Source organism: Cynocephalus volans, chromosome 3, assembly GCF_027409185.1.
Source record: "Cynocephalus volans isolate mCynVol1 chromosome 3, mCynVol1.pri, whole genome shotgun sequence".
NCBI lineage: Eukaryota > Metazoa > Chordata > Mammalia > Dermoptera > Cynocephalidae > Cynocephalus > Cynocephalus volans.
In genome coordinates this window covers 108,557,260-108,627,706 of record NC_084462.1, presented here as the reverse complement: position 1 = coordinate 108,627,706, position 70,447 = coordinate 108,557,260, and the positions used below count along the sequence as shown (strand labels likewise).

The following is a 70,447-nucleotide window of genomic DNA, read 5'->3' as shown; positions in this document are numbered from 1 at the left end:
GGGTCGCGCCGCCACTCCCTCGGGACGCCTTTGTCTTCGGTAGGCACTGACTTTGGATTTCTAGACTGCTGTCGGCTTGGAGTTGAGGGGATTGTTCTTGAAAGTGCCCGTTTGCTTTTCTCTTTTCCGTTTTTTGATCTTCTGCTTAGTCGGAACTGGGTCGGGATTCCTCTCTCGCTCTCTCTAGTCCCTCCCTTATTAAGCAGCCTCTCCTCCTCCCCCGCCTCAATGCCCTCCTTTCCTGGTGGGGACGTGGTTGTTTCAGCCTGAATCCAATTACAGCCAAGAGCTGGAGAAAAAAAAAAAAAAAAACCACACACACACACACACACACACAAAACCCTAAAGTTGTCTTTCTGTGGTGCAGGCTGCCATCTGCAGGGGTGAGGCCTCAGCTGACGGCAAAGGGCTGGAGTGGGACCCTGAGGACGGATGTGGGAGACTTTCTCCCTCTAAGCATATTTTGGGTGGCTTGATTCCTCCCGTATTCAGCATTTGTCTCACCTCAAAATGGGAAGCACAGGGAGGCTCGTGACTAGGGCCAACAAGGAGCTCAGGGTCTGGGGTGGTGGTGGTGGTGTCTTCTTTCTTGTCAATGAGACTTGGGTTGAGAAAAAGGGCCAGTTTACCAACAGTGGGGGGGGGGGGGTTGTCTGCTGGAACCTGTGGATAACCACCTCTGTCCCTCTCTGCCCTACCACAAAACCCAGCTAACCAAGAACAAACCTCACACCGTAATGGATCTGGGGATCTGCCCTTGTAGAAAGACAAAGGTACTCCCTTTATTATTGTCATTTGAAATCTGGCTGCTCCTTAAATTACAACAGGCTGGGGAAAAAAGGGGTGCAAGGCTATGGAATCTGGGGAGAAGCAAATCAAGTTTTATGAAAGTGTTGCCAAGAGGAAAGAATTGGGAGTTATGACATTGGGGTTTAGTTCCACCTCTATACTGGAAAAGGAGACAATTCCTTAAACAGTAAAATCTCTTCCTTGGGGATTGACTGGATTCTGAGAACAAAAGGTAGAGAGGTATATGCAGGGAAGGGGGAGGGCAGGCTAAAGCTGATGATGAAAAAGGGAGACAGATAAGAGGTTGAGAACTAGATCTGGAAAAAGCAAAACAGAAGCAGGAAAAGTGTGGGAGACAGAAAACTCAACCATAAGCGAAATCTAAGATCCAAGAATTGCATTTGGTCAGTGAGAAAGGAAGGAGGTAGTGGGGGGAGGAAGGGAAAGAAAGCAAAGGAAGGAATAAAGGAAGGTGGACAGAAATTAGGTCAGGTAAGAAGTTCCAGAAATCCTAGGGATCCAGTAACTATCACACGTTTATGGCAGAAGAATGAAGTCCAGTGCTCTGTATTGGAATAGGAACTAAGGTCCTTTGCCACCAAAGGAGACATGATCAGTAAAATGAAGATTCCCAAGTCCCAGGCAGCTTCCAGGTTTGTGGAAGGTAAATGGTGGGTACTGGATACTTATCCCACAGTCACTGTTTGCGGGCTGAGCCCTTGTATAGGGCTCCCCTACATAAACTGGAGTCGGGAGGTACAGGCCCCTCTTTGACCAACCTTTGGAATTCAGTCAGAACTACGGAAAGAAGCTGGCTGTTTAGCTCAGTTGGTTACAGAGCAGTCTTATAACACCAAGGTCACAGATTTGGATCCCCGGTACCAGCCAGCCACCCAAAAACAAAAAACCAAAACTATGGAAACCTCAGAACCTATTCTTTTAGCAGAACATGCAACACCCAAGTCTGGTTCTTCCCAGTGGGGGAATCCTTCTGAACCATGTATCTGAACCTTAGGAATACTGACACTAATTGCTTGTCAAGAAATGGACCTCTGCTGGGAAGCCTTTTTCATCAAAACATTTATTAAATGCCAAGTGCACATGGCTTGAGCTGTGTATGGGCTGTTAAAGGCTTGAATGCCAGGAAAACTGCTATTCCCTTTTCATGTTTGCAGAGCAGCTACGGCTTGTAGTTGGGCCAGATATATGGCCTGCAAAAGAGAGTGTAAAAATCCCAGAGCAAGATTCGGCTGAATTGGAATGGAGCCGGGGTGAGGGCACTGAGCCAATCCTCCCGGGCAGTGATCTTACACCCTGTTCTTCCTGGTATCCAAGCTCTTGTGCTCTGAAGACAGATGGGGAACATGAAGGCTCTCTTCTTGCTGGGATGAGGCATCTAGGTGACAGAAAAGAAAGACAGAGAGAGGGTGGGCAAAGGAGGCAGGAGTCGCTTTTTATTGACTTGGAAGTGAGTTCTGCAGTGAAGCTCCTTTGGGTTTAAGAGTGTTCTGCTTCCTTTCTTCTTCCTGCAACTTCTGCTGCCTGAGCTGCCATGCTTGTAATCCAGCGTCCATTTCCTGTGACAGCAGTACAACTCGTCTCTGAAACAGACAGGAAAACAGTGTGGATAACATCTGGAGCTTGAGCGCTGCACCGTACATCCTTTCACTCACAAAGTCAGGTTTCAACTGGAAAATGACACTGATGACTAAGGAAGGAATGGAATGGAACCAAGGGTCAGGAAACAGAAGGGAGGCAGCAAAATATGAAGCATAATGTCTACTACTGGTTCCTGTCCTAGGAGTGTCCCACTCAATTCCTCTCTTCTCACAGTGCTCCTGAAAGTTTTGGCTGTTAAAACCTCGGTATGAGGGCTACATGTTAGCTTAGGTGTAACACTGCTCAAGACAAATTATGATTTAAAATTTCTCCTTCTGATTACACACAGGTAGTCCTGGCTGGGGCTCTAGCCACTCACTGCAAATTTCTCTCTTTGGGCTTTTCTTCGAAGTTGGCCTTTCATTGGGGGAGCAGGGCGGCCATCTATAGGTAGAAATGAGAGAAAAGGCAAGTGTTAGAGATGGTCTGCAGCACCTTGTTCAAACATTGTAAAAGGAATGAGGGAAGAATCAATCTCTAGGTCCTCTCTTTCATTTCACACCCACTGTAGCTTAATTCTCCTAAAATATGTCCTTCACCTTCAAGGGTGAGGTATGATAGACCCACCAAGAATAAGCTCATAGGCATGTTCCTATTCTATTTCACTTAATCCTCATTAGCCTGTAATTCAGGGTTCTCTGCAATGCTGAACCTGTTTTATCTTCAGAAACCCTTCACTCAAGCAATGTGATCACTGTACTCACTGTGAGTCTTTGCTAAATTCCATCCCACTCCACAACGAAACGCCCTTTTCCTTTCCTTCCAGCCAAATCTTCATCCTTAGGCCGACTCAAGCCCTAACTTTTCCAGAAACCCTTCTCTAAATTCTTCAAATCTACCAGCAATTTCTTCTGAAAGAAATACATATCATTTAATATACACCTATTTACCTTGGGACATTTATTGTACTATTGTTTTTACTGTTATTTAGCCATCTTGGATCCTTCTGGAAAGGGGCTCAGTATTTAAGTTTTATTATTGAATTTCTAAAATGTCCATGCTTTGTTTTCCCAGACAGACTTTAAGTTCCTTGGAATCAGGGGCTGTATTGCTAGCTTTCACTTTTCATAGTATAGTAGAAACACATAAGAATGTAACAAAAATTCCATAAATATCTGCTGATTTGCCAAAAAGATGCAGTATCTGATCTCAAGTACTTTATAATAGAGAAGAGAAAGGACATCTACTTTCTGCAAAGAAAGAGAAACAGAGTAAAAACTCTGCCCAAAAGTTTGAAGAAAAGACAGATAAGAGAGGTGTTATTTAAAAAGAAAGGGAACCAATACTGTTTATGCCAGGTATTTTGTTTCATTTTATCCTTATAAAAGCCATATAAGATAGGTATTCTTTTACAGATGTGGAAGCCGAGAATCAGATAAAATTAAGTAATTTGTCCAAGATTACAAAGTTAGCAAGTAGGGAAGCCCAGATTAAGAATCGGGTACAGGGCTGGCTGGTTAGCCTAGTGGGTTAGAGCACAGCCTTGTAACATCAAGGTCAAGGGATCCTTGTACTGGCCAACTGCCAAAAAAAAAAAAAAATCAAGTACATATAATTCCACAGTCTTTCCAATATTCCATACTAATACAAGGAGATCCTAGGCTTCTACCATAAGTAACAAATGGAAGAAATCTCCACCATTCTCCTCAGTCACCAAGTACCTGATTAAGCAGGATCATACTCCTAGTAAATCCAATAGGGTATTGGATTTTCCTAATACTCATGTCTCTCTATTCTAAAGGAGGTCTCACTCCTGCCCAGTTCTATTCCTGGCTTTGCTACTACCTAGCTGTGGTCACAGGCAATTAACTCCTGTAGACCTCAATTTTCCTATTTGTAAACTGGAGTCCCATAGGGAGAGTGGGGAGTGGCTTCGACTTCTCTAAGGTACCTCCCTTCTAGTACTAATGTCTATTTTTCACTTTTTTTTTGGAGGGGGGATGGGAGTACGGCTGGGTGGTATGGGGATCCAAACCCTTGACCTTGGCTTTATTAACACTGCGCTCTAAGCAACTGAGCTATCTGGCCAGACTCTCTGTCTCTCTTTTAAATAAAGGGAAAAGACCTTTCGAGGAAGCCTACCATTCTCTGTCTTCACCCTTCAACCCCTCTAAGGCACTAATTTCTGCAGCCTTTCAAAGAGCTCTCTCTGAATGTACCAAATTATGAAAATGTACCCAACACCCAGAAGGGTGGTTCCTCCTAACTTTTTAAAAATCATGTCACCTCTGAGAAAGGTAAAAGTCTTGTCATCCCCTCCCATTCTGGGGCATCCCATGTCAGACGCTTATTATTATTATTATCTTCTGCTTATCTCCACAAGCCAAGATCCTGTCTAGCTTTACTTTCCGTGGTCGAGGGCTTCTTCCCCAAACTCTGTTTTCCAAATAAAAAGTTCTATACGTTTTCCATCCAGACACGCCCCCCCATCTCCCACCCCCGATCCAGGGGTGTTTCCCTGGGTGAAAATCTCCGAAGTAAAGTTAACTGTCAGATAAGCGCTCACCCGCGTAGGACCAGTCTGGGAGCTCCGTAAGGGGCCCGTAGCCGTTGGGGTTGGCAGCCAGGCCCTGCCTGGGTGGAGAAAAACAGTCCGGTCAGGACCTGGCCCAGCTTCTGGCCCCTCAACTCCCCCAACTCTAGCACTCACTGGAGTCTCCATTGGCTGCCCGCCCAAGCCGCCGCGCTGCAGTGCAGCCTCCGGACCCCTATGGGAAAACAGAACAGAGTTTCGGGAGAGGCTGCGAAGCCGGCTCGGGGGTCCCGGTCCCTCCCACGACAGGGCCCCGTGTCCACCGACCGTATACCCATTCACTCGAGAGCACAGATCCTAAAGCAGCCATGCTGCGAGGAGGAGCCGGAAGTGGGCGTGGCCTCGGTGGCTGCGCGCGACGCTACGGGGGAAGCCGGAAGCCCCAGTCTTGAATCTGGTCTTCGATCACGGGCCCCGCCATCTTGGGTCATTGTACGGTAGGAGGGACCCAACCTCGACCTGGGTTTTTCTGGCTGTAACAAACTGTCGTTCTGCGCATGTATCCTCAGTGGTGGTTGCGTTCTCAGTGGAAGTCGAATCTTCGAAGACTGAACCGTCCTGAATTGTTCCCACGACGTCCCCGAAGCGGCCCGTAGTCCTTTGAAATTTATGGTAACTTTTATCTCAGAAGAGTAACATCCACGTTACTTTATTCCCAGCCTCCCGCATCACTGTGACATATTTTCCCCAGACTAGAAGTAGTCAAATTTAGAGTGCGTCAGAAAATTTCGGTTTCAGATTTCACTCATTTATACAAAAAAGTTGAAGAAATTCTATGTGAGAAGCCCTGTATTAAGCGCAGGAGATTCTACAGAGAGCAAAACCAGCAAAACCATCATCACTATCCTGATAGCTCAGTCTAGGGGAGAGAGAAGACATTAATCAAATAATTTTACACACATTACCGTAATATTACAGGTGAGTGTTGGGAAGGGAAGTACGTGTTGTTAGTGAGCATGTAATGAGAACTTGAGCTAGAGTGGGAGTGGGCCCTTAAAGATGACTTTCTGGAGGAAGTGATATTGGAGCTAAAATCTTTTTCTTTTCTTTCTTTTTTTTTTTTCTTTGGCGTCCGGCCGGTTAGAGGATCCAAACCTGTGACCTTTGTGTTACCAGCACCATGCTCTCCCACGTGAGCTGACCGGCCAGCCCCTGTAATTCCATTTTTATAAGCCCTACTACCACACATTACCTAATATCCTTGCAACAGCCCTGTGTGGTAGTACGAAGAAGTGACAAACGCAGATCTGTGACTCCTTCCCTCCTTTTTATTACTTGCTATTCAGTACTGCCTTGGGGAAGTAATTTATCCTTAATTTCTTAATTAAAAAAATGCTTAGTATATCACATTTGTGAAAACATTTTAAGGGTGGTAATGTGAGTGAAAGTGTTTATAAATGGTGAAACTCCTACAAAAATGTCCATTACTGTGTGCTAGGCTAGACACTTAAACACATACTGACTGGGGAACCTGTGGGAGTGGTGTAATGGCCTATCTGGAAGTTTATCATTTCCTTCTGCAAGACTGGGAAGTTTTTCCACAGGAGGTAGGCACTGAGTTGCGCTTTGAAAGAGGGGAAGGGTGGATCCTGGTTTAAGAAGTAAAAGCAGCTATTTTGGTAACAATAAAAATGGTATAGGCTAAAGCTAAACAAGAAAAGGGGATGGGAACAAGAAAAACTTGGCTAAAAGCCAACAGATGGAACCCCCCCCAAAATAAGTGAGAGAAATAAGACAGAGTATCACTACCATCTTTTATTCATACACTTCATTTTTACTTATCAAAACACTGCCACATAAATGATTTCATATGATTTTCATAATAAACCTGTAAAATAAGTTAATCCAAGAAGCAATCATTGTACAAATTGCTTGCAGTTTTCAGGGGTCAGGAAATTGAACCGGAATGTGACTAAGGATTTATTGTTTACAGTTAGTGGCAGAGCATGGTGCTGATAACACCAAGGTCCACGGTTTGATCATGGTACTGGCCAGCTGCAAAAAAAAAAAAAAATAAAAAATAAAAAATAAAAAATCAAGGAATACAGTTAGTGGCAGAGTAAAGACTGAGTGGCACTTTTCCCAAGCTTGGCTCCCCGAGCCTTTGTTTGGTTTTGAGGTAGACAGCACTGGAATCCCATAATTTACAGTTGGGAAATCAAGTAGTAGAAGCCAACGGCTTGAAGAATGACCTTTGTCAACATTCAGGATTGACATGAAAGATGACAGGCTAGTACTACCACCTATTCTATATAAAGGAATTGAACCAGCAACACTCTTTTTAGTAGCTAACACAAAGAGGGGACACCGTTGATTGGGAAAGTCACAGAAAAGGGCACAGGCATTAAAGTGAACAATAATGTGGACGATATGAAAGCCGCGTGCAAAAGTGGACACGTGCAATCATTTAATAGCTGTGGGAGTCACGAGGTCGGAGCTGGAGAACTTCAGGGGCAGGATGGGAAGTTTGATTGAAACTAGGAAATCTGGGAGGGGAAGGGTCTTTGGAAGGAAGACAAGTTCAACCTTTGACGTGGTTAGTATGATGTGGCAATCCATGGGTTGTAAAGAGCAGGAAATATGGGTTAGGGTTTTGAGAAAAAGAAAGAACACAGAACACTGACAGCTAACATCAGCATTCTCAGGGACCTCATGGAACACTGTTGTGGGGGAGGGTCTGGCAACTGGACAGCACTCCTTGATAGATGACTTCATCACCCTCATAAGCCACAGGAAAGTGGCTTTGTCATCCCAAACTGGATGTCTTTTAACCTCTGGACTTCATCTGGCAAAGACTGGAGTTAAAAGCAATTTGAAGTATCAGGAGTCTGAGCTTCATGTCTCCTCTCTTAAGCTCCTTTGCCTTTGAAGGGCTCATGTCCTGTAGTTGGCTTTAACATTTGTTATCCACTTATGTTTTTGTCTAATGTTTATTCAAATATCCTTTTCTGTATTTATACAGTCACTTTTGTACAAGTGCATTGCTCTGGGAAATTAGGTGCCATTTAATGGTTCTGATGAATAATGATGATGTCGGAAAAGGAACATAAGTGAAGCTGACTCTGGGTAGCCAATTCCATTGTTTAGCAGCCTCTTCCCCTTTTGCATGTGTATGACAAAAGATTGAAGTAGCTGTGGGTTAGAGCATGGTCTTATAACGCCCCGTCAAGGGTTTGGATCCCTGCACAGACCAGCTGCAAAAAAAAAAAAAAAAGTTTTGGAGAGAAGCGTGAACTGTTTGGTAGTTTTTTCATTATCTTCATTAAGACATCTCAAAGATCAAATCACTGTCACCCCACACAAATATGGGAACTGAAGGCTATAAGCCACTCATCCACACAAGACTATTTTGCATATTATTTCTTTATTATTTACACAGCATATTCCTCTTCTTTTCTCAGAGCTGTCAAATACCTGCTAAATCAGTACTGGTTAAATTCTGTTAAATGACCCAGTTTCAAGATGGGCAAATTATGACCTCTTACTACACTCTTACTTCTTGCTTGGAGACTGTGAAGTCCCTGAAGTTCTGTGCCTTTCCACCAGACTGGTCTTGAAGGCAGATGGTTCTCTGTGAATCTCTGCAGAGTGGCAATATTGGCCTTAAAAAATGCCAAAACCGGATTGTCCAAAAGGTATGCAAAAGGTTACTATTATTTACAAGCCATCTTTTAGCCTTAAAACGTGGTGAAACATCTCCAAGGAAAGATCTCTTTCCTTTTTTTTTTTTTTTTTTAAAGATGACCGGTAAGGGGATCTTAACCCTTGACTTGGTGTTGTCAGCACCACGCTCAGCCAGTGAGCGAACCGGCCATCCGTATATGGGAACCGAACCCGGGGCCTTGGTGTTACCAGCACCGCACTCTACCGAGTGAGCCACAGGCCGGCCCAAGATCTCTTTCCTTGAACAAGCCCCTCGACTCCCTCTTTTGTTAGCTGTACACTGCTGCTAAGATTGTCAGACGTAAGATGCTCTGGGAACTCCAGTCTCCTGGGAATCCCTGCTCCGGACATTTTTGGTTAAGTGCTGCCTCCTGGCGGCGGCTCTATAGCCCGACACTTTCCCGGCCTGGTGGCGACCACTTTCATTTAACTTGGTATCTTGAAGCTGATGCAACAGCTCCTCCGAGGGGGCGGAGAGTCAGGAACCCAGAATGGAAGAGGCCTTCCGGGAGACCCCTCCCCTGGCTCCGAGCAGGCGGCGCGCCTCCCCCCCCCCCCCCCCCCCCCCCCGCGCCACCTCCATGGGACTTCCCAGTTCTGGGTCCATTCCGAATTTCAGCCGAGCGTCTCGGGGCTGGAAGCAGGGGTTGCCAGGGTTTGGGGCTCTCGCCTAGACCCCCGTCGGGCTGCCACCTCGAGGTGGATTCGGAGGGAGGGAAGAGGAAGCTGAGCATTCCTGGGGCGGAGGACGCGTCTCTAAGGGTATCCGCGGTCATTTTCATTTCCCCCTGGAGGAGCGATGAGCGGGCAGGGGAGCAGGTTGCGGGGCCTCTCTGTTTTCGGACGTTTGCTCCCTTCGCGTACGCCCACCACAATCTCCTCTTCTAGCACTTTCTAGAATTGGGGGAAGGGCGGGGACTGCTTGGCCAGGTGGAGGGAAAGGAAAGGACGCCTGGTGGGGGTACTGGTTCTCCAAGGGAAAGCCCGGTCGGTACCCGCAGCCGGACCGGACATCAGGGGCAACCCAACTCTTCAGAGGGGCATTGAGGGCGGACAGTGGCTGGGTCGGGACTTGGGAAGGCGACATCTAAGGCCGCAGACACTGAACCGTGGGCCCAAGAGAAAGAAAGGGAAACGGCTGGGGGTGGGGCAGAGGGTAAAGTGTGGGAGGGCCAGGCAAAGGTGAGAGCGGCCAGCGGGCTGGACGGGGCGGAGGGGGAATGGGAAGGGGGGAGGGATAGGCCCTCGAGGATCGAGGGGGAGGGAAGATTTGTGGGAGGGGTGGGAGGGGCCCGGGAAGAGTTCACTCGTAGGGGTTAGCAGTTCCACTCTTCCTTTTTTCAAAAGATGACCGATAAAGGGATCTTAACCCTTGACTTGGTGTTGTCAGCACTACGCTCTCCCAAGTGAGCTAACCCGGCATCTCTATATAGAGATCCGAACCCGTGGCCTTGGTGTTAACAGCACCACACTCTTCCAGTGAGCCACGGGCCGGCCCTTGCAGTTCCACTCTTCCTGAACCCACCCGCATTTCCTTGAACCTGAGCGCTGGCCTTCCTCTGCTGCCTCTGCCCTTTCACCTTTTCGCAGCGGTAGCAACTCGCTCTCACCAACCACACCTGAGCCTGGGAGTGGGCTAGAGCAGCCAAGAGCTTCTCGATCTGGGGAAAGAGCATTTGATGAGGGGCTTTTTGTTTTGTTTTGCTTTTCCCATTAGTGAAACATCCACTTCAAACCATTCTAGGCCTCCCAGTAAAACTGAAAACCATACTTTCCTCCTTCCCTTCAACACATTACTATCAAAAAGAATAAGTAAAAAACAAACAAACATACAAAATAGATTAAGAAAAGGAAAAAAAAAAAGAAAAAGTATTCTCAATACTCTTCGATTGGGAGCCAGAGCAGCTGCAATACAGGGGGGCCTGGAGGGCAAATTCAAGGACATGCTAGGGAGCCCAGCCAGCTAGGAAATCAGTCTAGCAGGAACAGTATTGTTGATTCATTCATTTATTCATGCAGCAAACATTTATTTACTGTCTGTAAGAACCCTGCACTGGGGGATACAGTGGTGAACAAAGCTCCTGTGATGCTTAGTTTTAGTGGGGGAGGTGACAAAAAACCAATAACAGTGGGGATGAACAACATCACAGGGAAGAATGTCCCAGTCAGGGAGAACAGAACTTTCAAAAGCTATGAGCTGGGAGCATGCTTGTATAGCTGGACTGAGGGAGAGGGCAGGGGCCAGTGCCAACAGGGACAGCTTTCTGTCTCTCTTTCTGGGACTTTCCTGACAACTTGGACCTGACTCCGGAGTTCGATTAAGGGGGAGGCCAGCTGGGTAGCAGCCTGGGTCTAAAGAGCACTAAATTATGCTTGGAGTAATTCAGATATTTGGTGCCAGTGAATTCTGACATATGTCTTGGTAAAATGTAAGTTGGCTCCCATCCAGTGGCATAGACAGAATCCTTGACTCCTTACCTGGACCACCTGTCTCTGGAGTAATTTTGCAACACAGGTGTAAGTTGCAGAGTGCAGCTCAGAGACCAGTCAGCTGACAGTTGCCTAAAGGCAGCAGTCACAGCTGGAATTCTGAAAATGCACGATGCATTATGAAGTGCCACTCCCTGACCACGAGAGATTTATGCTATTGTCTGCATTTTAAGTGGTTTAATATACTTCCCAAGAAGTTGTCTGCCTGAGAAAATTGCATGTGATGAATTCATGTAATAATCTCTAATTTTAAACATGAAGAAAGAGCCTTACAGTTTTTATTCTAGGAAAATAGGTATTCCCCCATCTCTGCTAAGTGAATGTTCAACAGATATTTAAATAACACTGGTTTGAAGCGGTACCAGCTAATTAGCTGGGGTGCCCAGGGTGCCATGTTGCTCTTACCTGGTGATACACACTTCAACATCTCCTGAACCAAATGGGGATCTGAGATGTGAGTGGGCTTGCTTGGTGTTCGGGTGTATGTGCTTGGCTCTACCCCCACAGGTGGCCTTACTTGGTATGCATTACCTTCCCTGTCTTGCTTTAAGGGCTGAAAGGGCAGTGAAACTCTTGAGATGGGAGTGCAGAGTTTTGTTGCCCTAACCATGGGATCATATGCCCTCTGCAGGACTAAGGATAGTAATTGTGTGGAAGATGAGTAGGAAATGGAATGAGGGAAAAGGGGAGTTGTAAGGGGTCTTAGGAGGGCTCTGTAAATCACGGGAAAAGCTTCAGTGCTAAGTAAATGTAGGGCAATAAGGAAGAAGGGTGGGGGTTGAGAAAGGGAGGAGGTGGCAGACATCAAGGTCCTCTGGGTCCGGCCATGCACTCCCAGCTCCAGCCCGTCCCCTGGCCCCTCCCCGCTGCCGGCCAGAGTCATACATGTGTTTTCCTGTTTTCCGTTTCGGTCCCCGTCACCCTCTGCCTTTTCTGCTTCTCAGAGTCAACAGCTGCTGCAGCAAGAGCTATATCTCTGGTTCCCCCAACTAGCACTTTCCCCTCCCCGCCAAGTGTGCTGGTAGCCCCTCCTCCCCATACCTGCCCAAACGTCACGGGACAGGTAAGAGGTGGGAGAGGAGGGACAGTGGGCTAGAGGGGAAGTGCTGGAGGAGGATGAGTGAGTCCTGAAAATCGGCTGAGTGGAGACCCGTGAGCCTACTGTTTCCTGGCCTCAAACTTGGTCCTCCCTAGGCCCTTTGCCCAGAGACTTCAGCTCTTTGTTAATGGAAGCCCTGGCCACAGGAGTAAACAATTTCTTTCTTTTTTCACTTTTTATTAAAGGGATTGTTTTAGCCATAGTGGAAATTAGAAAAACAAATAGAGAACTGGGGAGGGAGGAGCTGAGCTTCTAGCTTGGAGTGATCAGGGAATCTAGCCATACCAGAGTGTGTGTTTTCTGTTTCTGTTGTTAGGGGAGGCAGCACAGACTAGTTGGAGCCAGGAAGGCAGGGCATGGGGTCTCTAGGGGAGAAAGTGTATTCTTACAGTAGCTCCCTGAGCTTGGCTGAGGAGCCAAGGCCCTGCACTGTATACTGGTTCCTGGAGGAAGTGTGTTTTGGTGTTGCCATTCAAGGGTGGGATCAGGGTCAGGGGTTCCCCTGGCTGCTGTGTCAGGCACTGCATGCTTGGGGCCCTGCTGCTTGCTTCCCTGAACCCCTGAATCTGAACTTCTTCCACAGGCTGTAGGGTGAGTATGTTGTCCTAATCTTCACTAGGTCCTCAGAGATGAGTACACCTCAGATGGGAAGACGACAAGGGGTGCAGTTGTGTCATAGGGTTTCTCCTGTAATTCCTGGGGAACCTGGGGGTGCTGCTGATATCAGGCTGCATGAATGGTGGAAGCACTAGCCCAAGACCCAGGGTCTCAGGGAGGAATGTGAGCTGCCAGAGATGGTGCCCTCCTGCCCATGGTGCTAGGCAGTGGTTGAGAAGAGTGGGGCATTTTCTCCATGAATGCAGTCTCTCCTTGTGTGAGCCTGACTGAAGTAGGCTAGGGGAATTCCACTTAAAGCACTTCCTGGTGAGACCACTAGGGCGTGCTATTTGCTGGAGTGTGAGTTTTACCCCCAGTGGATTTCTGTCTCAAGACTCCTTGAAAAGGACTTCACTTTTCAGATACCAGCAGTCAGGAACTATATACCTTGTACACTTCTTTCCCCATGCTCCCTCACAGTTTTCCCTTCCTTTGTTCCTCTTTTTTTTTTTTTTTTTTAAAAAAAAAAAAGATGACCAGTAAGGGGATCTCAACCCTTGGCTTGGTGTTGTCAGCACCACGCTCAGCCAGTGAGCAAACTGGCCATCCCTATATAGGATCCAAACCCGTGGCCTTGGTGTTATCAGCACCGCACTCTATCGAGTGAGCCATGGGCCGGCCTCTTTGTTCCTCTTTTGTTCCTTTTCTTTACATCACATTAGGATACATGCCCACTCCTTGGTGCCAGTGAATTTGGTCTTAAAAGGGCAGGCATGATGATAATTTCTGTGCGTTTTTATTTACTTTAGAAGTGGGCACCCTAACAGTAGCAGCGCTGCCAAGGGTACTTGTCATTACCTTACTCTGGCAAAGGGTGAGAAAGAGCAGGAGCAGCCAGGAGGGAGATCGTCAAGCTTTGTTGGAGCCTTTAGCCTGGACTACAGGCTGAAGGACAGAGGAGGCTTTCTTTTTAATCTAAGCACATCCTCCCCCAGGTAATTCATTAGGGAGCCACCAGAAGTGGTTTCCTGTCTTAAAGGAAGGTCTAGTGACTAGGGCAGGTCAGAAGGGTGGAAAGGTGGAGAGATAGTATAATTCTGTGATGAAGAAAGAATGTGGGCTTTGGTATCTAGCTGACCTGCCTTCCTCTCTAGTTTGGCACCCTGGCAGGTGACTTAGTACCTGCCTTAAAGGGCTACAGGGAGGGTTCAATGACATATTTCATTTAAGCACTTAGCAGTGTCTCATACCCAGGTCGTGCTCAATAAGTGCTAGCTATTATTATTACATTATATTATTTTGTGGGGCACTGGGAGAAGAGGACAGTCTCCTCTGGATGGATTTCAGATATTTGTGAGGCTGACTTGGGAGAAGCATGATTTCTGGGACGGGTAACACCAGGATCCCCCTTACGATTTAAATAAAAAGTTAAAGGGCTAGAATGGGAGGATGTAGAGATGTCTCCCAGGGGGGTTTAGATCTCCATTCTTTGTTTGTAGAAAAACCAAGAGGGTTAGAGGGTGTGAAGGAACAGTTGGATTTCAAATGGATAGGGTGTATTTCCTGGGATACCAGATTTCGAGTAGACTATAAAGATAAACTATGATTTCCAAAAAATGCTCAACTTCCTCCGCCTGTTCTGGGCTTTCTACACAGGATAGCTCAGTGAATCTTATTATTTCCCCATATTTTTAGGTAATTGGAGTAAACCTGTGTTTGGGAAGTTATTTATAGGAATTTTTGCTTATCCCAAAGATCTTGGTACGTTTTCTTAAGTATGAAAGGGCACGTGGGTGGGGGGATGCAGCTAGAGGTTTGATCTCACTTCTTTATTTCATATTTTTTCTTTTTATTTGTTTCGTATCTCACTTCTTGGCCTTGTTACCTTTAAAGTAGCTTGAGGCTCAGACTTTGGGCTAATGGTTCAAGTTTAGGGGTGGCCACCCATCTTTTCATATGGGGAAGTGTGCAGAGTTCTCCTCTTAGGACGCCCAGTCACAAGGGCGTAGGGACAGCTCTTACATTTCCTGTAATCTCAGCATGTGAACAAGCCTTTCAAGTCACACTGTGCAACCTTCCTACCTTTCTTAATTGTTTGGGGTAAGACACAAGTGAGGCTAGGGTGGGGCATGGAGGACACAGAGAGAGAGGGCTGTGCATTCCTTCTCTGCCACCACCCTGTCCTCAGCACAGAAGCACCCACCTGATTGTCCTTTCTTCTGGGCCCCAAGTCCTGGAGCAGAGCTGACAAAGGAGATTCTTGAGAAAGCGCCTTCTTATTGCAGGAAGTGCTGAGTGAGCCAAGAGCTCCTAGCTGCCCCTTTTGCAGATGTGAAGGGCCAGTGAACCTTGGACCCAGACAATTGCTTAACACTCCTGTCCTCTCCCCTCACTCCCTCAGCCCTCTTGACTTCAATTCATAGGCATTTGTCTGGCATTCCCTTTCACTGCTGGCTGAAGAAGAGAAGCAGTTGGACCGCCCTTCCTGGAGGGCGAGTCTCTCCCTGACTGCTGCTGGCCACTGCCTTGGGAACCTGCTTATATCCAGGGCCAGGGAGTGAGTGTGTGTCCTACCCTCTCTCCTCATCCCCTCTCACCTTGCTAGTCCTCTCACCCCCAACCCCCCTTTGCTCCTCTGCAGTGTCCAATCACTACTTCTCCTGAGTGCCTGTTGCCCTAGTATCTCTTCACTTGCTTGACTAGCCTCTCCTGTTTTCCTCTCAGCTGTCCCCTGCTCTGTATTTCCTGGCATCTGCTGCCGGGCTTCAGCTGTTTCCTTGCCTTGGCTTTGGGTGGTATCTCTCCAGCAGCTACTCTGGAATGGGGAGTGGTCTTCAGCTGCCTCCCATCATCTCTAGGTTCTGCTGTACGTTTGGATCACTGTTCTCTAATTCATACTTTTTTGGGTGATGCAGCTATGCTGCCGTGAGGGGATTGATGGTAGGAGGCCTGAAATACTAGAAACTGGGAAAGGTATCTGGAAAGGAAAAGCCACAAAAAGAGAGGAATAACCTGTCTTCTTTCAGGGTGGGGTGGGACTGCTTGAGTTTTGCCGGGACTGAAGATTCCAGGTGAGGGCTGTTAAGGGATACTACCCAAAGCTCCTTGAGCAGGGGGATGGTTGTGTGTTTCCAGCAGATTTATTTTTTAAACTATTAATTTATTTATATTTATTTATTTATTTTTAAAAGATGACCGGTAAGGGGATCTTAACCCTTGACTTGGTGTTATCAGCACCACACTCTCCCAAGTGAGCCACGGGTCTGCCCTCAGCAGAAGATTTCCAAAGCTTTTAGGTTTACCAGAGCTAGAGTCTTTGGGGGAAAAAGCAGCAGTGTGAGAAGATCCCACAGAGTAGCTGCTTGAAAGGTTGGTTCCTAATGTTGCATCTCAGCACAGGTGACAGTTGAAACTGAAATTGGAGGAAAGACAGACTTCTTTTGGGTAAGGCTGAACACTCAGGCTCAAACCACTATACCTGAGAGCTGCCAGACTGTTTCCGTGCCTGTCTTGTATCACAGCAAGCTCAGATAGAACAGAATTTAGTAGGTCAGGTGGGCAGCACTGTCCTAATGATGAGAAACAGATGCTTTCTCTCGGGGAATGAGTGCCTTCCCACAAAAGTTCAAATTGGGGTCGTTTTGATGAGGCAGGTAGAGAAGAAGAGGTTATATGGATGTGGGAATTAAGGGAGAGATCTCTAAAGTGGTGGGTGGGTGGGATGCCCATACTGGCCCCTGTTTGTGGGGGAGAGGGTTTTTATGTAATTGCTAGCCACCTAATGTGTATCATACTCTTTCTTCCTTAGAGGGCAATGCCAGGAGGCTGGTGAAGGCTTTCCTCTCCTTCTCCACCATGGTTGACAGCATTAAGTACGAAGTGGCCTCCCAGAATGAGGTGGATGCTTCCCCTTTGGGCAATGGGGCCAGTCCAGGATCTGAGCAAGTAAAGCTGAAGAAAGAGATCTCGCTGCTTAATGGCGTGTGCCTGATTGTGGGGAACATGATCGGCTCAGGCATCTTTGTCTCTCCCAAGGGCGTGCTTATGTACAGTGCCTCCTTTGGCCTCTCCCTGGTCATCTGGGCTGTTGGGGGTCTTTTCTCTGTCTTTGGTGCTCTTTGTTATGCGGAATTGGGCACCACCATTAAGAAATCTGGGGCCAGCTATGCCTACATCCTGGAGGCCTTTGGGGGACTCCTTGCCTTCATTCGACTCTGGACCTCCCTGCTGATCATCGAGCCTACCAGCCAGGCCATCATCGCCATCACCTTTGCCAACTACATGGTGCAGCCCTTCTTCCCAAGCTGCTTTGCTCCCTATGCTGCTGGCCGCCTGCTGGCTGCTGCCTGCATCTGTAAGTGGGGCTGGGGCAGGAGGTGGTGGGGTGGAGGCCTGGGCAGAGGCTGGGATTTGAGTCCAGTCAGGGAGTAAGAATGGGATGGAAAAGAATGCTTCTGACAACAGCTATTTTTTTGGTTAAATTTATGCTTTGTGTGAAAATTCAAACAGTACCACAGTGTTTAAAAACACACACAAAAAACAACAAAAACCCCCAACTCACCTTTCCCCCAACTTCCCATGGTAAGCACCATTAGCAGTTTACATGTTCTTACTGATTTTTTTTTTCTTACTCCTTCGAGAGATGTAGTTTTGTTCAGTCTTTTGCAAAAATGGGAACATACCATTCTACATATAATTCTACAGTGTGCTCCCCCCCCAGCATTTGTAAGTGATATTCTTTTCTACTTACAGATCTACTTTTTATTTTTTTTTAAAATTTTTTTAAAAAAATTATTTATTTATTTATTTATTTATTTTTTAAAAGATGACCGGTAAGGGGATCTTAACCCTTGACTTGGTGTTGTCAGCACCACGCTCAGCCAGTGAGCGAACCGGCCATCCATATATGGGATCCGAACCCGGAGCCTTGGTGTTATCAGCACCGCACTCTCCCAAGTGAGCCACGGGCCGGCCCCAGATCTACTTTTTAAAAAATGTTTCATGTTATTCCATGTTAATTTTAAGGATGTATTACAGTTGATTTAACCAGTCCTCTGTTAATGACTATGTATATTTGTTCCAATTTTCCAATCTTACAAATAATGTTCCAGTGAATATCTTTTTGCACTTGGATGAGTATTTCTGTGGGCAAGATTCTTGAAACTGTCATTTCAATACACCTTGACTTTTTCTCTATCTTATAAATAAAACATTATTTAAATCTGTGCATTCAGCAAAGCCATATTAGAGGTGCTGAGAGGATGATCCTCTATAGCCCTATTTTTCAGGTGCCTTTGATCTCGAAAAATACTCTTTCAGCCTGGGAGACCCTAGGACTTTGAAGACGCCTCCCATCCCCCAACTATGAAGGGGCAGCTGCCCCAGCAGCAGCACCGTGGGGTGCAGCAATTTTGCATGAGGTGCAATTGCTCACTGGATCACCTCTCTCCAGTCGGCCTTACGCAGGAACTTCAAAAAGTTTGTGGAAAAATAGAATTAAAAGATAATATGAATATTTCCTTGCCTTTTTGAAGAACCCTCATGTATATATTTTTTTCTTTCACTTTCTCTATCACCCCATTTACTCCCCAGCTTCCTCTCCAGCCTCCCTGTTTTTACTGTTGTGCAGAGTACTGACTGTCTTCTGTGGGGTCTTCCTGTGTTTTGTGTCCATGTGTATGGCTCAGACTCATCTGTGTGTGTGAGATGTTTGTGATGCATTGCAACAGTCAGGGAGGGGTGGAAGGCACTGCTTTGTCCTGCAAGAAGGGGTTTTCCATAGGTCTTAAATATAATTTCTCTTGCATCACTTGCAGATGATCTGGTAGGTTGCTTACTGGTGAAACTAGTTTTAGGATCTGTTGATCTTGGGGCCCCCTCAAATGTGGGTATGTGGTTACATATCTTGTATACAGAAGGATCATTCCATCTAAGTAATATTTCTGAGATAGCTGTATCTTTTTAAGCAATAGAATTCTATTATTTTAACCATTTCTGTTGAAATCTCTTTAAAACTAATGATGTGTTTGCTTGCCTTCATAATTTGACATTTCTTTTGGTGACTCAGGGTTACCATCACACATCTCAGTTCTTGCATGACTGTGAGGCCACTGGGGTAGGGAAAAATGTTTGCTTCCTCAGTTGCCTCAGACTGCTGGCCTGACTTTAGTTCTTCAGGCTTTATCTTTTTATGGTTTCTATCTGTGTCATCTCTGATAGCTGCTGTTCCTTGATTCTGGCATTGTGCCTACCTCTATCAGTCACCCCTTTTTAATTTGCTTCTAATTTGGGAATAGAGTCATACTCAAACCCTTGTACGCCCACGTACACACACATATACCCTTATAACAATACATGCAAAGTAACTGCAGTTATGATTAGTCTGCAGAGCTCCCCAGTGAGTTAAAGGCATGGAGTTTTGTGCATGAATGTATGGCATATGTTTGATACAACTCTGGTACAGTGAGAACTGCTCCAGACTTCTGTTTGAAGCTGTGCTCAGTAGCCTGGTGACTTTTAGGCAAGGTGCAGTGAGTGTTTACTTCCAGGCTACTGTGAGAATGAAATGAGATTCAGTGAAAACCATAAATCATGACTCAAGTATAAAGTATTTGTTATTATGTTTAAAATTACTATTTTTCTTGGCTGCTTATAGGCCTTTTCCTCCTCCTGCTTCTTGACTTTCTCCTGAGTGGTTACAGTTAGATAAATGAGATATTACTGATAAGTACTATTTGGACTTTGTTCTATCTTTAATAACTTCAGAGAGGCATAGAGATCTGGAAGAAGGTTCAGAAGGGCAACAAAGATAGTAATAATTTTGTGGCGTATTTATCTTTTCAGTCACTGTTTTGTTTCTTTTTTCTTTTAAAAAAAAGATGACCAGTAAGGGGATCTTAACCCTTGACTTGGTGTTGTCAGCACCATGCTCTCCCAAGTGAGCCAACCAGCCATCCCTATATAGGGATCTGAACCCATGGCCTTGGTGTTTTCAGCACCACACTCTCCCAAGTGATCCACGGGCCTGCCCTTCAGCCACTGTTTAATGAGCACCTAGCACAAATCAGATGGTGAGACCTATGAGGACATTCTGCTTAGCTTAAGTGAGGACTTAGGCTAAATCTTCAGATTTAGCAAGACAAGGGCTTTAATATAGAGATTTTATTCATTCCCTTCCTCAGGAAACATTTATTTAGGGCATACTATTTGCTAGATATTTTACTGAATGCCAGGCAACAAAGAAGAATAATGCATGGTCCTTGCCATCCAAGAACTCATAGTCCAGGAGGGAGACAGACATGTTAACAAATAATTGTCATGCAGTATAATAAGTGCAGTAATAGAGGCACCATAGGAGTGAGTGGAACTACTTTATTTTTGTGGGGAGGAGAGCTTAGGAAGACTTCACGGAGAACATGATGTATGAACTAAGTTTTGAAAAGACACATGGCTGTCTTCTAGGACTTTTCTCACAGAGGGAACTGCATGTGCAAGGTGTGCAGATGAAAAAGGCACAGAATGTTCAGAGAATTTCAGGTAGTTGGTATGGCTGGAATGTGGGGTGGGAGAGGGGTGAGGAGGCAGCCCAGGGTAAGAGGAGGGTTTTATATGGTGCCTAAACAGGTTGGACTTTATCTTGAAGGTAGGAGGAAACTATTGATGTTAAGCAAGAGGGTGAGGGTGGATAGGGTGGAACTTAGTAAAGTGATCAGATTTGGTTAGAAGGAGAACGCTGGAGGCCATGTGGAGCGTGTTTTTGGAAAGAGCAAGAGACAGAAGATGGAGAGACAGAAGGTGGGGAGACCGCTTTAGGGAGCTGAAACCAGAGTCCACGTGAAGAGTGTTGAAGACTTGCACTGTGGGTGTAGCGTTAAGAAGAGATGAGCAGATGGATAAAGAAATAGTTACAAAGTGGAATTTCTAGGACTTCTGGTTGTGAGAGGTGTGGGAGCTCTCAGAGGTGAAGCTAGGGGTTTGAGCTTGGACAAGTGGGGGTGGGCTACCATCTGAAATAGGGGAGGTGAGCTGAGTGATGAATTAGAGGGGGCATTTGGGATTTCTGCTGGGCTGCTTGTATGGCTCTTTCATGAGTCCCTCCTTGGGTCATCATGACCAGAGTTGGGTCATTTTCCCAGCAGCTGAGTCTTTTACCTAAAAAATAAGGTGATGTGTAAACAATAATGCCAATTTATATTAATAAATATACAGTGGTGAACATTCATGTGTAATTTCTTTTCTTTTTTTTTTTTTTAAAGATGGCCAGTAAGGGGATCTTAACCTTTGACTTGATGTTGTCAGCACCATGCTCTTCCAAGTGAGCTAACTGGCCATCACTATATAGGGATCCGAACCCTTGGCCTTGGTGTTATTAGCACCACACTCTTCCAAGTGAGCCACGGGCCGGCCCCTCGTGTGTAATTTCTAATGACCAGAATGCACATATTTACTATGAAGGCATCCCCTTCCTGCTACCATATTTACTGGGAAACCAATCTAATAATCAGGAAGTTGCTTGCAGGGCATAGAATCAGAACAAAGGAAGATAGTTTTGACTATTTGAGAAAAAGTTACTGAATGTGGCAGGCTCCTCTGTAAAACATAGAGCCAAAAGGTAGAGCCCTTACCTACAGGGAACTCACAGTGTGGTGGAGGAGCCAGGCAAACTTAGTCAATTAAACACAGCATATGTGGCAAGTGCTGGGAGGAGTGGAGAGCTGCTTATTCAGGGGATGATGTCTGTATCAGCACTGAAGGATGAAAGAAGTCAAGCTGGGGTGAAACACCCAAATCTCTGCAGTGACCTACAAGGCACTACCTGACCTCTCTGACTCATCTTGGAGCTCACTCTGCTCCAGCTATGCTGACCTTCTTGCTTTTCCTACAGTTTTCTTGGCATGTTGCTGCCTCAGGGGTTTTCTACTTGTTCCTTCTGCTAGGAAGGCTCTTTCCCCAGATTCCCGCAGAACTTATTCCCTCACTCCATTCACCTCTTTGCACAAATATTACCTTATCAGAGAACTATCTAAAATTGTCATTCTCTAGGGGCCAGCCCATGGTTCACTTGGGAGAGTGTGGTGCTGATAACACCAAGGCCATGGGTTTGGATTGCTATATAGGGATGGCCGGTTAGCTCACTTGGGAGAGCGTGGTGCTGACAAGACCAAGTCAAGGGTTAAGATCCCCTTACCAGTCATCTTTTTAAAAAAAGAAAAAAAATCATCATTCTCAGTCCCACCTCCTGTTTTGTTTTTCCTTATAGCACTTATCACCACCTCACATTAATTATTTACTTGTTTGTAGTCTGTCTTTTCTTCTAGAACGTAAGCATCATGAGAGTGAGGACTTTGTTCTGCTCACTGCTGAATCTCTGGCACCTAGAACAGTGTCTGGCATTAGCTAGGTGCTCAATAAATATCTGTTGAATGAAGAAGGGGGCAGGACATTCCAAGTACAGGGAAAGGCAATATAAAGGCACAAGGTGAGAAAGTATGGGGTGTGTGGAAGGGATTGTAGGATATGAGGGGGCAGAGCACAAGGCACACCTTCCTAGGGGGTTTAGATTTTATCCTGAAGCATATGAGGAGCCATTGAAGGATTTTAAGCTGGGGAGCAGTATAGCTGGGGTGGCACATAGGGGGCAAGGATGGAGGCAGACACACCATTAGGAAGCTCTTGTAGCAATCCAGGCAGGAAATGATGAAAGTCTGAACTAGAGTGGAGTTGGTTGCTGTGGACAGGAAGGGATAGATAAGAACACTTTAGAAGGTCTAATCAGGGCAACCAATAACAGTTATGGGGATTCAAGTATAAGGGAGCAGGAGGTATGGAGAAACTTGCACCAGACTGTAAGTTCTGTGCCAGTGAAGCTGTGCCTATCTTATGATCCACTGTATCCCCAGAAAAGGAGCAAAGAGAAGAGCTTGATAAATATTTTTTTAATGAAGAGATGAGGTTCATGGTTTGGGCAACTGGTGGGTAGTGGTATCATTTACAAAGAGGGGGAGGATGGGATCATGTTCAATTTGAAATTTATTTGTAAGGTGGTAGGTGGATGTGCCCATTTGGAGCTTAGGAAAGAGGTAGGGCTGGAGATTGAGCATTCAACAAATGTTCATGAAGCACTTGCTATATTCCCAGCACTGGTCACTACTCTTCATGGAGGTGTGTGTGCATGTGCACGTGCACATGAGTGCATGCTGGGGGTCAGGATGGGCAACCTAATATGAGACTACAATGGATTGTGATGAGTGTTGTGATTTGTGAGGCACGGGGAACCACAGGAGGGGCTAGGAGTTCTAGCCTAGGAGTTTAGAAACCCTCCTCCCTCCCCCCTTAGAAGTTCAAGCTGACATACGAATGATGAAGAAGAATTAATCAAGTGTAGAATGGGAAGAGGAGTGTTTTTGGCAGCAAGAACAGAACGTATGAAAGCTTGAAGACACAAAGGGCATCTTTCAGGCACTAAAAGGAGTTCAGGTTTGGCCACAGGGTTGAGTTTAAGGTAGGAAATGTTGAGAGTTGGCTTGCAGAGGTAAAGGGGGTCTGGGGATAGATTGTTCAGGACTTTGTAAGCTGTTCTGGTAATTTTTGCTGTGTAACAACTCACCTAAAACTTAGTGACTTTAAACAGTAGTCATTTTATGGCTTTTATGATTGAGGAATTTGGGAAGGGCTTAGTGGGGTCTAGCTCAGGATCTCTCATGTGATTGCAGTCAGATGGTGGCAATCATTGGAACAGGGGTTTGCTGAGGAATATGGGGGCTATCTGGGCTTCTTTTTCTTTTCAAGTTGTGTTAGGGCTTTTCCATGTGGTTTTTCCATATGGATTATGTTTGGCTTCCTCATAGCATGGCAGCCTCAGGGCAGTCAGACTGCTTGCTTGGCAGCTGAAGCTTCAAGAATGAGTGTTCCAGCAGCCAAGTGGAAGCTGTGTTGCCTTTTATGAGCTAGACTCCAAAGTCACGTGGTGTCAATCCTGCCATATTATATAGGCAGAAACATTCACAGGAAACCACCCAGTTTCAAGAGGAGGAGCACAGACCCTACCTCTTTTTTTTTTTTTTTTTTTTTGTCTTTTTCGTGACCGGCACTCAGCCAGTGAGTGCACTGGCCATTCCTATATAGGATCCGAACCACGGTGGGAGTGTCGCCACGCTCCCAGCGCTGCACTCTCCTGAGTGCGCCAGGGGCTCGGCCCCAGACCCTACCTCTTGATGGGTGGAGTGTCAAAGTCACGTTGTAAGAAAACCATATGGGATGGGAGACATTGTTGAGATATCTTTGGAAAATACAATGTATTGCATGAACCATGTTGAGGAGTTTGGTGGGCTTTCTCCTAAGGCTATTAAAAAACCTCTTATGTCTTTAAAGCAGGAGACTGACATTTTAGAATTTGTAATTTTTGGGCCGGCCCCGTGGCGCAGTCGGGAGAGAGCGGCACTGGGAGCGCAGCGGCGCTCCCGCCGCGGGTTCGGATCCTATATAGGGATGGCCGGTGCGCTGAGTGGTGCTGCTGTTCACGAAAAAGACAAAAAATAATAATAACAAATAAAATAAATAAATAGAAGTTTAAAAAAAAACCAAAAAACAAAAAAACAAATAATAACCCATACTCTTCATACGTGTTTAATCACTGACACTTACCAGACCTTGAATACTACCACTAGATTTAAAAAACAAACAAACAAACAAACAAACAAACAACAAAAAAAAAGAATTTGTAATTTTTAGAAGGATTCCTCTGGCTTTAATATGTAGGACTAAAAGCAGGGAGACAAGTTAGGAAACTGTTGATCCTAGTGAGAGATGATGGTGGCTCAGACTAGAGTCATGTTTTAGGGATAAAGAGACTGGTAAAGACTTGGACACTGATTAGATATGGGTGGAGTTTGATGATGATAAAATGTTCAAGTCTCTGGCTTGGGTAAATGGGTGGATGGTGATGCCAATTACTTATATGGGGAACCCTGGAGGAACAATAAATTTGAGAGAAATTGATGGGACCAGTTTTAGATATGTTGAGTTTGATGTGCCCGGTGATGTCCAATAGGTGGGTGAATATTCATATGTGTCTGGAATCATGGCAGTTGGGCTGGCAGTGTACTTTTGGGAATCATCATTGTATAGATGACAATTAAAACCATGGGAGCAGATGAGATGACCTTGGAACAGTGTAGAAAGGGAGGACAAGAGGGCTTAGAACTGCATTTTGAGGAATTCCAGCATTTGAAGGATAAGTATTCTGCAAAGAGATGGAGAAGGAACATCTAGAGAGTTAGGACAACTGGGAGATGGTAGTTGGAAGAGAGTGTGTTTTGAGAAGGAATTGAATGACCAATAGTGTCCAATCTAAGAGGTCAAAGTAGGTAAGGATTGAGTATAGTTGACTGGATTTATCAACATGGAAGTCACTGGTGACTTTCTATGTGGGCTTTCTCCTAAGGTAATGAAATTTCAGGTCAGTGAGTATGAAATCAGATTTCAGAGATATTGTTTATTCATCATGCAAAATGTATTGAGTTGTTTATACTACATGCCTAGTTCTGGGCTAGGCCCACATGATACTAGGGTGACTGTTATCCAGTCTATGCCCTCACATAGCTCACAGTGGATGGAAGAGACAGATATGTAAGTCATTTAAATGCAGTGTGGTAGTGTGGGGAGGTGGGAGCACAGAGGAAGGGTAGTATACTTTTGAGTGGGCTTACACTCAAAAGTAGCCTTTCTGGAGAAACTGTTTATAAGATAAGGAATGAAATGTTGTTTGAAATTGTCAGCTAAGAGGTTAAGGGAAACTTTGGGGTGGAGGAGGAGAAGGGACAGGGACGTCAGACTGCACTGTAGACACAGAGGAGGGAAGGGGAGGGAATGTAGATATGCTTTCTAGAAGTTTGACTCTGAAAGTAAGAAGGGTGTTTGTTAAAGGGAAGGACCAAGATTGAGAGAAGGTATTATGGGAAAGACTTAAGCCTGCCTTAGGTTGGTTGGGAGTATGTTTCTGGAAAAGTTGGATGAAATATTCCTACTCTGCAATAAGGCCTTCTCCATGATTGGAATGGTTGAGTGTCCTGGTCAGCACTTCTCTTCCTTGAGCAGTGGAGGGGATACCTGTACCCTGTGGGAGGCAGCAGTGCATGGTGGTTAAGAGCATGGAATCAGGCAGGACTGGGTTCAATCCTAGGTCAAATTTATTAGCCTCAGTTTCCTCTGCTTTGGGATGGAGTTCCTACCTCATAGAAATATGATCTATATTTCTACCATGGTTTCATCTTTTTCTATACAGTGACAATTCCAAGAGAGCAAGCAGTTTCTGTTCCTGTCAGTGGTTTACTATCCCTTGGCAGGCATAGTCTTCCTTTAGAACTGTTAAACTACAGCCATAGATATTCTAGTATTGCTAATAGACGTTGAAATCATTTACCGATTATTGCTTAGGTAAGTTTTTTGTACAGGTAGGTGACTTCACTTGTTGCTGATTTCATTGTCAGGGTTATCACATGTTGCCCTCTCCTCAAGGAATACTGCTTCCCCTCCCCCACCCCCAGCACTAGCCTCCATACACTCAGTCCAGGTAACAGTGGTCTTGATGTCTCCTGTACCCTTTTTACTCCCCCAGACTGGTGGGTTGCCTCTCAGTGACTTTCATAGCACCTGATACTTGTAGTTGTCCATGTTCACTTTTCCCTGAAGGCAAACACAGTTTGGGACTGGGTCTTAATCTCTGAGCCTGTATGGGTCTGGAACACAGTGGGTATTCAATATGTGCTTGTTAAATTAATAAATGAATGAATGAGTGAATTAATTCTGAGTTCTGAAGGAAATTTACTGTCCTGCCCAGGGTACTAGATATGGTTGCTTTTTCTAACCAGAGAGGTGTGTAGATGACTCCTCCTCAAGCTGGTTATTCTGCCTTCTCAGAGCTCTTTGTGGATTGCTCCAGTTCTGTGCAGTAATGGAATCTCCAGGGGGAGATAATCCCAGTCCCACATTCTTACATGCAATTAGGGAGGTGTGTAGGATTGTGGAATGGATATAGGCTTTGGAGCTGGCCACTGGCTGATTGATTTCAGTTTTCTTAATTGTAAGATAAAGATAATAAAGTCTGTTCCCTTTCGGGTTAAATTCGAGGATATATGTAAACTTGTAAGTGATCTGGCACATAATTGTCATTCAAAAATGATGTCTACTATTGCAAATTATAGTCACAGTCATATGCATCTTATTAATATCTTTTCTTTTCTTTTTCTTTCTTTTTTTTGGTAGTTGGCTGGTAAGGACATCTAAACCCTTGACCTTGGTGTTATCAACACTATGCTCTAAACAACTGAGCCAACCGGCCAACTGCATCTTATTAATTTCTAAAAATTTTCCACATTCTGTTTTTGGATGACTTAAAAGCAGTTTTAATTTTACAGTAGCTCATAGATCAGAAAGGAGGGCGGAGAATTTTCTTGCTGGTTTACGGGAGAGGTGGAAGAGTTAGGGATAGGTGTCCAGAAGTCCAGCTCTACCTGACTGTCCTTTCTTCAGAGTGTGTTTTGGCTCATTGTTAGCATGACTGGACAGACATTTCTGTTCTTGTTTTGCCTTCACATGCCCACACTGTGATCTAGTTTTTGGGTCTAGCTTTTTGCCTTTTGTTAACAGGGCATTTTACCTCCTGTGTCCTCAGTCTGCCATCTGAACCAGTGAGCCAACAGCACTTACTCAGGGCCCCTGTGAACAGAGTACTGCTTTTAAGGGATCAGGCAGTGATTCTGTGTGTCCCTCACTCTTGGCTCTAGTGAATTGTATAGTAGTAGGTTCTTCCGTAAATGTTGGCTGGATGAATGAACAGAAGAAATGGTACCACATTCAGCTTGGCTGAGAAGGGCCTTTTGTGCTTTTTGCTCTCAGGGTGGTTGTGGGGGGCGCTGAGGGCTGCTGTGGGAACTGAGCAGAGGGGAGAGCGGACAGGACACCCTGAGCCTGCTACAGCTACTGTGGACTATAAAGGACTTTAGATTTCTGTGTGTCTGTCTGAGAGCTTTGGTCACGTGTCCTTGTGCAGCTTCTCCTGGTACCAGAAAGGCCGACCTCATGTACTTGTGTCTGATGAGGTGGAACAGCCAGATGCTGGGCCTCCAGCTGATTTTTACCCTTTGGACATTATATGTGGAAGCTAGTTACCTCTCTTGGAGGCATTTTCCCAAGAGCCATCTTAAATTGGAAGTGAGGAAACTTACATTTTGTGTCCCACATTTGCCTCAACAGATAGGCTGGGGTCAGAGCTTTGGGTTCCTTCTAGTGTGGGGTCATTGTGAACTTTGGAAAAAACTTCATCAGAAGTGAAGGGGATAGAGCTGTGTGCTGGTTTGATTCTCAAGGCTCTTTGGGGGCTCACCCTTGGTCTTTTCCCTTCTCTGCTCTCTTTCTTTCTACCTCAGAAGAAGCTGAGGGGATAGCCTAGAGAGGTTAGGGGAGGAGCTAAGGACAGTGGGTTCTTACCCTATTTGTGCATTGGAATCACCTAGGGAGTTAAAAAACAAAACAAAACAAAAAATACTCATCACCCCCACTCCCTGACTAAATCTGAATCACTGGGGAGAAGAATGGGAATTGTCTTGGAGAATGAGAACTGAGGAAGCAGAAAAATTGCTGCTGTGGAGAATTGATGGCAGTCTGTGTTGCGGAAGGTAGGAAGAGCAATTCTCAAATGTCACCATGCTTCAGAATCACCTGGGGAGCTTTAAAAACATGCCGATGCCTGGGCTCTGTCACAGAGTTTCTGACTTCATTGGTCTGGGTGGGGCCTGAGCACCGGATTTTGTTAAAGTTTGTCAAGTGATGCCAATGTGCAGCCAGGATAGAGGAGCCCTGAGTTTAGGCTTGTTCTGATCAAAGTTGTTCTATATGTGATTATTTCATTATGTGATTACCTAAGGTAGCTCGCCCAAAGCAGGCAGATCATCGGACTTCCCTGGGAAACTTCATCTCAGACCTCTGGAATCAGAACTTCTGGGGGTAAAGCACTGAAGCTGTAGGTTAACACATTCCTCAGGTCATTCTCATGCTCACTCAGGCTTGGAGTCTGGTTTCTGAGGACTTGAACTGAACCTAGCTGAACAAACCAATAAGGATCTCATTTACACAGACTAGCTGGCTTTGAGGAGGGAGCAGGTGGGGTTAATATGAGAGCCTCCTGGTTCAGACTGCCTGTTTGCTCCCTCAAAGTAGTCAAAGCCCCGGGGACTAAAGTGCTGACTGAGTTCCAGGTAGGAGAGTGGGAGGGATCTGGATCCAGTGACCCATAGTGTTTGTGCTGGGTGTCTTTTTGCCAGAGGCTCTCACCCATGATGCCTGAGTGTATTGTGTGTGTGTGTGTGTACGTATATATGTGTGTGTGTGTGTGTGTGTGTGTGTGTGTATAATTTTTTTTTTTTGGTGGCTGGCCAGTACCTGGATCTTGGTATTATCAGCACCATGCTCTAACCAACTGAGCTAACTGGGCAGCTCTCCTGTTTCTTATAACAGAATACCTAAACCTTAATTTATGAAGAAATGGAATTTATTTGTTACAGTTTTGGAGGCTGAGAAGTCCAGGGTCAAGGGGGTGCATTTGATGAGAACCTTCTTGGTGGGGACTCTCTGTAGAGTCTCTAGGCTATGCAGGAAATCACATGGTGGGTGTGGGAAAGCAGGAGTGCATGTTAACATGCTTTCCTTAGAAAGCCACCAGTGCCCTGCCTGTGATAACCCACTCATCCATTGATCCATTAATCCATAAATGGATTAATACATTCATGAGGGCATAGCCCTCATGATCCAATCACCTCCCAAAGGCTCTACCTTTCAACACTGCCACATTGAGGATCAAGCTTCCTTCCATATGAGCTTTGGAGAGGACAAACATTCAGACCATAGCACTGAGTAAGCCAAATGTTTCTGTTGCCTGGAAAGGTGATAAGAGTTTGAGGGCCATCTGCTATCTGAGAGAAATAGCAGCACCTGGGAAGGGTGGAAGAAATAATACATAAAGAAAGCCAGGAAGAAAAAGTGATTTTAAGTGTAGAGAGTATACCAAACCAGCATTAGACAAAACAAACAGGGATACAGCAGAGAAAAAGGAGGAAGAAGAAACTTGAAATCTCTGGGATTAGGCAGCAGATATGAGGATTTTCCAGAGAGCTTAATTCTAGACCTTCTGAGGAAACAGCAGTGGTAGAGTATTCTGGAGACATCAGGGTATTAGCAGGCCTGAGCATGCCACTTAAGAGGCTTGGCTGCTTCCCCTGAACAGTGTGTGCCTCTGACTATACATAGACCCAGCCTAATGTAGAGACATGCAGTGTTTCTGAGCAACATGTGACGGGCTTGCTCACACCAATTAAACCTGTGTACTGCTATCCTTATGCTGATTGCTGTGAGATGAATGATGTCAGTAGTCAGAAGGCAGCTGAGATGTGTCACTGGTGATGTTGAAGTTCAAGGTAATAAACTGAGTGGCAGGTGGAATTACTATCTCTCTGTTAATTGAAGGCTGTGTATGTGAAAGAGAAAGAACACGGAACAGAGTACCTGACTATAAATTCTAAGATACCTGAAAGATGCCTCCTGGCAAAGAACAGAGCAGGTTTCATAGGGATTAGGAGATGAGTTTAATAAGCCTTTAAACTAAAATTTTAGAGGAAAGGAGAAAAATGCACAGATATAAATCTGGGTATTTTGGAGGCTATCAGTTATTACACAGCAAGAAGAATAAAGAGAAGAATTGCTCAGTAATGTGTTGGAGAAAATAGAAGATCAGGAATGATGCTTTTGGACTCATGTACAAACATTACAAGTAAGTCTAATAAACATTTGACCTTTTACTATAAGGAAACAATTTCATAGCTATCAGTAATATTTGATTAGAATATGACAGTGAAAAAGTATACTTTGTTCAGAAGTGATGGATTTGCTAGAAGAGCTGGGATTGATGTAGTATATAAAAAAGATATGTACTTGTATGAGGATCTGCTATGATAGGAACGGTTGCCCCCACTAGGCAAGGTCACACTTGGATTTTTTTGTTTACAGTGAGAGGGACTTCAGACCTGTCAGAGGATTTTACTTCCCCTTTATTTTCCATGAAATGTAATAAACAGTACCACACAGAACTGCTTCCAGTTCTCTGTCTGCAGGTGAGTTTCTTCTTGCAGCTACACAGAAGACATCTTTCCTCCCTCACTGAAGATACGTGCCCTATATCTTTGAAGGGATACAAAGATGCCAGTCTCTGTTAATCCTATCTGCTTACCTTGGGAAGAATAATTATTATATGGTGCTGTTGGAGGCTCTTGTGTTCCTTTTAGGAAATTTTCCTGAAGGTCTCACATAGTAATAGTGCATGAAAATAAACCCCCATCCTGAGGGAAGCATGGTGAGAACAGGATAGGATAACAGCAGAAAGAAATAGAGTGATATAATTGGTGGGTATATACTGCACACCATCAGATCAGAAGGAGAATAAATATTTTGCTTTCCTAATAAGGATTATAAAATTTATACAAAAGGGAAAATATAGGAGCAATGGAAGCCTCAACTCCTTGAGTATCTTTTGCTAAGATTGGTTTCATTCTATTTAGAAGCAGTACCTCTATAAATTAAAAAAAAAAAATGTAGAAAACTTCAAACATATTCAAAAGTAGAGTGAATAATATGATGAACTCCTGGGGTTCAAGCATCAACACAAATAATCATTAGCATTGTTTTATCTATACTCCCAATCATCCCTCTCTCACCCTGTTAGGTTATTTAAAGTAAATCCAAGATATATCATTTAACCTGTAAAGGCTTCACTGTAAATCTCTAAAGAATAAGGACTGCTGACAATATTTTTTCACATAACCAAGGGAAATGTGGAATCCTTGTAAGTGACTATATGAGAGTACTTCAAAATGTTCATGGAAAAGTGGGTTTGAAAGACAATATAAATCTTTCCATGAACTTTTTGAAGACCCTTGTATTAGTCAGAATTTGCACCTTCCAGAAAAATAAATGCTGGGTTTCCTCAGAGATGCACATTAAATTTTAGGCAAAGAGATTACAAGACAGTTCGGGTGAAAGAACTATAATCTTATAGCCAGGAACTTAAGGAAAAAAAAAAAAAAAAAAGACCAGGAGCTTCTCAGAAATGAAATTCTGATAAAATAGTTGAAAATGGTCTTATTTAGGAAGAAAAGGAGAATCATCCAAAGAAACCAATGTGAATGAACAAACTGATTTTTTATGAATTTAGATTTTTAGAAACAAGATATACAAAAGATGGCGAGAGGAGGTGTAACTAAGACTAAGTGCAGGCATAGCCCAGAACTGCAAGAAGAGTGTCCTTAAGGTTAATGCTCAGCATGAACTAGGATCTGAAGAAGTGAAAAGTCTCTGAGATATGCATGTTCAGATGAGAGTAGTAAGAGCAGGGCTGGATGCTCTGGGGGTAGTTGTTCTATTAAAATAGATGGGGGAGGGCCGGCCTGTGGCTCACTCGGGAGAGTGTGGTGCTGATAACACCAAGGCCCCGGGTTCGGATCCCATATACGGATGGCCGGTTCGTTCACTGGCTGAGCGTGGTGCTGACAACACCAAATCAAGGGTTAAGATCCCCTTACCGGTCATCTTTAAAAAAAAAAAAAAAAAAAAAAAAAAAAAATATATATATATATATATATATATATATATATATATAATAGATGGGGGAGAGAAAGAAGGCCACAAGTCCCATTTTCCTTCTAAACTTTTCTACCTAGCACAAGGATTGCTAACTTAGAAAGGATTCAGTAAATGTGGTTAGGCCAAGAAAAAAGCAAGACCAAGAGAGTTGAGGAGATAATAATTAAGCATGTCATTGCCTTAAATATTTTAACTGTCTAGTTACAGACAAATGGAAAGAACTTATAATTAGTTGAGATCACAGAATCACCACTAGGCATCTTCAGGATCTTGGAGAGCAGGAAGAGTGTGTAAAGGAAGCTGTTGAGTGAGATATTAATTTCCTATTGCTGCTGTAACAACTCACCAACAGTTTAGTAGCTTAAAGTAACACAAATTTATTGTCTTAAAGTTCTGGAGGGCAGATGTCTGAAATGGGTCTCACTGGGCTAAAATCAAGGTGTCAGCAGTGCTGTGTTCTTTCTGAGGCTCTTAAGGGAGAATGAATTTTCTTGCCTTTTCCAGATTCTAAAGGCTCATACCCCACTTCCGTCTTCAAAACCAGCAGTAGCTGATAGAGTGATGCGATATGAGAAGACTCTTATACCTCCCTCTTCCATTTTTTAAACACCTTTGTGATTACATTGGGCCCACCTAGATAATCCAGATCAGTCTCCTTATTTTAATGTCAGCTGATTAGTCTTTAGTCTGCAACTTTAATTCTTCCTTGCCATGCAATATAACATGGTCTACAATTTCAGGATTAGGATGTGGACATCTTTGGGGGGGCATTTTCCTGCCTTCCACAGTGATAACCCAGCTTTCTGAAAAAGGTGTATTCTGAGTACTCTGGACTGATAAGTTGATGTTGATTTTTGCCCAAATTCTACATTTGTTGGGTAACCTGATTAGCAAAGAAGAAGAAGAAAGGATGATTGCTAGTAACCTATATGAATTTGCTCAGAACAAGCCATGCTAAGCTAACCTCATATTTTGGTTCAGTTTTAATTTTTTATTCAAGTGTAATATATAGAAGGTATATGAATTTTCACAAATTGAGCACACATGTAAATAGCATCTGCATCAAGAAATCAGCTCCCTGGACAGGACTGACTGTCATACTCATTACACAGGCTGGAAGAATGCTGAATGCAGATTGCACAAAATTGAAAGGGTTTGAACTAACTGGTAAAATCAAGTGGGGAAACCTATTTCCAATAGGTGGGAATGATGCATAAAAATTCACGGAAGAAAGTTACTAAGAGTAAATATAAAGTCATGTATCTGGGATTTAAAAAAAATCACACATTTATAGGCCCAGAAAGTGGGGGAAAGGGGTTGGAGGGAGGGAAGATCTCATCAGTTTGAGGTGGGGGGGGGAAAAGGAGTTGCAGTTAATGAGTTCAGACTGAGACTCATAGTCTGCAACGATGTGTGAGGTCTCGCATTTCCAGGATGACACTAACAAAGTGAAGTAAATGCAGAGGAGAGTCCTGGGGTGGTGAATGGTTTGGAAGCTATATTTGTCCCACAAGGAGCTGAAGAAACTGGGTTGCTAGCCTGAAGGAGTGAAAAGTCAAGGGAGACAGGATATTAATCTTTCATGCTAAGTAGGGCCATTGTGTGGAAGAGGATTTGGCTTGATTCTGTGCAGCTCCAGAAGAGAGGTCTAGGACTACTGGTAGAAGTTGTGAGAAGGAAGCTTTTGGCTTAGTGAAAGGAAGAGCTATAAATCTCTTTAAAAATGAAAAGAATTTCCTAATAAAGTATTGAGGTTTTATAGTCCCTGGGAATTTGAAGCAGAAAATGGATTAAATAGCATCCTAAGTTTTGTGTGTTTCATTGTTTGTATTTAAAGAAAATGCCCTGTTCCTGCCTGCATCCAGGCAAGCAACAGAGCCTGCCTGGGGTCCTGAGGCAGGGGCTGTGGGCCACCCCCGCCTGCAAGAACATCTTGGAATGTATTTATTAGCCACGTGTATTTCTTTGGGGTGTTTGACTTGTCTGCTCATGTCCTTCACCAAATTTCTGTTAAGATGTTTCTAATTCATTTTTGAGAGTTCTTTATGTATTAAGGATGTTAATCTTTGTGTGTTAAATTTGTTCCTTATCAATTGACTTTAAATTCAATTTGTGATGTTTTCCTTTGTATGTTGAGAAAATAATTTTCTCTCTAAACATAAAAAAAAGCATTCTCTCTGTGAAGTGCTTAGAACTGTACATAGCACATAGTAAGTGCTCAATAAACATTGTCTTACTATTATTTCCATTTTTTAAGAGCTGATTTATTGTGTTTTATTTATTTAAAAATTTTTTATTGTAACATAGTTGATTGTACATTTCTGTGGGGTACAGCATTGAATATCATTACCTGTGTGCAATATGTGATGCTCCAATCATGATAATTAGTATATTCAACATTATACAGTGTAATTATTTCCCATTATTTCCATTTTATAGCATGATTTTCTCTCTTAGATTTTCAGCTTCATGAGAATCAGAACATTATATGTCTCATTAACCTCTGTAATCTAGTACTTAGCACGTAGTAGGTGCTCAATAAATGTTTTTTGAATAAATTGATAAATGGACAACAACAAAAAAGTAAAGATAATGGTGGGGCTGGCTGGTTAGCTCAGGTGGTTAGAGCACAGCCTTATAACCCCGAGGTCACAGGTTGGGATACCCTTACAGGCCAGCCACACCCAGCCCCCCTCCCCCCCCAAATAAATAAAGCTAATGGTGCTGAGAGGATTGTGGGTTTAATGTTCTTTTTCAGAGACTGTTTAGTTTGGGCATCTAAACTAAACCTGAGCATCTGATCCAGAGTGGGCCTGCAAACTTTGTTCCATTCTGGACCAACCTGGTCTGGTGCTTTCTGTCTTTTAGTTCTAGAGCTGATGCTGGGCCTTAGTGCCAGAACTAGCCTTCTACTCCAGGGGACCCCATGTAGGCTGGCTTTGATGATCCATTAAGGATCATCTGTTAACATGATTATAGGATTATAGGAGTGATTTGTTCGAAGTTTCTTCTTCGTCCCCCTGGGGTCAAAGCAGGAATGGAGCTGCACCTGAGTCGAGGGTCAAAGGTAACTTCAGGCCATCTTCCTGTGGACTTGGCCCCGTGTTGGGCAGGGATTGAATTGCTCCTAGAGATAGACGGGAAGGGCATCTCTGTTCTTGAGGTTAACTTGCAGTTGCCTCCATGTTTTTCTTACTTTCCTGTCTCTGACTGTGAAGCAGGACATTGGGCTCCAGTTCAAGAGCAGAGCACTTGGCTGGGCTTTGGGGCCACCGGTCAGCTGTATCCGCTAGGGGCGGAGACAAAGAGCCCAGTCAGCACTGCCACCTGCCCCACCCATTTCCTTCTGCATGGCCAAGAGGCCTTGGAGGAAGCTGGGGTCTGGGGAAGGTGAGGGCCAGCTCTCTTCAGGCAGTTCCGTCTACTCCCTGGTTTCTTTCTGTAGTATTCCCTTCCTCGTTTAGACTGAACCCCCTGTGCTCAATACAGAGAGCAGATCAGGGCAAGATGGTGAGTCAGCTGCTAAGAAATAAGGCACAGGAGTCAGAGGGGGGAAATACTGGTGAGTAAAAGGAGGGATATAAAGAGGTGGATATGAGGGCTGGCCCGTGGCTCACTCAGGAGAGTGTGGTACTGATAACACCAAGGCCACGGGTTCGGATCCTATATAGGGATGGCCGGTTCGCTCACTGGCTGAGCGTGGTGCTGACAACACCAAGCCAAGGGTTAAGATCCCCTTACCGGTCATCTTTAAAATAAATAAATAAATAAATGGGTGGATATGGAAGTAGGGAAGCAGTAGGGATTAAAACATAAACAATTCATGTACTTTCATTTCAGAATGTGCTGTAGTAAAGTGAATTGGTTGATTATCCTTACCTTTCCCTGCCTACTTCCTTGGAAAGAGCTGAAAAGAAAACCTTGTGGCACACAGGGGCAGACTCTATATTAGAACTAGTCCCTTAAGCCTATTCCAGTTTGGTGTTTTGACCCATAGTTACCCTGCAGGCTAACCATGAATTTGTATTAGGGGATCCCATTTCCCTAATAAGGCAGCATCAGTTGTGCCTGGTGTTTCTAATGGGAAACCTGGCTTATTTTGTGTTTATAAGCCAGCAGCACCTGTAGGTTAAGGGTTAGAGGTTACAGGATGAGGAAAAGGGGCATGAGGGCTATGGAATGGCTGGAGGTGGAAGTCCAGTGGAGAGTAAAGGATGGGTGACTGGCTGAGGAGGATCAACAGATCTGAAAGATTTGTGGAGGGCAAGATACACTTTGGTAATTTTGTGGGGTGCCTATGAAGACTGTACACTTGTCTTTAATTATTAACTTAGTGCTGGGGTGGCCTGGTGTGATGGTGCATTTTTACCCTGGCCTGTGATAAGGTTGGCTGTTTATTGTCTTGTTTGTTAGGCAGAAAGGCAAGCGTTTATACAGGACAGGAATGTACTCTTTTAAGAACAGCGGAAAGTATTTGGGCAGTTAGTAGAATGGGGGAGAGATTAAGAGAGAGAAGATGGGACAGCTGTTCTGAGAGGCCAGTCTTTCCTGCTTCTCAGGATGAAATAGTCTATGGATCAGAATGTGATGAGTCCAGGACACAGCAAAATAGGAGCACTAGGGACACTGAGGGCCATGCCACTGCCAGGAGAACTCAGACATGGAGTGGTTTCTGACTGTGAGTAGCCTGAAGCAGGCAAGCCCTTCATGGAGCCTCACTTTCTCCACTAGAAAGGCAGAGTGATGCTGACCTTGCTCTTGGAGCCCTTGGGGCCCTTGGGAGAAGGGCTTTATTTTTATTGGCAGCTGGCCGGTAAGTGGATCTGAATCCTTGACCTTGGTCTTACCAGCACCCCTCTCTCCCAAGTGAGCTAACCGGCCAGACCCAGGAGAAGGACTTTAAAGTTAAGCCCTCCTTACAGTGTTCCAGTTGCTGATCTGGGAAGGAGGAAGCAATGAAGTGATTCATGATGCTACCAATGGGGAAGGTGTGTGTAAGTGCCTGCCTGCCCACTTAAGAGGTTGGCAGGGGATCCAACGAACATTCCGCTGAACTTCAGAGTTGTTTCTTCTGACTTTCTTCCCCACCACTTCCTGCAGCTACTGGCCAACCTCACAGCATGGGTGGGCTTCCCTTCTCGAATTTCTTCTTCTAAAATAGTGGATTGCAACTTTTTCGGGTTAAGGGGGTGTAATGGATTTCTCTGAGATTCTGATGAAAGCTACGAAACCTTTTCTTAGAAAAATGCATATACTTATATGAATATAACCCTTTGCAAAAGAAATTCAGGACTTGTGGAGGCCTAGTTATGAACCCTTGCTCTAAGGGTGATCTGTGAAATTTACCTAAGCTCATCCAGGTAAAAGGATCACCTCTACTCCAGGGTAAAAGGACCTGAGAAATGTTTGTGGCTCTTACTTCTGAATTGTCTGGCCAGGAAAAATGCCCTGTTCTACAGGAACCACTCTTAGCTGCAAGAATCTTTCCAACCATTAAAACAAGCAGTTGAGCTGGCAGGCAGTCTGGCCCCTATGCTAATCCTTGGCTACTTGTCCTGACTTGCTGGCCCAGATGTTGGATAAGTCACAACAGGACTCATCAAGGTTAACAGTAATACCACAGAGTCAGTGCTGGGTCCTGGATCCCCTGAGGGGTTGGGGGAGGGGGTGAGAGGGAGAGACTGTGACCTTTCAGAGCCCAGAGCCAGAACACATCTCTAATCCTATACAGCTACCAATTGCTTCCCATTGCTGCGATTGGGAATTTGGGTGTACATTTGTTTGTAAGCAAATCCACAGTTACTTTGTTTTGGGTTTCCCATATAAGGTGCTGGCGGAGAGGGGTGGGGAGGGAGTATAGTGGTGCTGTGTACACAGCGTACACAGGTGCTCAGCAAGTGCCTTTGAATGATAATGGTAAGGACATTCCTGGTTGTTTCTAAGGCAGAGCAGGCCAGAGCCCAAACACATGCTGTCTTTGGCCTAAGGGTCTATCTTGGTGACTAATACTGGAAAAATTGCTTGGGAGTCTAAGGCTGTCTGGCTGGTAAGGGTCAGTCACCAATCAGTATTATTTTTGTTTCAGGTCTCTTAACCTTCATTAACTGTGCCTATGTCAAATGGGGAACGCTGGTGCAAGATATTTTCACCTATGCCAAAGTGTTAGCACTGATCGCAGTCATCATCGCAGGCATTGTTAGACTTGGCCAGGGTAAGAAATAATATTAATAGCAACTAACTTTTGTTAAGCATTTTCTGAGTCTCACTCCTCTAAGTCTTCTCTATGCATTATCTAATTCTCACGATAACCTTGTTTGGTAGGCACTATTATTAATCCCATTTAATAGACGAGGAAGCAGGCTGCAGAATTAAGTATCTCTCTCTCTTTTTTTTTTTCGGCAACTGGCCAGTATGGGGATCCAAACCCTTGACCTAGGTAGCCCCTGAAATTTATACCCAGACAGACCTCCCCACAAGCCTGTTCTTTAGCTTTTATGCATGCTGCCTCCCAGAGGAGGCTGATTTTGGCAAAATGCTGTGGGAGTTGGCTTTTGTGGATTGTTGAGCCCAATGCTATGGCTATGACTTTGGGAGTGGGCAAGGTCAGAAATGAACCCCTTGTACCCACTCCTTTCCAGTTTCCAGGTATGAACACGTCCCCTACAACTACTCTGTTGACCTGGGCATACTGAGCCCTGCCTTTCCTCTACCTTGTATCAACCATGTCTGGTGTTAGGAAGGGGGCAGGAGTCAGGCAGCCTGCAGAGCAGAACAGAGTTGCATCATTCCTGTTCTTCAGCCCTTCTGCTCCCTGGTGGCTTCTTATCCTAGAAAGCCTCTTTGGTCCTTCCTATCAAGACCTCCGGCCATGCCATTCCCTGCATTCTGGTCCATCTCTGTGGAAGTCTCTCTTTTGTTCCTTGTCCCTTCATTGGTACCCTTGCTGCCAAAGGTGTTCAAAGCCACTTACTGCTATTATTACCATATTCTTTCACTCCTTTACTTGATTGTCTTGAAGTTGGGAGAATGGGCCACTAATCCTTCTGTCTTCCAATGTTCTTGGGTTCCAGGAGTCTCGACTCACTTTGAGAATTCCTTTGAAGGCTCATCATTTGCAATGGGTGACATTGCTCTGGCTCTGTACTCTGCTCTATTCTCCTACTCAGGCTGGGACACCCTCAACTATGTCACTGAAGAAATCAAGAATCCTGAGAGGTGGGTACCTCATCATCAACTTTCCATAGCAGTGATAGCCATCATTCATTGAGTTCCTACTGTGTGCCAGTCAGCATACCACAACTGCCTATGAGGTTGATTTTATTACTCCCATTTTAATAGATGGGAGGCCTGAGTAAGTTGTGCATAATCACAGTAACAGAGATAAGTTGTCAACTTTCTCATGTATGCTTTTTAAAATGTTTTTAAAAAGGCTTTTTCACTTTGTTCATTCATTCCTGCATTAATTAAAGCAGATTGTACTATGTGCTTGTATATGCTTTTTAAATAGATTTTCCTTGATAGGGTGGTCTTTCACCCACTCTTATTCCCACATAGATAACGTTATGTTGTAGACTTCCAAAACCTTCCTGTTTGTTTCCCTTCTGATCCTTTCCTTGTTTCCCAAGTTCATACTGACTTTGTAGTGTTGTTTTATTCATTCAACTATATTGCCTCTTCGTTTTTACTCTTAATTACCCTGTAGTCATGTAGAGTGAAAAGAGCACCGGACAGGGAGTCAAAGGGCCTGGAGTTTGTTTCCACCGATTTGTTGGATGACCCTGAGGGAGTAGTCCCACCATATCATGTCTTTGCATGCTTCCTCATGTGTAATTCAGGAGGTGAATTATATGCTTACCAGGGCCTTTCCTGGCTCTTAAATACCATGGTTCTGGGAACTAAGATTTGCCAGTGTGGATTCTGTAAATTTTTAAGTCAAAAGAATAACAGTTCTCATACGAATAAACTCCTTTCAGCTTTGAGAAACAAAGAGTGCTCTTGGTATACATCTAATGTTACAACCATGGGAGAGAGATAACAGAAGCAGGATGGTGGCCTGGATGGTGCTTCCACCTACTGGACATAAACTGAATGACTCAAGAGTATTTGTCCCCCCTCTCTTCTTTTTGGCAGTCTCCCTGTCAAGAATGTTTATAAAGAAAGATCATGGCTTTATTGGGCTAGAGGGACCTTGAGGGGTCTTTGCGTCTTTCTCTTGGCCACCAGTTAGGATAGCACCCAAGGTTCTCAAACTGATGAAGGGGTAGATGGACATATCTCCCACGTTGCTTGTTCAGATACATGCACTCTTCCTACTGAAGGCCTGTCTTATTCTCTGGAGATGTTAGATTTCACAATTTGCCTTCATAATTTTTTCTTATTTTTCTTAACCCTAAGCCAAAATCTCCAACGTTCATAACCTTAAAGAAGGAATCCTGACACCAAGAGACCTTTGGGTATAAAAAAAACAAAACAACTTTCCATTTTCCTGTGTTGTTATTTTGTGACATAATTCTGTTAAATCCTTTTCTTTTTTTTGCATAGCACTTTCTCCTAATGTGATATTCCTTTTCCCTAATGCTTTTTACTTCTTAAGAGTTGAGAGCTTCAGCCAATATGCTAGGCAACCTCAGAGGCAAAGGCACGAGGGAAATGCAGCAGGAATTTCTATCCCTGGAAAGACTGGTGTGGCAGAGAGAATCTAAGGATTAAAGGAGAGATAGGGACATGACTGTGGGACTGATGTATCCTTTATTCTGTTTGGCTGTAGGAACCTACCTCTCTCCATTGGCATCTCCATGCCCATCGTCACCTTCATCTACATCTTGACCAATGTAGCCTATTACACCGTGCTAGACATGAGGGACATCTTGGCCAGTGATGCTGTTGCTGTGGTAAAGGATTTTATACTAGCAGAAGGCTGAGGGTGTGTTGTGGGCTCCTGGGTATATCCCAGCTCTTAAAAGTCCTGAAAAGGGTGTAGACAGCCTTGAAAAGGAGTATATTTAGGATACTGGGCTTACAAGGTCCTGTAACTCCACTGTGGAAGAAGGATTGGATTCCTAGTAGGAGGAATCTGGAGGCATGCCTTTCCATGACTTTCATCCCTTTTAGGTCCTGCTGATGACACTCTTCCATTCCTTTCCTTTAGACTTTTGCAGACCAGATTTTTGGAATATTCAACTGGACAATTCCACTGGCAGTTGCATTATCCTGCTTTGGTGGCCTCAATGCTTCCATTGTTGCTGCTTCTAGGTAAAAGTGGCATCTTTTGCTGGAGGCAGGGGGAGGGTATTGTGAAGAGCTATGGCAGGGGATGGCAGAACTTACAGGACTCAGGCTTTAATCACCTTTTCCCTAATACTACTACTTTTTTCCTGTCCCCATCAGCAGCCTCCAGTTCTCACTGATCTCAGTATTGAACTCCATTCCATATCATTCAAACTCCTTTGAAGGAAGGGAAGGCAGAGAGGGAGGGCCATGTGGCAGATGAAGCAGGCTGCACCCAGTGTCCCACAATTTTCTCAGCTTCTCCCATCTTACCTAAAATAGGCTTTTCTTTGTGGGCTCAAGAGAAGGCCATCTCCCTGATGCTATCTGCATGATTCATGTTGAACGGTTCACGCCAGTGCCTTCTCTGCTCTTCAATGTAAGTGATCTCAAGGATGAGACTGTAAACCAGATTGTGGTGGGAACTTTAATAGTAGATGCGATTGTTCTAGCTTCCTGAAAGCTCTAAAGGAGATTCTGATGGAAAAACTATTGGAACACTCATCATAGTCAAGGCACTGTGCTAACTGCTGTTCCTAAGAGAGAATCTAACTTCTCTAAGGAATGGTAAACACCTGTGGTCTAAGATAAGGCATAAAGTACGTGGAATACATTGTAAGGACTGATTGCCATGACAGATGGGAATGTAGCGTTTAAGAGAATGATCACTTTCATGAGGGTAGAAGGTGAGAAAACTTCTTGGAGGAAGTACATTTAAGTGGATTTTTGAAGGCTTAGGTTGCAAACATTAAAGATGGGCTTTAGGTAAGAGAAATAACATCAGAAAGTCCTGTGGTAAAGCAGTGTGAAGTTGGAAATGTAGGTTTGAGCCATTATGGAGAGGGTCTTATGCAGATTTTTGAGGGGTTGGTTTGAGCTGTGCCAAGAGGGTTAATTTGGTAAAGGTTTGAAGAATAGGCTTAAAAGCTAGTTGAGAGCCTACTAATTTCTAATAGAGAGGGCATGAGGTACTGAAACTAGGGTGCTAAAGGGGTTAAGACTGACAAGGAGACTGAGGACTTGACGGGATGGATTTGTGGTAGATAAAGAGTGAAGAGTGCCTCGAGTAACAAGGGCTGTGAGAGGAGCTGACTTGGACATGCGCCTACAGGGTATCATGGCACTGATCTACTTGTGTGTGGAGGACATCTTCCAGCTCATTAACTACTACAGCTTCAGCTACTGGTTCTTTGTGGGGCTCTCTATTATGGGTCAGCTTTACCTGCGCTGGAAGGAGCCTGACCGATCTCGTCCCCTCAAGGTAACTCACTTCCATCCTACCTCTGCTCCATCTGGAACAGCTAGAGCTGCTGCTACAAGGAATTCTTATAAGATGGCTTATTCAGAAACTTTTGCCTCCAATTTGGTGGTGGTACACATTGAGCATCCCTAATCTGAAGATATGAAATGCTCCAAAACCTGAAACTTTTGATGTGATGCTCAAAAGGAAATGCTCATTGGAGCATTTTGGATTTCCAGATTTGGGATGCTGCATATTCCAAAAACTCAGGGGCTGGCTGGTTAGCTCAGGTGGTTAGAGGACAGTGTTACAGCACCAAGGTTGAGGGATCAGATTCCCATAGTGGACAGCCGCCAAAAAAAAAAAAATCCCCAGAAACCTGAAATCTGAAACACTTCTGGTCCCAAGCATTTGAATACTCAACCTGTAGCATGTTGAAAGGGATGGAAAGTGTCAGTGCTCTGATCTTTATGGGAGGTGGGGTTATTTTGGTTGTCAAGAATCCTGAGCTCTCTAACCTCCAGTTGTTTCCTTTGTGCCCACAGCTTAGCCTTTTCTTCCCCATTGTCTTCTGCCTCTGCACCATCTTCCTGGTGGCTGTTCCGCTTTATAGTGATACCATCAACTCCCTCATTGGCATTGGCATTGCTCTCTCAGGCTTGCCCTTTTACTTCCTCATCATCAGAGTGCCAGAACACAAACGACCTCTTTGCCTCCGAAGAATTGTGGGTAAGCCTTGGATCTTCATGTTAGCTTGGCTATTGTACAGCCTGGTTTGTGCCCCTTCTGCAAGTCAACGCCCCCAAATCATTTTTCCACAGCCCCTTCCTGTTATTAACCCTATGGCTTAACCCAGTCACTCCCCTGTGGCCCAGTCCTGTTCAGTGCCACTTGAACTCAGTCCAGCTGACCTCTTCCCAGTTCTGACTCCAATTTCTCTTTGTAGCATCCACTACGTGGTACCTCCAGGTTGTATGTATGTCAGTTGCTGCAGAAATGGATTTGGAAGATGGAGGAGAGATGCCCAAACAACAAGATCCCAAGTCTAACTAAATACCACCTGGAATCCTGAGTTGTGGAAAGCAGGGGCCTCTTGTATCCTACTGGCTGGAGCCAATGAAGTCGAAAAGGAAAGCTCACTTCTTTGAGGGTACCTGTCTAGAAATATGGTCTAGGCAGCTTCAACCTTTGAACTTGTTTTTTGAGAGGTGAAAAGTAATTTATTTGTTTTGTTACATGTTCCAGATTTTTTTTTGGCAGCTGGCTGGTACAGGAATCTGAACCCTTAGACCTTGGTGTTACAAGGTGGTGCTCTAACTGAGCTAACTGGCCAGCCCCTGTTCCAGATTTTTTAAAGGGATGATAAAGCAGACTGTGGTGGGGGGAGCATGTTGGGTATGGGCTTGGTTGTTCCAGTGGCACCTGTGGATGTGCCTCCCCACTCTTTTTTTCCTTTAAAAGGGCCAACAATGCTCCAAACTTCCTGTCTGCTTTAGAGAGACATGAAACTGTCACAGGTACTGGACAACAATAAAAGGGTTATGTTCCTTAAGCTTGAGTGGCTTCATTTTATATAGTCTCTGGGACAGCTCTCATTAGCCTAAAAACTGATAGACTGAAAACAATTTTTGATGCTTGAAAGGATCCGAGTATTTCTTTCCTCTCAAGCCAGTTAATGAAGACTGATAATACAAACTTCTACACAAAGGCAGACGAGAACTCCTAAAGTGCTGTAGTAAAAGGTTGTTACATAGATACAACATCAACTTTCATTCTTCTTAATTATTGCTAAGAATTTGAATGCATCTACTCCTTGAAGGAGATTTTATAGGTAATCTGGGGGTCATGAAATGTGGTTACTGTATTTAGATACAATTTCAACTTATCAATCATACCTCTATGACTGCAATGCAAATGTAAATGGAACACATGTATAGGCTGGAACTCTTAATGCCAGGTTAAAACATTTAGACACTTCCCAAGAGTATGGGCCAGCAGGAGCAATCATGCTATTCATTTTTCTGAAGCACACAACCTATTTCCCTGTTTAATAATTATCAGGAAGCAGCATGAAGTACAGAGGTTTACTAACTCTGTGGATGGGATGATAACTTGGCTCCCCAGTGCTTTCTTTTACACACAGGTAAAAGAAAGTGTGTAGTGGAATCCATTTTTTAAAATGACCACCTCCATGTCCCACAGTTCCTAGGTCTGGGGCAAGGACACTGCATCAAATCTTGTTTTGAGGATGAGTCTTTGAACTCCTGCCAGAATGAGCAGGGACCTTAAATCAGCCAAGTGTCTCACGCCAAGGCCGCTTTGACTTTGATTTGTTGCTGCTACTGTCAGGAGTGTCGAGAGTGTGATTCTTTCCATGCTGTAGCAGAGGGTTGTGGGTGAAGGTCTGTCGTAAGGGACCTGGGAAAAGATGAGTAAACAAATCTCAATGAACAAAGGAAAAGGAAGAAACAAAAGACAGAATTTAGCCTGAAAAGATTATTTACCCCTGGCTGCTAGCTCCAAGTGATTCTGCATGCGTCGTTCACGCTGTCGTAGCTGATGTGCCATTTCAGCATTCTTCCAGCCTATGTAATGAGTATGACAGTCAGTCCTGTCCATTTTTTTTTGGTGGCTTGCGGGTATGGGGATCTGAACCCTTGACCTTGGTGCCACCCTCATTTTTAGACCACTTTCCCCTGTATTGTTTCACACAGGGTAAGCCCTTACCTGTTTTGAAGCTCTTTATGAAGCCTTCCTGTGGAGGTAATTTGTCAGGGTCATGCACAACACGCTGGGGGATTTTAAGTATAGTGCGTACAGCTGGAATCCGGAGGCAGGCCACTTGGCCCAGGGAAAACACATTGGAAGAGAGCCAGTACATGAACACTGCCTAGGTGAGAATAAAGAGAAGGAACTGGAGATGCTGCATCCCTGGTAAGATTGCTAGGTGATGGCTAGGCTAGGTGAGAAGACTTGGAGCAAGACCCCAAGCCATTACCTACCGAGGGGAAATGGATGGTTATGGGCAAGACTACCAGGGGTAACACTCTGATAACATTTCTCATCCACCGAAGGTCAGAACTTTGCACACCTGTCTCAGCACCTAGCTGCCAAAAAAAAAAAAAAAAAAAAAAAAGGGAGATGGGGCAGAGTAGAAAAGAGCAGTGAATCCATGCCAAATTTAGAGAATCTGGTTCTAACCATTTACCCATCAACTCTTTCTCCAAGAAGTGAAAGATGACCATTCTGTACAACTACTTTACCACCACTCCCAGTTCACTTTGCAGGTTTGTCAGCCGGCCACCTGAGCTTACCTCAAGGACACCCCACATTGTAGTGGTGACTACCAGTGGTAATATGTAGGTGGGATCAGACACTGTGAGATCCTGGAACCACCAGAGGCCACCTGTCTGCATGCTGGGCACAGGAAGGTTTGCCATCTCTCTCAAGGCAATGAAGAAGGAGATGAAGATTGGGGCCTATTATACAGGGTAAACAATGTCAGCATGCTTTTTAGCAGAAGGGACATTTTCATTATGTCAGTATTGGAGGCTATGTACAATATCACCACCACCTGCTGTATGGGGCATGGGAAACACAGAGGAGGCAATTTCAGGGGTTCAGGATAAAATAAGAGAAATATTCTTGCTCACCTGAGTCAGAGGTAGAATGAGAGGTTTAAAGAGTTTAACGTCATGCTTTTTCTGGTAAAGTGTCATCTCTGAGGAGGCCCTGTAAACTGTGAGGTGAGGGAAAATTAATGGTTAACAGTTACATCAGTGGAGGTGAACATCCTCCTCACCTGGACCATGAACTTTCTAACTGACCCTGGCCAGTCCCTGGAAGCATTAGGCCCAAGAAGCAGACAGATTTTTAGAACTTGCCCAACCATAGCAACTCCTGATGAGGTTGTTCCTTTCCTTCAGCAGAATGTCAGAAAAAGTACAAATGTGGTCCTCTCTCACACTCATCCTGCAACTGACTTACACTCAGCATGGTCCCCTGCCAACTTGGCCTCTCTGATTCGAGTGGAAAACCTCTGGATCTCTGGCAAGTGGTTGTGGATCTTTGCCGCCTCTCGCTGGCCCTTCACGATGAGAGGAAAAACCAGGCAGCGAGCAAGGACTGTACCTGGAAAACACAAACTAGGATTGGAGTGAAATTAAAGCAGTTCTGCAGCTAGACTGAAGGTTTTTAGGTCCTTGCCAAAAGGGTCTCTCTTATTCTAGCCTTTTCCACAGTTACCCATGACCAAGGGGCCCAGAAGTAACGGTAGGGGTATGACTTAATTCCTTCAAGGCTCAGTTCTCTGCTTAGGCATCACAAAAGTCTGGCATTAACTTCTCTAAGCAGATGACCAGGAATCCCATTTGTTTCCTAAACAAAAAGGTGACAGAAGGTACTTTTCTAGATTAATGACTTCTAAACTTTTCTATTATCAATGAAACCTCCCTCCTGCCCACCCACCAACTGTAAGTGTCACTGTCAGTATAAAGAACAAAAAAATCAAAGTACACTGTGTGAAGTAAAAGCCTGGTTATAGGATTGTTAATCCTTTGGCCTTCACCTTTCTCAGAGACAACTTCACAGAACTCTGGGGCTCCCAGGAATGAAGTTTGAAAGCTATTGTTCTAGAAATCCCTCGGGGAGGAAGTAATCTGGTGGCCTACTGCTTTAGCTCCATCCTACTTCTTTTCTTACACTTCGTATTTCTGGACAATTCCAACATTCTGTTTATGGTATCTGTAGACATACAAGTGGGTCTGGACTAAGAAGAGACAGGGTGGAAGATATAGGTTTATGCTTTATCAACATCAAGATGGATGATGCGAAGTAGAAGCAGCAGCTACAAGTGGAACCCAGAATACCAGCACTGAAAGGGTAGGTAGACTATTGGATAATGGAGATAGGAAGGTGTGATCAAAGACAGGAAGAAAATCAGGAGATTGTCACAAAAGCCAAGCATAGATTTCAAGGTCTGAAGTACCTAATGCAGAAAGTATAATAAGATAAAATGGATTTAGCACTGATGTCAGTGGCAGTTAGAATGAGGTGATTTTAGTAAAAGCCAGATTGTTGATGGTCAGAGTAAATGGAAACAAGTAGGCCCGCTGGATGCAGAACACTCTTTTAAAATACAGCCATGAAAGGAAGAAAAAAAAAGGATAGTAGTTAAAAGGGAACTAAGGATAAAGGGAAGAAATTTTCCCCAAGTAACATATGAGCATGCTTGAGCATATTTATATAGCAGTCCCTCCTTATCTGCAGGGGATACTTCCAAGACCCCCAGTGGATGCCTAAAACCAGATAGTATCAAACCCTATATAATCTTTTTCCTATACATATATACCTTTGACATATTTTAACTTATAGATTAGACACAGTAAAAGATTAACAATAATAATAAAATAGGACAATTATAACAATATGATAGCATCACTATTCTTGTGCTTTGAGGCCACTATTAAGTGAAATAAGGGTCACTTGAACACCATGCTACTGTGTGCAATTTAAAACTTATGAATTGTTCTTTTCTGGAATTTTCCATTTAACATTTTCAGATTGTAGTTGACCTTGGTGGTAACTGAAACTGCAAAAAGTCATACCACGAATAAGGGGGGACTAACGTATGTTTAGGGTAGGACAGTAAGAAGACGACACTGAAGACATGGGAGAGAAGAGATAACTGATAGAGCAAGGTGTCTGAAGAAATAGAATTCAGGGCTGGCTGGTTAGCTTAGTTGGTTAGAATGAGGTGCAAATAACACATGTCCAGGGTCTGATACTGTACTGGCCAGCTGCTACCTCCCTCCGCCCTGAATTCAAGACACAGTTTTAGCCTTTACAAGAACAATGGGAGTGGCTTTCCAATTTGGAGTTTCAAATGCCTGACCTAACTAACCTTCTACTCTCCTAAACCAGGGCTTCATCACTTTTAATGTTTCCCTTAATCCACCTCCACGCTCACATTCAAATACAGTCATATATCACTTAATGACGGGGATGCGATCTAAGAATTGCACCATTAGGCAAATTTGTCACTGTGTGAAAAGAAAGTGTATCAAGAGAGGGAACTGTAATGAATTTTCCTATTATCTATACTGGCCACTAATTGCCTGAGTGAGTCTCTCTGAGCCTCACTTTCCTCATCTGTTAAATGGGGATTAGAATAATACCACCCCACAAAGTTATGAAAATTAAATAGATTGTAGGTAGGGGTTGTGTCTAGCACTCAGCAAGCACTCAGTGTTAGGTAACTATTATTAACTATTATTTTGCTATGGAGATGGGTGGAACCATTTAAAAATGCAAGAATTCTAAAGCAAATAATCTTTCACTTTGAGTCAGACCTAATCTGTCAGATGCTTGGCTTTCTAAAGTGTGAGCTACTTTTGGGAAGGTCACCCCATGGGTAAGCTAGGCACTTCTTCATATATTTTGCAGTAGGTTTGTTTATAACAGCATAACCACAAACGTGAGTAATGCTTAGTGCTGTGACGTTACAATGGCTACAACATCACTAGGCAATAGGAATTTTTCAGCTGTTATAATCTTACGTAACCACCTTTGTATATGGAAATGTTATGCAGTGCATGGCTATACTTCCTGAATCCCAGATGATCTAGTGGTTTTATAATGCTCATTAGGAAATATAAGTACAGTGCATCTAGGTATCATAATCTTTTATCCCTCATCTGAACCATCTGCTTTTCTCACCCCTAAACTTCTGCAACTATTTCCTCAATCCACTCACAGAACTGTCACCTTTAAGATCCTTAAGCCCCCATTTCCTCTACTCTTGTCCAGCATATACTCTTGTCCCTTACAAGCAGCAATGGCTCCCCACCAAGGCAGGTCCAGGTTAACATGCATAAATTCCAGTAAGTTCTGGATCAGTCCCACTGGGGTGTATGACCCCAGCCCCAGTTCAGTGAAGCTCTGTCCTGTAGCAGCTTGGACTACATCGGCAATCTCTCCAGAAGCCACCTCCGGTATTGCTGTGGATGAGGGAGTTGCAGGAACAACAGGAGGGACCTGAACCTGTGTGAAAGGAGCCATGTGTGATAATCAGGAGGGGGGGATTCATACAGAAAGTGAGGCCCCCTTATAGGTAACCAGTACTGGGTTCTGGTCTCTTGACTCTATTTTTTGTTCTTCCAGGTTAGCCTATAGTGTCCACAGAATTCAAGCTTAAAAAGGACATCTCATTTTTGCCACTAGGCAGGAAGGTAAGTTACTGAGAGCAAGATTTCATAACGTCCCTTCATGCTGAGAAGTTATTTCTTGTATCAGTTTCCCAATCTTCAGCTATTTGAATATTACACGATTTTTGTCATGTATTGAAATTATTACACTTGCAATTTTTCTTTAAAATAACTCGTTTTTAGGACTATTATATGCGAATTATAATTTTTCTAATACAAGCATCACCATTAGTGGCCTGCAAACAATGCCTTGAATATAACATAAATCTCTCCTGTTGTACTTTCAATCATTTCCCCACTGAATTAAAAATCCATCCCAAGCAGAGATCTAACATTCTGGGGAGCTGTGTGGAGTGTGGACAAGCACTCTGCTCCATAATCCTCTCCCCTCAAACAAAACGAAATAAAAATAAACCAAGAAGCACAACTCCGAACGTTGCAAGAACAAAAGGACTCTCACCTGGGCTTCTGCAAACGAGATGGCAGAAGTACTGAGGCAGCGGGGGCCGGGAGCCGCAAGGAGGACGTAGTGCAAGCGCCCGCAGCACGGGCCGGCTGGGGGCTGAAGGCCCGCGGTTAGTGGTTTCCGGGTCCACTGCGAGGGCCCTGTGACACTGTGGAACTGAGCGGGTAAAAGGATGAAGAAGCCTATTTACCGGGAACAGAAGTCCCAGCGTGGGGACACAGAACTTTCACTATGCTCACTCCACAAGAAGTAGACAGCCCGGTTATCAGAAATGAGGACATGGCGACCCTCCGCGTCAGACTTCTGGCCCTAGGGACACATGCATCGGGTTTCAGTTACCGCAGACCCACGCCAGGGCCCAGAGACTAGGGTGAAGGGCCCTCTGCAGGGGGAAAGCAAGTTTCCAGCAATCGAAAACAAAACGGGGCCGCCAAGCCCTCGGAGCGGGGGACATTACTCTTCCGCGTCCTCATGCTACCTGAGGTCATGAAACTCCCAGCGTCTAGTTCATGCCTCCAGCGAGAGTTGTCCCTGAGAGGGCGTCGCTGGAACAGGGCAGTATCTCGGCACTCAGCGTCGGGGATTTCTTACCTGACGCTGGAGCCATAGCAGGCGCAGAAACTCTCGGCGTCCGCTCACCAACCCCACCGCCATTTTGGCCGGAAGAGGACTAGCGTTCGCGCGTGCGCGCTCAGACGGGCAACCCCGCAGGAGGAGGCCCTTTTGGAAATGGGCATGAAGCCGGAGGTATCGCCACAGATCAGGTGGTAAGGGAGAATGGAGCTTGGCAGCCATATTTGAAGTGGTTAAGAAGACGCAAAGGGTCGTAAAAACTAGAGCGCGCAAAAAATGTTTTCCGGAGATTAAAAGGAAGTTGAAGTTGAGAGCCAGGTAACGAATCATCATTAGTGACGGCGTGAGCCTGGGGAGTTTTTTTTTGCGTTTTCTTAAACCGCGATTGTCCTCTGATTTGTTGGGTTAAAAATAGCCTCTAGGTGTTAAAACACCAAGGTCAAGAGTTAGGATCCCCTTATCCGCCACCCGCCAAAAAAGAAAAAAAAAAAAAAAAAAAAAAAAGAAGCCTCCGGACAGTCCAGTCGGTGGTTGGCGTGTTCCCTCCCCCCCCATAATGTTCGATTCTTTTTGCTAGATAATATTGCAACCGCAGATCCAATGAAATTTGACAGTGGTCAAGAGTCTGACAGAAGTGAAGATAAGGCAGCTTCTAGGAAATATTTTTCTCCCAGATAAAAAGACAAAGTTTAAAGATTAGACTCCCCCTTTCCCTATCCCCTTAAGTGGAGTTGTGTGAGGACTCTGACCAGGAGGGGACAAGTCTGAAGATGAAAAGCTAACATGTTGAGGATGGTTGACTGGAAAGATAGAAAAAACCTGAGTACTCGATAATGTCATTGAGCTGCTGTACCAAGCTTGGAACCACCTATTTCTAGACTTTGTTGTGAAACATAATTAAAGATCTTCATTGTCTAGACTGTAAGTCTCTTTTGCTTGACTGTTGTTTTTTGAAGCTGAAAGCATTCCTAAAGATATATAAGATGAAGTTCCCCTTCTCCAAGGAAAAAATTACTGCATGGTTCATTTGGTGCCACCAAAATAAGTCTACCCATAGGATAGTTGTTACTGAAACCCCAAAGGTTTATTTACTTGCCACTCAATAGCCAATAATTGAGGGACAAATGTTGGTGTAAGGAAAGGTAGACTTTAATCAGGAAGCCAGCAGCCTGGGGAAATAGGCTCATGTCCCAAAGACTATCTCCATTTTCCCCAGACTTGCCAAAGGGTTTTGTAGGCACAAATGGTAGGGAGCTGATTCGTGGTGACCTAAGCAGGGATGTGCAGGCATAATCATAAAATTGCAGATAAACATCAGAGAATTTCTTGGGTGGGAGCTGATTCATGGTGACCATCCTTCACGAAGTCAAGTTACGGATTCAGTTGCTGTTAACCTCAAAAAGCTCTAGTTAGTAAGCTAGTAAAGAATGGCCATCTGGGTTAATAATTTCTTCTATAATTACTCTGTGTACAGTGTCAGCAAAAGTCATTATGTTCTAGCAATCATATGAACAAGAATCATTATAATGTCCAGCTGTAAGCTATGCTGTTGAAGTTACAAGAGTAAGAAATAAAACTTTATAACTTAGAAGTTTAGCAAAGTGGAGTCACTTCTGTTCAGCTTGTTACATAGTATTTGTAACTATGTATTTGTTATTACCTCTGTAACTATGTATTTGTTAACTATGTATTTGTTATTACCTGTAACTATGTATTTGTTATTACCTCTGTGTTGATTTTTTAAAGTAATTTATAAAAAGGCTGTTAAAGTAGCATCCAGCGTATATGTCTGTTAGGTCATATTGCTAATTATTACTAAATCTGTATTATATTTCTTTGCTTTCTATTTTTACCATTTTTGTCACATATTGATAACCCTCCCAAACTAGCAGAGATTGAGATTATTTCAGGCTATTGTATCTTTCCCATACTGTACTTTGTTGTTCAGAAAGCACTCTGTACTTTGAGAGGCTTTGTAAGGGTTCAAATATAATCAACAGTTTTTAAAAAATATATAATTCATGTACCACGCAGTTCACCCATTTAAAGTGTACAATAGTTTTTAGTGTATTCAGAGTTGTGCAACAATTGCCACAATTGATCTTAGAACTACTTCTATCTGATATATTTTTCAGTCTCATTTATATTTTAGAATAAATAACCTGAAAATCACCAGTGCTTGATATTTTAAAACCACAGCCTAAATATAAATATCAAAAAAGCTTATGAATGCATGTAAATAGACTTCTTTTTTTAGCCTAGAACTCCTGAATAACTAAAAAACCTGACAAAATATGTGAAACAACCTTTTGAGACATTTCATGATAGACGGTGAAGGACTATGATCCTTCAGAGAAAGGAAACAAGCAAGATTAGCACCATGATTGCTCCAGCTTCCTTCCTAGAGGCACTTTCTTGACCATGGCAGAAGGAGGGGGAAACAAAGCACAGCATAGTGGTCTTTCTGGGTTGAGAAGACAGAGATCACAGTTTGGGGAAGCTAGGGTTGCTAGAGTCTATGGCTTAGTGTACTAGAGATGAGGGAGCTAGGTAAAGAAAAAGCTACAGAAATCTGCATGGTGTCCTCTTGAGTCTCTAGTTGAATACTAAGCTGTGCACGAATAGGGTGAACCTCCACAAGGGCAGACAAGGGACTACCAAAGAGTTGTAAAAGAAAAGAAAAGAAAAGAAAAAAGGCTTAATTAAATGGAGTGATACACCATGTTGATGGATTGTAAGATTCAATATTGTTCAGATGTCATTTTTTTCCAAACTGATTTACAGGAAAGTCAGTTTAATCCTAGAATTTTTGCAGAAATTGACAAGTAATCAATATTTTTATATGAAAATGTAAAAGAACTAGAATAGCCAAAATGCTTTTTTTTTTTTTTTTTTTGGCACCTGGCTGGTAGGGGAATCAAAATCCTTGATGTTAGAACATGGCACTCCAACCAATTGAGCTAACCAGCCAGTCCCAAAGTGTTTTTTGAAAAAGGACAAAGTTGGAGGACTTACAGCACCTGATTTCAAGACTTCCTATAAAGAAATGATAATCAAGGCAGTGTGGTATTGGCATAAGAATAGACATTTAGATCAAAGGAACAGAATAAAGTATTCAGAAATAAATTCATACATATATGACCTATTTATTTCAATAAGACTGCCAAAGTAATTTAAAAGGAAAAGGAAAGTCTTTTCAACAAATGATGCTGGAGTAACTGGATATCCCTATAAAAATGTTTGAACCCCAACCCTTAGTTTGTGCCATATATAAAAATTAACTTGAAATGGGTGACAGACTTAAGCTTAAAAGCTAAAACTATAAGTTTTCTAGAAGAAAGCACAAAAGAAGACTTCAGTAGTGAACAAAGATATCCTAGGCAGGACACAAAGTACTCTAATCATAAAATAAAAATTTGATAATTTATCAAAATTAAAAACCCTCCTGTGTTTGAAAGATACCATTAGAAAAACTAAAAGGCATACCAGAGTCTTACAAATTGGGAGACAAATAATTTTAACACATGTATTTGACAAAGGATTTGTACCTAGAATATATAAAGGACTCTTCTTACAACTCTATAATTAGAAGCAAAACAACCCAATGAAAATGGGAAAATATTTTGAATAGGAATTTCACTAAAGAAGATACCAGAAGGAACGGCCAAAAAACACGTGAAAGGATGCTCAAAATTATTAGTCATCAGGGAGTTGGAAAATAAAACCACAGCAATATACATCTACACATCTACTAGAATTGCTGAAATTAATTGGCTGACAATACCAAGTATTGATGAGTATGTGAACCAACTAGAACATAAATTGCTTGTAGAAATGCAAAATGGCACAATCACTTGGCAGTTGCCAGTAAAATTAAATCAATTAACTATGCTATCAAGAAATTCTGCTCCTAGATGTTCATTCAACAGAAATGAAAACATATGTCCACAAAAAGACTTGTACGTGAGTGTACAGCTCTTCACAGAAGCTATATTCGTAACATCAAACTGGAAATAACCCACATGTTTATAAGTGTGTGAATGGAGAAATTCCAGTATATTTGTGCAATGGAATAGTACTCAGCAATAGAAAGCAACATGATGAGCAAGTTGAGCTCTGAGGATGAGGAGGAAGATAAGCAGAGGATGGTCAGTCTGAGACTTTAGAGAACAAATCTATAGGATTATCTAAGAAATATTTTTCACCATGCTTGGTTCCAGTACATTATGATGAAACAGAAGCCGAGTGGGAGAAGAAGCATCTGGAATGAATCAAGAGATAAGCATTGAGTAGCTCTGTCAATCGTGAACTCAAGGAGCAGTACTCAGATGCTCTGGAGGAAATTGTGATGTTATTTGCCAGAGTCAGGAAGCTCAACACAAGACTGACTATGAGGAGAGCATGATGATGCATTTAAGTGTTAGTAAGTTAAAGGATGGTGAACATGAGCAAATGTCATGAGCTCACAATTTCATTCCCTCATGCATTTCAGTGACATCAGTGCTTTTAACAGGAGGAACCACTCATCTCGATGAGTGTCAGAATCCTATTAAGGGGGAAGGTGGCAGACTAGAGGTGCCCAGGGCATGTTCCTCCAACAGAAAAACAAAACAGACCCACTGCCACTGCCGCTGCAGTCACTGCAGCTATTCGCCAGTTGCAGAACCATCGCCCATCATAGAGCAGCTCTCTGCAGAGCAGCAGTCCTGTGGGTGGCCTGTCATTGCAGCTGCAGACTCCACAGACATGAGCGAGGTGGCTGCAATCACCGCAGCCATTGCCACCACCATGAGTTAACCCTGCAGCTGCCAAGGACACCACAGACGTGAGAGAGGCAGTTACAGCTGTTGGCACCACTGCCACCCTCACGAGGTAACCCCACTGTCTCTGTAGACACCACAGATTTGAGGGAGGCAGTTGCAGCAGCAGCTGCTGCTTCTGCTTCTGTGAGATAACCCCACTGTGACTGTGGACACTGTAGCTGAATGGGCCAGTACTGTGGACACTGCAGCCATGTGGGTGGCTGCTGCAACCACCATGGCTGAAGTTGCTGTCACAACCAGTGCTGCTAGGCAGCCACCATTGTTGCAAGAGGAGCCTGCCACTGTTGGAGCCACTGCTGCCACACAGGCAGCCCACCAGAGCTGCTGCCATATGGGCAACCTATCAAAGTCATTGCCACAGCCACCACCACTGCAACGGCAGCCTGCTACCACAGCAGAAGCCAAAGCAGCCACTACCACTGTGTAGGTGGACTGCTAACTATTTGACTGCATTGACACAAGGAGGGTCACCAGCGGAGTCCCAAAAAGGAGACTAATAGAAGAAGCAACTGCTCTACCAGATGACTAGACATCAATGTAGAGATACTAGAAATATGAAAAAACAAGAAAATATAGATCCATCAAAGGAATACAATAACTCTCAAGTACCAGACCTCACAGAGCAGGGAAGGTTTTAAAATGACTGAAAAGGAATTCTGAGTAAAAGTCTCAAGGAAACTCAGTGAGATACAAGAAGACACAGTTAGATGACACAATGAATTGAGCAAAACTATCCAAGATATGAAGGAGGAAATTTACAAAGAGATTAATACTTTAAAAAAGAATGTAGCAGAACTCATGGAACTGAAGGAGTCATTTGATGAAATAAAAAACACAACTGAGAGCAAGCAGAAGAAAGAGTTTCTAATTTTTTTTTTTTTTTTTTCCGTGACCGGCGCTCAGCCAGGGAGTGCACCGGTCATTCTTATATAGGATCCTAACCCGCGGCGGGAGCGTCGCCGCGCTGCTAGCGCAGCACGCTACCGAGTGCGCCACGGGCTCAATCCAAGAGTTTCTAATTTTTTTTTTTTTTTTTTTTTTTTTTTGTCTTTTTCGTGACGGGCACTCAGCCAGTGAGTGCATCGGCCATTCCTATATAGGATCCGAACCCGCGGCGGGAGCGTCGCCGCGCTGCTAGCGCAGCACGCTACCGAGTGCGCCACGGGCTCGGCCCGAGTTTCTAATTTTGAAGACAGTCTTCAAAATAACTCAGGCAGACAAAAAAAAAAAAGCAAAAAGAATTTTAAAAAACTGAAGAAAATCTAAGAGAGAGAGAGAGAGCAGACAACTTTAAGCACACAAAGATCTAAGTCACGGGTGTTCCACAAGGGGAGGAGAAAGGAAAAAGAATTGAGAGCATATTTAATGAAATAATAGCGAAATTCCTAGGTATAGGGAGAGACACTGATCTTCAGATTCAGGAGGCTCAAATATCCCCAAACAGATTCAGTCCAAAAAGGTCCTCTGCAAGACACATTATAGTCAAACTGGCAAAACTCAAAGATGAGGAGAATCCTAAAAGCAGCAAGAGGAAAGTGTCAAATCACCTATAAGTGAGTCCCTATCAGACTAACGGCAGAATTCTCAACAGAAACCCTACAGGCCAGAAGAAAATGGAATGATATGTTCAAAGTACTAAAAGAAAAAATCTGCCAGCCAAGAATACTACACCCAGCAAAGCTGTCCTTCAGAAATGAAGGAGAAATAGTGTATTCCCTGACAAGCAACAACTATGGGAGTTCACCACCAACAAGCTCTACAAGAAATCCACTAGGGAGTCCTGCATCTGGAATCCAAAAAACAATAATTACTACCATGAACACACAAGAAAGAACAAAACCCACTGGTAGAACAAAAAGGTAAACAAAGAGACAAACTGTATCTTACCACCTGAAAAACCCAACAAACATCAAAGACAAACAATGAAAGGGTAAGAAAGAAACAAAAGATATTCAAAACATCCAAATGAAAATTGATAAAATGGTAGGAGTAAGACAATACCTTTCAGTACCAAACCTAAATGTAAATGGATTAAATTGCCCACTCAAAAGACACAGACTGACTGATTGGATTAAAAAGCTAGACCCAACTATGTGTTGTCTACAAGAGATTCACCTCACCTGTAAAGACACACACAGGCTAAGAGTGAAGGGTTGGAAAAAGATATGCCATGCAAATGGAAATAAAAAATGAGCAGGAGTAGCTATTCTTATATCAGATTAAATAGACTTTAAACCAATGACTATAAAAAGAGACAAAGAAGTCCAAAGACAAATCACCATATAATGATAAAGGGAACTATCCAGCAAGAAGACATGACAACCATAAATACATATGCACCAGCATTGGAGCACCCAGATATGTAACGCAAACACTATTACACCTAAGGAAAGGGATAGGCCCAAATACGATAATAGTTGGGGACCTGAACACCCCTCTTTCAACATTGCACAGATCATTAAGGCAATAAATCAACAGAGAAACACAGGATGTAAACCACACTTTAGACCAATCAGACCTGGCAGATTTCATCCAACAACCACAGAATATACATTCTTCTCATAAGGCCCATGGAACATGCTCCAAGATAGACCACAGGTTAGGTCACAAACCAAGTCTGAACAAATTTTTAAAAATTGAAATTATTTCAAGTATCTTTTCAGACCACAACAGATTAAAACTAGAAATCTGTAACAAGTGAAACTCTGGAAACTAGATGAACAAGTGGAAATTAAACAACATGCTCCTGAATGACATATGGGCCCAAGAAGAAAGTAAAAGGAAATCAAAAATTTCTCAGAACTAATGAAAAGAAAGACCCTTCATACCAAAACATGTGGGATACTGCAAAAGCAGAACTAAGAGGGAAGTTTATTGGAATAAACACTTTCATGAAAAGAATAGAAAGATTTCAAATAAATAACCTCAATAAATAACCTCAATAAATAACCTACACCTCAAAGAACTAGAAAAACAAGAACAATCCAATCCCAAAATTAGTAGATGGAAAGAAATAATTAAGATCAGAGCAGAACTAAATGAAATAGAAACACAAAAATGATACAAAAGATTGGGCTGGCCTGTGGCTCACTCGGGAGAGTGTTGTGCTGATAACACCAAGGCCGCGGGTTCAGATTCCATGTAGGGATGGCTAGTTAGCTCACTGGGTGAGCGTGATGCTGACAACACCAAGTCAAAGGTTAAGATCCCCTTACCGGTCATCTTAAAAAAAAAAAAAAGATACAAAAGATCAATGAAAGAAAAAGTTGTTTTTTGAGAAGGTGAACAAAATAGACAAGTCATTAGATAGGCTAACTAAAAACAGAATAGAGAAGACCCAAATAACAAAAATTAGAAATAAAAAAGGAGACATTATGACCAATACCATAGAAATACAAATAATCATTAAATACTATTATAAGCAACTATACATCAACACATTTGAAAAACTGGAGGAAATGGATGAATTTCTGGACACATACAAGCTACCAAGACTGAACCAAGAAGTTACAGAAAACCTCAAAAACCAACAAGCAAAGAGATTGAAGCAGTAATCAGAAATCTCCCAACAATGAAAAGCCCAGGACAGGATGGCTTTACTGATGAATTCTACCAAACATTTACAGAGGAATTAATACCAGTTTTCTTCAGACTATTCCAAGAATTGAAACAGATGCTGTTCTCCCAAAGGCATTCTATGAGGCCAGCATCACCCTGATACCAAAACCAGACAAAGAAACAACAAAAAGGGAAACAATCGGCAAATATCTTTGATGAACATAGATGCAAAAATCCTCAATAAAATATTAGCAAATAGAATACAGCAGCACATCAAAAAAATTATACACCACGATCAAGAGGGATTCATCCCAGGGATGCAAGGATTGTTCATCATACAGAAGTCAATAAATGTGATACACCACATTAACAAAATCAAGGACAAATCCATATGATTACCTCAATAGATGTAGAAAAAGCATTTGACAAAATTCAACATCTTTTCATGATAAAGACTGTCAGTAAATTAGGTATAGAAGGAAAGTATCTCAACACAATAAAAGCCATATATGGTGAACCCACCACCAATATCATCCTGAATGGAGAAATTCAGCTTTTTCCTTAAGAATGGGATTAAGACAAGATGCCCACTTTCACGACTCCTATTTAAGATAGTGTTGGAAGTAGTAGCCAGAACAATCAAGCAAGAGAAAGAAATAAAGGGCATCCAGATTGGAAAGGATGAAGTCAAATTGTCCCTGTTTGCAGATAACATGATTTTATATACAGAAAAACCTAGACTCTACCAAAAAACTCTTAGAGCTGATAAACAATTTCAGTAAAGTTGCAGAATACAAAACCAACATGCAAAAATCAGTAATGTTTTTATTTTCCAACAATGAGCTAGCAGAAAAAAAAAATCAAGAAAGCTAGCACAGAAAGAACAAACAAACAAAAAACAAAACAAAAACCCCCAAGAAAGCTTGCCCATTTACAATAGTCACCAAAAAAATCAAATACCTAGGAATCATTTTAACAAAGGAGGTGAAAGATCTCTACAACAAAGATTACAAATCACTGTTGAAAGAAATTAAAGAGGACACAAAAAGATGGAAAGACATTCCATGCCCTTGGATTGGAAGAATTAACATTGTGAAAATGTCCATACTACACAAAGCAATCTACAGAGTCAATGCAATCCCTGTCAAAATACCAATGAAATTCTTCACAGAAATAGAAGAAACAATCCTAACATTCATATGTAACAACAAAGGCCCCCAATAGCCAAAGCAATCCTGAGGGAAAAAAAAAAAAAAGCCTGAGGCACAACACTACCTGACAACAAACTATACTACAAAGCTGTAGTAACCAAAGCAGCACAGTACTGGCATAAGAACAGACACTTGGATCAATGGAACAGAATAGACAACCCAGAAATCAACCCACATACTTATAGCCAACTAATCTTCAACAAAGGCATCAAGAGCATACATTGGGGAAAAGACTATCTCTTCAATAAATAAACTGGATATGCATATGTAGGTGAATGAAACTAGACTTGTGCCTCTCACCATATACCAAAAATCAACTCAAAATTGATTAAAGACTTATATATAAGGAAGTAGGAGTGGGTAAAGACTTTATAAGGATGGCCCCAAAAGCATAGGCAACAAAAGGAAAAATAAATAAATGGGATTATATCAAAATAAAAAGCTTCTGCACATCAAAAGAAACAATCAACAGAGTGAAAAGACAGCCTGCAGAGTGGGAGAAAATATTTGCAACCTATGCATCTGAGAAAGGACCAACGTACAGAATATACAAGAAACTCAAACAAGTTAACATTAAAAAATCAAGTAACCAGATTAAAAAACGGGCAAAGGAGTTAAATAGGCGTTTCTCAAAGGAAGTATACAAATGGCCAACAGACATCTGAAAAAACACTCAACGTCACTCAGCATCAGGAAAATGCAAATCAAAAACACATTGAGATCTCATCTCATCTCAGTTAAACCGGCTATTATCAAAAAGAGAATAACAAATGCTGGTGAGGATGCAGAGAAAAGGAAACCCTCCTACACTGTCAGTGGGACTGTAATTGGTGCAGCCATTATAGAAAACGGTATGGAGTTTCCTCAAGCAACTACAGATAGAACTGCCATATAATGCAGCAATTCCACTACTGGGTATGTACCCAAAGGAATGGAAATCATCATGTTGAAGGGATACCTGCACTCCCATGTTTATCATAGCTCTATTTACAATAGCCAAGAGTTGGGACCAACCTAAATGTCCATCGTGAGATGACTGGGTAAGGAAAATGTGCTATATTTACACCATGGAATACTACTCTGCTGTAAAAAAGAATGAAACACTGCCATTTGCAGCAACATGGATGACCCTAGAGAAAATAATGTTAAGTGAAATAAGCCAGGTGCAGAAAGAGAAATACCACATGTCCTCACTCATAAGTGGCAGCTAAAAAAATTAAAGAAATAAATACAAAAATATAGCAATCACACTAATATGTTGAACTTTCAAAAAGAGAGAACACAACTGAGGTTACCAGAGGTGGGAAGTGGGTGGGGGAGGTAAGAGAGGAATTGGTAAAGGGCCATGGAAAACGATTACATGGTATAATGTTGAATATACTAATTATCCTGATTTGAGCATCACATATTACACACAGGTATTGATATTCAACTTTTTATCCCACAGATATGTACAATCAATTATGTTTCAATAAAAAACAATCCTCTTAAGAAGTGGAAGAAGATATGTAAGAAAGGCAAGAAGTAAAAAGGTTTATGGAGGCAGCAGTGATTATGGGTGTATGTATTTATATATTTTTGTCATGCTAGGATACTTCTAATTTCACCATATGTAAATTTTTTCGTTGGAATTATGTTTGCTTTGGACATGTGAAAAGAACTTTAGTAACAATATTGGTTTTACTTATTAAAAAAAAGAGAAAGGAATGGACTACTAATATACACAACAGCATGAATGAATCTCAAAATGCTATGCTAACTGAAAGAATCCAGACACAAAAGAATATATAGTCCAATTTCATTCATATGAAGTTCTAGAGCTATGCAATTAATCTATGGTGACAGAAAGCAGATCAGTGATTGCCTGGAGCTGTGGGTGCATGGGTGTGGGTAGAATTGACTGTGGAGGGACACGAGGGAACATTTTGTGATGATAAAAATAATCTATATTTTGATTATGGTGATGGTTGCATAGGTGAATACATTTATCAAAACTCAGTGAACTGCCACTTAATTGAGCATATTTTATGTAAGTTATACATCAATAAATATTACTTTTAAGTGAAAAAAAGTTTATAGAGGTCATTGCCCTGTCAAAATAGTATATTTGCCTTGGTTATCCATGTATTTTGAGTGAATTTTAAAAAGTTAATCCTTCGGATAATTACTATACTTTTTCACCTAGCAAGAGATACAAATGAAGTCTTTTGGCAGTTCTGAGGAGAGAGATTATTGCTAACTAAGAATACATTAGGGATGGCTTCATGGAGAAGACCATTTTTAATCTTAGCCTTTGTTAATAGATGCAGAGAAAGAAAAAGAGAAAAGAAAATCCTTTGGCATTCCAGGCAGAATGATTAATAAAGCAAAAATGCACTGTTTATTTGGAGATACACTGAGTTTGCATTTCACTGTTTATTATATCATCTCTATATTAAATATCGATATGCAATTTTGTCATCTTTTATTATGCATGGATGATTTCTCCCTATGCAGAATGCTGTTTATGCTTAATCAGGCAATCTTTTAATTCCCATTGTGATGGTGTTGAAAGTTGGGGCCTTTAGGAGGTGATTAAGTTGTGAGGGAATTACCCATTAATGGGTTAATGGATTATCATGGGTGTGGAGTGGTGGCTTTAGAAGGAGAGCACATGAAAGCTCTCTTGCTGACCTTGCCATGTGAGTTGATTTTGGTATAAGCTAAGAGGGTACAGGTCTAGGTTCATTCATTTACATACGCATGTCCAGTTCCCATGGTCACATCAAGCAGTCTTATAGTTCCCATGTCCAGTTTAATTATTGAAAAGACAGTCTTTTCCCCAATGTATGTATGTTGTACAATGTGTATGGCAGGTTGCACATTGTACAGCGAGCTATACAAATAGAGAGATCTTGTATGTTCTTGATGCCTTTGTTGAAGGTTAGTTGACTGTAAGTATGTGGGTTGATTTCTGGGTTGTCTATTCTGTTCCATTGACCCAAGCATCTGTTCTTATGCCAGTACCAGTCAGGAGACAGAAACCATACCAGTCATTTGGACAAAGAGAATTGAATATAAAGAATTGTTAAGTAGATATAAGGTTGTTAACTCTGTAGAGTCTCCATCAAGAAGAAGACCATCACCATTTGTGCCCCTGGACCTTGGACTTCCAAGATTCCAAAACTGTAAGAAATAAATTTTGTTTTCTTACCAGTTACCCAGTTTTAGGTATTCTGTTATAAGCAGCAGAAAATGGCCTAATGCAATGATATATTTTGTTTAATACTCCTAGATACTATTTCTATTAGTTTGCTAGAGTTTCCGTAACAAAATACCACTTACTGGGTTGTTTAAACAACAAGTATTTATTTTCTCACACTTCTGGAGGCTAGACGTCCATGATCAACATATCAGTAGGCTTGGTTTCTTCTGAGGACTCTCTCCTTGGCTTGCAGATGGCTACCTTCTCGCTGTGTCCTTCTGTCTGCACATGTTTATGATGCCTCCCTGTGTGTCCAAATTTCTGCTTTTTATAAAGATACCACTCATATTGGATTAGGACTCACCCTAAAAATTAAAACAAAACAAAATCCCACCTCATTTTAACATAATCATCTCTTTAAAGACCTTATCTCCAAATACAGTTTCGTTCTGAGGTAGTCGGGTTAGGACTTCAACATATGAATTTCGGGGAGACACAATTCAGCCTATACACTATTTGAAAAAGTGATTGGTATATCACTGGTAATACAGAAACAAAAAAGGGGGCAAGTCTGACTGGAGTAGACAGATATATGGAGAATTTCAGTAGGAGAGTAGTGAAATAACAGCAATGATACCTTAATTATTGATTGCTCACTGTGTGTTGGGCATCGTGCTAGGTTATGTTCAGTATCTCACTAAATCACTGATTTAAACATTAATCTAATATATCACCAAGTTTGGGAAAATCTTAAATCATGACAAGCTGTGGACTTTGGGTTTTATTGTGTAGACATCAGGAATAATTTGAAGTCAGGAAAATCACACAAGGAAGGGTATTTTAGGAAGATTAGTCTGGTAACAGAATTGAATAGAGTCTATTCCATTCCAGGGGTCAGCAAACTTTATCAGTAAAGGGCTAGAGAATAAATAATTTGGGCCACGTGGTCTCTCTTGCAATCACTGAATTCTGTCATTGCAATGTGAAAGCCAGCAATAGACAATGTATAAATGGATGAGCATGGCAGTGTTCCAATAACATTTTATGTACAAGAATAGGTGGCAGGCTAGATTTGGCTCATTGGCCACAGTTAGCTAACCCCTGGAATAGACCATATAGAAGGGGCAATATGTTACCAAGACCCCAAAGGTCTGTTTGCTTGCCACTCAGTAGCCAATAATTTTAGAGACAAGTGTTGGTGTAAGGAAAGGTAGCCTTTAATCAGGAGGCTGACAGCTTGGGGCAATGGTGGACTTATGTCACAAAGACCATCTCTGCCTCTCCTGGGTTTGTCAAAGGATTTTATGGGGTCTGTGGTGGAAAGATGATTCATGGTGACTAAGTGGGGATGTTCAGACATAATGCTTGAGTGTTTCAGATAGTCATCAGGGCAATTCCTGGGTCGGAGTTGATCAGCATCATTCTTCATTGTCCATGGGTTCAGCTCCTGTTATTCTCAAATAAGATCAGGCTAGTAAGCTAGTAAAGAATGGCCATCTGTGTTAATAATTTTTCTTTAATTATTTGTATACAATTTGAAAGCAAGAGTCATTGTGTTCTGGCAATTAGCGGCAGGCTATGTGGTTTGGTTTACAGGAGAGAACAAGTCTTTTAAATTCAAAGGTTTAACAAAATGGAGACAGTTCTGTTCAGGCTGTTACAAGCAGAAAACAGAAACTGGAGGTTCAAGACCAGTGAGGAAGAGAACACGACACTGAGTCATATCTGCAGTGAGGAGGGCCTGAATGAAGCCGGGTCAGTGTGATGGAAAGGGAGAGATACTGGAGATATTTTAGAGAAAAAACACTGCAGACCAGGTGACTGATCTGAAGTTGATCTTTTCGTTTTTTTGTTGGTTGCTGGCCAGTATAGGAAACCGAACTCTTGACCTTGGTGTTACAAGGCCAGTCTCTAACCAGCTAACTGGACAGCCTGGAAGTGAGAAAACTAAAGATATTAGGGGTTCTGATCTGGGAAGTCAGGAAAATGAAGGTGCCACTGACATGAATGGATAAATTAGTGAACTAGTCATTTGCTTGGTTGCTCTCAGATGCTTTTCTGCTCTTACCTGTGCTATCTTGTATCACTTGGAATTGTATTTTCAAGATTCTCTTGCCTTCTGGCTTCTGGATAAGTTCTGGCAATGAAAATCACTGGCAGAAGAGTGTAGAGGGAAGAGAGAGAATCTAGGGTATTTCTTCCCTGCTTTTTCTGCTTCCTGTATTATTCCTAGCAACTACATCTCCTCCTCCTTGGCCTGACAGCCTTTCTCTCCATGATCCTAGCTCCCTCCATGTGGACCTTGCCATGATTCTACTGTGCTCTAGATGCCCTTAGATTCTGAGTTCTAGTAACACCACTGACACTCATTGTCCCTCCAGTCTAGGGGGTGGTGGCAGATGCTGCTGTTGCCAGTTCCCAGATTGCTTCACTGTGCCCCATTTGGTTTCTGTAGTGGATTGAATTATGTCCCCCCAAACTCTCTGAGGCTGAATTGTGTCTCCCAAGTTTTTTTTTTTTTTTTTTTTTTTTTTAATTTTAAAAAAAGATGACCGGTAAGGGGATCTTAACCCTTGACTTGGTGTTGTCAGCACCACGCTCAGCCAGTGAGCTAACCGGCCATCCCTATATAGGGATCCGAACCCGTGGCCTTGGTGTTATCAGCACCACACTCTCCCGAGTGTGCCACGGGCTGGCCCTCCAAGTTTTATGTATTAGAAACTTAGCCCCCACTGTGACTGTTAAGAGGGTGGAAATGCCATTATGGTAATTGAAAGGTGGAGCCTTGAAGAGGTGGTTGGATTGTAGGACCATGCAGTGGTGAATGGATTAAAAATGGTGGTCAGTGGTGTGGTTCTGAGGGCTTTAAAAGGAGAGGAGAGTCTGTCTTTCTCTCTCTTGCTCTTTCTGCTTCCACCATCTTGCAATGTGAGACCCCTGGGTCAGTGATGGACTTTGGACTTCCTAGTCTCAGAAACTGTAAGCAATAAAATTTCATTTTCTTTATAAATTACCCAGTTCCAAGTATTTTGTTATAAGCAATGGAAATGGACTAATACAGCTTCTTAGCTCTTCTATTACCCACGTACCAATTTCTTGTAGTAAAATCCTTCTGAAAGACTTAGGGTGGTTTTTGTTTCCTGGCTGGACCCTAATTAACATAGTTTAGAAGCTTTGTCAGTTTTGAAGTTTTTATCTCTTGGCTCCAAACCCAACTGCTTTGTGATACTGGGGACTGGTAGTCTACGAACTGCTTTTCTGCTTCACCCTCTGGCTCTCTGTTCAACTCCGCCAATAAGGGGTGCTAGAGGGAGGCTGGAAGGCTGGAGGAGGGAGGCGTAAACTGCTCCCTCTTGTTTGTTCGGTGTGTGCTTCCTATCTAATTGCATTTCTTGTGAGCAGCATCTGAGCAGTGCTCGCTCACCCCAGCAGTGCTTCTTGTAGCAGTAGCTGCATCCAGTTTTCGATTTTTCCAACACTTGCAGAACCAGTCTAGTTATACCCGTTCAGAGACAGACATCAGCACCAGCTGGCTGGTGCTCCCTCCTCAGATATCTGAATTTCAGTCCTGTGGGTCCCCTTTTCAAGCTTCAAAGTTCTAATAACCCTAGTCTCTTCCTTTTGTTCCCTTAGCCTTAGGAGTGGTAGCTGCTTTTTGTAATTGTGACCTCGGTGTTCCTTCAGAGTTTTCTTTTTACCCTTTCAGTTACCTGGTTAACAACCTTATATCTCCTTAACAATCCTTTATATTCAGTTCTCTCCGTCCAAATAACTGGTATGGTTGTGTTTTTTTTGGAAAGGTGTTTATTTTGGTTTTAGATATATTGAATTTGCAATGACAGTGGGCTGCACAAGTAGAGAGATCTTGTACATAGATGGAAATATGGCACGAGAGTTTGTGGGAGAGATGGGATCTGAAAATATTTTTGTCATCAACATCACTGATGTGACCATGGGAACCGTAAGACTGCTTGAATTCTCTGGGTGAGTGGTACGGGGAGCCAAGAGCAGATGGTTGAGAAAGGTATTACAAAGAAAAGGCAGCAAAATTTTAAAAAATCACAAATTTGAAGATGCAATGATGAGTTTATGATAAAGTATTGACAAATAAAGCTCATATCAAGATTTGTTTTCTGGCTACACTTATATTCTTGCCCAGCCTGTGTTTCAAAGTCCACCTCAATATTGAGGCTATCCTTACAAAAAAAGGCCTGTGTACCCTGGAGCTCCTACTTTTCCTCTAGGGCCATTGGGGAAAGCCCCCAGGTCACATCAAAGGCAGAGATTTATCCCTCCTTCTATCTTTTGGTTCTCTCGGTCTACTCTCAACACTAGGGTGGTACTGCAGAAAGTTCCAAAAATTCTGAGAAATTTTTATTATCTGATGAATTGGGCTCTCCCTGTCACTTGACAGTTATTTTTTCCATGTCTTGTTAATTTATTCAACCTCCACTGAGTAACTACTTTGTCTAGGTGTTCCCTATGTGTGTGGTTTCCTGTCCACAGTTGTTGTTTTTTTCTTCTCTTCTCATTAAAACCTAGAATTTATTGGTGGAAATAAACCATTAAATATGAAATTAGTTTAAATTGTGTTAAGTATAGAACAAGGGACTATTGAACTACATGGGAGGGACTCCTGGAAGAAACAACTTTAAATGGATTCCTTTTTTTTCCCCCATAGGTCAAGGGATCAGCACATGAAATTTGTTTTTTATTTTTGTAAAACTAAATTAAATTAAATTTTATTGATATATATTTTTTACATTCTATGATGTTGTTGAAGAGCAGTTGGAAGGAGAAGGAGGGAGAAGGAAATGGGATGGAAGAAGGAGGAAGGAGGAGGGGTGGGATTGAGGCCTGTGGCACTGCCTCATTCCCACAGGGGAGACCAGGGGGCTCCAGCGGTGGCTTGGTCATTGCCGGGCTGGGTGCAGATGTCAGGGGTGTTTGGCAAAAGCCCTCACCCCCCACCACCCCAGCTCGGGAACCCAGGGCCCTTCTTGCTGCGGCTCGGTGGATGTCACTGGGCTGGCTGTGGGTGTTGAGGTGGGGCATGGCCAAGGCCCTCGGCTCCCCACCGTCCCAGCTTGGGAGAGCCTGGGGTGCTTCCTGCAGAGGCTCAGTGGATGTTGCTGGGCTGGTTGTGCGTGTTGGGGGGCAGGAGCGCACAGTTGTTTTAAGCCTTTTCTCTACCTCTTGATGCCCCTCGTTGCCTGTTCCTCTTTCTTCTTTGACAAGGGATTTTATCTCCTTTCCTGGCATGGAAATACCATGTGAAATGAGCCATTTAACCTGGTTTGTTCTCTCCCCACATCCCAGATGATGAACTGAACTTCCTCTTTTGAAGTTTAAACTATCCAGTGCCCTCAAATCCTCTTTGTTTTCTCCCTTGTGGGTGCTATAGCATCTAGAATCAAAGATTTTCTCTCTTAATTATCTCCTTTTGGTCTAGCTTAAGCACCTTTAATTTCCTCTTCTCTCCTCTGCCTGAAGACATAATCTTCCTTTCCTCTTTCTGAAAACAAAACAAAATAAAACCCCAAACTTAAAAATCTTCATTTGACCTTGCTGCAATTTTTATCCTATTTTTTCTCATCCTTTTATTGTGACATATTTAAGGACAGAACTCCATTTTCTCAATGTGCAGTCCCTCCTTGTTCTGCTCTCTTGACTTCTGCTGTTCCCTCAGCCCCTGTTCCTGTCACTCAAATTGACCACTGAAGGCAATCCTGGCCTCATAATAACAAGGCACAGTGGGTTTTTCTCAGTCCTCATTCTCTTAGATTTCTGTATGGTATTTGACACTGATGACTACTTTTCTAAAACTCTCCTCTTTTGGTTTTCATGGTATGGCATATAATTTTCTTCCCATCTTTTTAAACTTTTCAAAACCATTTGGATGACTGTATACACCAAGCTTAATTTCCAATATACCTATCGCAGTTTGACAAGGCATGAAGAAATAGTGGTGTCACCAAAATCTGATTGCTGCTCAGGTAAGCTTAGTATATAAGCTTTGTATAATTTTGTCCAATGATGTTAAAATCAACCAGGTTGGGAGATCTAGATATTTGATTGTATCAGAGGCTGGTTATAGTAACCAGTCTTGTCAGAGATTAATGCTCTTTTTTTGTGGGGGGAGAACAAGACCTCATTCTATAAAATAGAATGAGTGTTCCCCCTGATGCTCCTTAGATAGTCTCTCCCCTAAACAATCCTGAAAAATCTTGATAAATCTTGCCTTTCCAACCTCCTTCATTTCTCCAAGTTTTAAACTTCCAGTTTATTATCTCTTAGATATACTAATTCCTTTGTTTAGGCTGTAGTCAAGCTCTCTCTTCTGACTTTTTACCTTTTATTTCCTAATAGCATGTGCTGATTTTGTTTGTCAAACTTTTAGAGTT

The 70,447-nt window shown here is 43.0% G+C and overlaps 4 protein-coding genes across 4 annotated transcripts in view; 1 reads left to right on the top strand and 3 right to left on the bottom strand.

The window, feature by feature from the left end:
- The window catches only part of MMP14 (matrix metallopeptidase 14), a 9,914-nt gene extending 9,760 nt beyond the window's left edge, over window positions 1-154 (bottom strand). The window contains exon 1 of the mRNA XM_063089471.1: window positions 1-154. This exon is cut by the window's left edge and continues 166 nt beyond it. The gene's annotated coding sequence lies outside the window, so the exon portion shown is untranslated.
- A 1,700-nt stretch (window positions 155-1,854) lies between these two features.
- On the bottom strand, window positions 1,855-5,317 carry MRPL52 (mitochondrial ribosomal protein L52). The gene is made up of 5 exons (XM_063091119.1): window positions 5,249-5,317; window positions 5,099-5,156; window positions 4,955-5,022; window positions 2,768-2,832; window positions 1,855-2,390 (listed from the first exon to the last, which is right to left on the bottom strand). The coding sequence occupies exons 1-5, from the start codon at window positions 5,289-5,291 to the stop codon at window positions 2,244-2,246; spliced, it is 381 nt and encodes a 126-aa protein (XP_062947189.1). The 5' UTR covers window positions 5,292-5,317; the 3' UTR covers window positions 1,855-2,243.
- Window positions 5,318-16,685: 11,368 nt separating this feature from the next.
- SLC7A7 (solute carrier family 7 member 7) lies at window positions 16,686-44,434 on the top strand. Its single transcript, XM_063091288.1, has 9 exons — window positions 16,686-17,184; window positions 38,602-38,727; window positions 39,587-39,731; window positions 41,284-41,407; window positions 41,665-41,768; window positions 42,066-42,162; window positions 42,895-43,044; window positions 43,569-43,752; window positions 43,970-44,434. The coding sequence occupies exons 1-9, from the start codon at window positions 16,686-16,688 to the stop codon at window positions 44,074-44,076; spliced, it is 1,536 nt and encodes a 511-aa protein (XP_062947358.1). The 3' UTR covers window positions 44,077-44,434.
- A 605-nt stretch (window positions 44,435-45,039) lies between these two features.
- On the bottom strand, window positions 45,040-51,357 carry OXA1L (OXA1L mitochondrial inner membrane protein). Its single transcript, XM_063091289.1, has 10 exons — window positions 51,286-51,357; window positions 50,689-50,850; window positions 49,851-50,064; window positions 47,011-47,154; window positions 46,677-46,762; window positions 46,338-46,502; window positions 46,026-46,130; window positions 45,751-45,913; window positions 45,528-45,608; window positions 45,040-45,441 (listed from the first exon to the last, which is right to left on the bottom strand). Exons 1-10 carry the CDS (start codon window positions 51,346-51,348, stop codon window positions 45,314-45,316), a joined length of 1,311 nt encoding a protein of 436 aa, XP_062947359.1. The 5' UTR covers window positions 51,349-51,357; the 3' UTR covers window positions 45,040-45,313.
- Window positions 51,358-70,447: the final 19,090 nt, after the last annotated feature.

Bases quoted from the DNA above. Each gene is read 5' to 3' on its own strand.
- MRPL52 (XM_063091119.1), bottom strand. From the start codon at position 5,291: ATGGCTGCTTTAGGATCTGTGCTCTCGAGTGAATGGGTATACG. The intron at 2,833-4,954 runs GTGAGCGCTTAT...TTCTACCTATAG, and splicing joins CCCAGACTGGTCCTACGCGG to ATGGCCGCCCTGCTCCCCCA. The intron at 2,391-2,767 runs GTGAGTGGCTAG...TGTCTGTTTCAG, and splicing joins CCCAAAGAGAGAAATTTGCA to AGACGAGTTGTACTGCTGTC.
- SLC7A7 (XM_063091288.1), top strand. From the start codon at position 16,686: ATGGTTGACAGCATTAAGTACGAAGTGGCCTCCCAGAATGAGGTGGAT. The intron at 17,185-38,601 runs GTAAGTGGGGCT...TTTTTGTTTCAG, and splicing joins GCTGGCTGCTGCCTGCATCT to GTCTCTTAACCTTCATTAAC. The intron at 43,753-43,969 runs GTAAGCCTTGGA...TTCTCTTTGTAG, and splicing joins TTGCCTCCGAAGAATTGTGG to CATCCACTACGTGGTACCTC.
- OXA1L (XM_063091289.1), bottom strand. From the start codon at position 51,348: ATGGCGGTGGGGTTGGTGAGCGGACGCCGAGAGTTTCTGCGCCTGCTA. The intron at 47,155-49,850 runs GTAAGGGACAAG...TGTGTTTTCCAG, and splicing joins GTGGGGAGCCATTGCTGCTT to GTACAGTCCTTGCTCGCTGC. The intron at 45,914-46,025 runs GTAGGTAATGGC...ATTCTCACCTAG, and splicing joins TAACCATCCATTTCCCCTCG to GCAGTGTTCATGTACTGGCT.